Source organism: Atractosteus spatula, chromosome 3 (genome assembly GCF_055471065.1).
Source record: "Atractosteus spatula isolate fAtrSpa1 chromosome 3, fAtrSpa1.hap1, whole genome shotgun sequence".
Lineage (NCBI taxonomy): Eukaryota > Metazoa > Chordata > Actinopteri > Semionotiformes > Lepisosteidae > Atractosteus > Atractosteus spatula.
The window spans coordinates 12,687,261-12,750,055 of record NC_142708.1 but is presented as its reverse complement, the minus strand read 5'-3'; the positions used below and the strand labels follow the sequence as shown (position 1 = coordinate 12,750,055).

The following is a 62,795-nucleotide window of genomic DNA, read 5'->3' as shown; positions in this document are numbered from 1 at the left end:
GTGAATGTGAGTTTCCAAGGTAGAAATGGTGTAACAAGCCTTGCACAGGAAGACAAAGTTTTGTTTTGTGTATGAAACGGTAAATTGGTTAATGTTAATGTTAAGATCAACATTTCGAGTTTTTCTACAATTAAGGAAAATCATAGAATTGGAATCATATTAAAAATGATCTATCAAAACATATCCAAAACAATTTACATCATATTTGCAAAGTGATGCAAATTCATACCAATTCACACCCAAATATTCTGTTCAAGCATTTTTGACATTGCTTTCTTGCATACATGTGTAGTATAAACACATGTAATTGCTTTGATAATCAAACATAGCATTAATGAAAGATAACTAACATTTCATTATTTCTGACTGATTTTTACATAAAGACCACAAAACGTTCCATTTACAATTGAAACTCGGTCTGAAGCTTACACTTACATGCAAATGTGCATAAACTTCAAACATTTTCACAACTTTAAATGTGATTACTAAGCATTGCTTTACTAACACATTAACCCTCGCTTTCATGATTCACTGGATAGAGATTGATGTTCAGTTCTGCAGACACACACTTTTGTTATCTTGCAGTTCTTTCAGGTCACACACACTAATCATGCCTATGCTATCAGACATCACCACAAACACCTTTACTTGCTATTATTACTTGCAGCTCCTTTAAAATGTCCCCAGTGTCTTGTCTCACACACACTGCATTGAACCTATCTAATCTCCACTTCCTTTAGGCACTAGTCCAAAGTAAGTTATTTTGGTTTTGTTATCCTAAAAATTGTATTAATCAGCAAATGAAAAAGGACAGCCAAAGTCAAAAGATCCACTTCTGAGAATATTCCACATGCATATCTGGCATAACTAGGGGATCAGGCAAATCAGTACAAAATTGCAACTATTAACTGATCTATACATTTACGGATGTGTAATTTTAATTTTACACTACTGTTAACTGAGTATCCTGTTTAATCATACAAGAAGTGTGAAGAAGTCAATTCAACACTATTTCCCGCAAGTGCAACCAGTTTGTACTCCAAAACCACTCAAAGAGAGCTATCTTCTAAGAAGCAAGTAAAGGTTTATTCCATGCTGAAAAGAGAAGAAAAGAAACACAACATTTCAGCTGTGGAGCCTTCTTCGGGTGTGAAGAAGGCTCCACACCCGAAGAAGGCTCCACAGACAAAACGTGTTTCTTTTCTCCTCTTTTCAGCATGGAATAAACCTTTACTTGCTCCTTTGCAGCCTACACATGCTGACACAGCCACCTTCTAAGTAGATATTATGACCTAAGTCACCACCAGCTGTGGGTTTTCCATTAAGTTCCATTTCATTTTCTACTATCCCACATTTATACAAAAAGTATTTTTTATGCCTAGATGAGGAGAAGTCCTTCCAGTCTATTGTAAGATTCATTGTAAGCTTTTTCATTCTTTAGATGATTACTACATGGTAAAATAAAAAAAAATGAATGGAACTGACACCTTGATCTAAATTGTTACAAATGATAAAGTAATTGTATTCAATACCAATGATTCAATAACATTTAAATCTAAATGTATTAGTATTACCCTGCATTGAATTTACTGAAACTGAAACACTAGATTACAGTTGCAGAAAATTATACTGCAGAAACATGGCATTTCTTTGAGATTTTAAAGAAACTTTCCTTTCAGATTCTTCTTGCCTTGTTAGTACAGTAGCTCCAACAATAAATACTTGGTCTTAAGAGGGCCAGTTCAGCCATCAGTTTGAATCTAGCGCACTAGATTTGAATCTAGTCATTAGGAATTCCCTGTAGATGGCAACAGCTGACGAAAGGTTACTTGCATGTTGTCCATATTAACTATTATTATCTAATAATAGCAACTAGGCCACTGTCAGTCTTGAGAGGATAAAACTGTAACATACTCTATAGTGCAGTAAAATAACAAACTACTGACATTTTTTACAATGTAGTAACTAACAGAAAATATCTTTAAATTGATACAGTATTCTGAAACTTTAGTGAAGATGAACTAAGTGAAATGTTATATTGTTTACTTTTTTAGTGAAAAAGCACAGGACTATAAATACCTAAAATATGAAAGAGCATGTTGAGTAAGAAACTAAAACACAAGGAACAATTAACAAGATAACATACAAGTACACTTTCAATGTAGCTGTGATAACACACCATCACAAGCAATATATTTGTTTTTGAGATTACATGACAAAAGCTCCCTTTTGATTTTTGTATTTGGTTTAATAGAATAGTTCAGTTTATGTCATAGAAACATACCAGTACTGAACAAAAGTAAGCAATGGCTTACTAAGAAAGACAAAAGTTCTAATTTACAGAAAACAGTATTAAAAAGGGTTCTGCGTTCACAGGAATAAACGTGGTTATGAGTATGGTTATGTACTGAACCAGAAAAGACACTTATTTTTAATAAAACACAAAGACACTGCTGAAAGAATTAAAAACCAGAAACCTTTTTTACCATAAACTGATTGGTTTATCACTATTACTTTTAATTAAAAAGGACTAGAAATATATTTCTAAAAATATATATAAAAATACATTAGTTAAAAGAAATAATGAAAACCTTAGAATGTTCAAACATTTTATGGGGCCTTGTATATACTGTACAATATAAAACCTGGTTTTGTTCATGATTTCCTTGTGTTATTTTTTAGATATTCATAAACAAACAAATTAATATTAAGTCTTATTTAAAGTTTAACAATGTCCTTAGAATATTAATTTTGCAATGTTCAAGCTTAATATCAATAACTTATAGTAAGAAGTATGAGGGTTATTGATCATTTCTCTTTAATGATCTTATTGAAAAATATGTGGCTTGTAAGATTTTCACAAATTAATGTAAGACTTAAGAATTCTATAAAATATAATTTGGCCATATTTGTATGTAATATTACTCCACAATACAGATTATCATTCCTATACAATGTTAATGGTTACAACCATATAAATAGGATGTTGAAATTTCCAGGTTTAATGACTTTGCTAACTACACTAAATCACACATTGCAGCGTTGCTAGATTGCAGGTATACCTGTTAACAAGACAGATGGTACCAATAACAAGTCTCTGATCCCATTTCTATAATAGAAAAAAATATACGTTACTTGTTTTTGAATTGGTTTTACAGTCACTCACTGCAACAACATGAAGGACTCACACCTTGTTGTTCTTTACTCACAGATCTATTAATCGTCTGTCTGTCTGTTGTTAGACTTGTGAGGTAGGCTTACATACAGAAAACTCCTCAGCTGAGTCATTCTAAGCCCTACAAATAAATCTAAAGATCACTGAATTAGTATCATTCTTTTGGCATAGGAAAATTGTAATACAATGTGTATCAAAATAAAAAATACATCATTATACCATAAAATTATATAAATAGAAGAAACAGAAATATTACATGAATGACAAAACTATTTTAATTTTGTGAGAAAATAAATTCAATTTTTCATTCAATCAAATCCTTCCAGGCTTTACAATAATAATTTTTGGCAAGGGTCTAAATGTTACCAATTTAATCAAAGTAATGTCCTACACTATACAGTTATCTTGTGTTTACCCTAAATATGTTTCAGCTCATGAGATTAAGGTAAAAGGAACACTTCTGTAGTCTTTGTGCTCTCCATCGTAAAGTGTGTCAGACAGTTCCTGCCTGTTGGTCTTTAATATATAATATTAAATATATAATATCATTTGTATATATTAATTATGTAATATAGAATTATATACAGAAATTATAATTTTATATAACATATAATTATATAGATATGATCATAAAGACAGTATCTTCTTTAAAATAGACTTTACTGTATATAAAACTACTATATATAAAAACTTAAGATATGTACATACATGTTCTTAAACTTCTACAAACAGTGGTTGATAATTAAAGTATAACTTGTCTTTTTTCTTGAGTAATCTACTTGGCTGATGTATTCATCCATTTAAACTTTCTGGGTATTTTAATGAAGCTGTATTTAGTGATGTACCTCACTCAATAGTACAATAGCTGTGCCCCAGCTGGGAACCTAACCCACAATCAGAGCTCTAACCTCCACACTACTCCACACTGCTAAAATTAAAAAACAAAAGTTTCTTGAACTGTTATCAATGTCTAACAGACAAGCATGTGCACTTCTTAGGACTTCAGCGCATTCTTTTTCGTACACTAATGACTCGCGCTACAAACTAGTCTACAAAGATTATCGAAGTAATTATTTTTAAAAATTGAACTCATGTACATATACGAAGAAAAAACAACAAAGAGAATAAATGTTAAGGTGCTTTTCATCCCAAAATAAATCTCTGGTAAAAACACACACAATGGAAAACTGTAGTATTATTCAAAATATATTTTATGTGAACTCAATTTTGTTATCTCCATGATCCATTAAGGAAAACTGAATGCAATATATAGTTCCTAATATATAATAAAAAAAAATTAAATTGTATTTTCTCAAGGATAGCCATCATCAAAAACAAGCACATAAAACTCAGTTCCAGTCTTCTCCAGAGTTTTAATCTTCTATGAGGTTTATGGCTTTTGACTTCAGTCTGATATTTTTACCTTTTATGTAAAAGGTTTAAAGATGTACTCACTGTGCCAGCAGAATCTGAAGAATATTATGAATAATAGCTTTAATGTTACAAAAAATAGTAAAATGTCCTAACTACAAGGAGAAGTAACAATGCAGTATTTAGAATTATTTCTATCCACCAGATATCTATTGGTGTATTTAAAAAATCGCTAAAAAAGACTATGAAGAAAAATTTAAATCCATCTAAATCTACCTAAAACAAACTATATTTTAGCCATCACTTTCTAATGAAGGAAAGTTATGAAATAAAATCTGATTGCAATAAAATATGTAAAAGTATATACTGTATATAGTTATATATCAGGTGGGTAGCTGCGTCAGCATGCGTAGGCTGCAAAGGAACAAGTAATAGGTTTATTCCATGCTGAAAAAAAGAAGAAAGAGAACACAACGTTTCGGCCGTGGAGCCTTCTTCAGGTGTGGACACCTGAAGAAGGTTCCACGGCCGAAACGTTGTGTTCTCTTTCTTCTTTTTTTCAGCATGGAATAAACCTATAGTTATATATGTTGATTATAAAGCTTGATTAAAAATTAATCAAGACTTTTTGGGAATTGTGTCTAACCTGTATGTCCCACTCTTTTTCTTATTGTTTTTTTCTGTACTATTTTCTGCATTCATGTCAAGAATACTTTTCTACATGTACCTACAGTAATACCTGTGAAGATAAGGTAAAAAAAGAAGTAAAGAAGTAAAAACTACAATACAGAATTTACAATACAGACTGCACATAAATAACTCACTGACACTATCAATCCTACTTTTCCCTTCTGATCATATAATGGTGTCACATTCTAGGCCCAGAGGATGTTTTCTCAGGACTATTGACTGCAGAGAATGTATCTTCTTCTTGCAACCCATCCAAAGCCCTTCATACAGCACTGGTAAGTCCTGGATGTGTGCAGCTGCATGCCTTTATTGAACTGAAAAAAGTTCAAGACATATGTTGAATGGCAGATACAAAATGGACTTTTACTGCTGTTAAGAATTTTAAAACAGTTAAAATCTGTGTGATATTTCCAAGTGGATGAAATTGCAAAGCACCTGATGTTTACTCATCACAGCAAAAACTGTCAGTCAGCTTCACTTTAAGGCCTAAGAGCTTTACACGTACCATGAATTTTGCATGAAATGAAATGCACGACACACAGACACATACTGTACACATTATATACAATATACATGTACAGCTTTTATATGACAAATACCTTAGGTGCCATTTTGATCTCCATATGCATTATTCTTATTATTACAAAAATGAATATTAATTATCTCTCAGTTTCACAATGCTTTGAGAAAAATTAAAGTGTAAATAAACTTCTAATTCCAATTCACTTATGTTTTTGATCCTTAGAATATTGCCCAACTGCAGCTTATTTCAGTATATACAGTATTAATTAACTTTGTAAAATTGTTGGACAATAATAACACAATAAATGGAGACTATTGTTCAACAAATGTAGTTTGTGCTTAAACATACCTTTATGGGGTGAAACTGTGATTACTGAAAAATAGTGTAACTGAAAAGACTACATATCTAGTTGTGAACATATGACTTTGTAGTTACGTGGATTATCAAATGGGTTTTTTGCTGTGGTGTCGCCTTAAAATAAACTCCTTCCTGCACTGGATGACATATCACTGGTGTTACTATTACTATTGTCAATAAGATATCTGTGATTAGATATATAATTCTAATATAATTCTTCAGCTTTCATTTCATTTCCAAAGAAAATTCAAATTTTTTGGTTACTTTTTTTCATGTATGTATTATTTCTGACAAAATCTATGCTTTTAAACTCAACTGCTTATGAAAACCCAGTAATAAATTGTGATGTCTAGCCAGCCATTTACAAAGAAATTGTAAGGGTGTTATTTCATGTTAGAAACAGCAAAAACATTGATGCATAAAACTAGCTATATCAAGCTAAATCTAGCTATGTGATACATCTAGCTAATAAAACAATAATTAGGTTACACAAATAGATCTTTACTGGGAACATTAAAGAAAAAGAGCATGCTAGAAGTAAAAATTAGTGAATGCCGTGGTTCAGTATGTTTCATTTTAGGTATTATGTGCTGTATTCAAAGTGCTTTTAATAGTTATTTACATTCAAAGTAGACAATAGTTCTACTTAGAAGTAAAGATGTTCTATTTTTAGATGTTAAGTATAGATCAAGAACAACTTTGATCTTTGGAAAACAAACTTTTTCTGTGTCTGAGATAGTCTTCGGGTCTTTAATTTTTTCCTGCGAAATATTTTCACACTTATTTCCTAACAGTAACTTATAAAGACGTCATTTCTACACAACTATAGCTGCTACACATTTTGGGCTAGTCTGAGAATCTTGTTCCTTTAACAGATCATTCCAATAGTAAGCATAACATGCTATACTGTTATGCAATGAAAACACCCTGTATTACATCAATAGGTCTTTCAGCATAGATTTTTGAATACATTCGTGAATAGATAGACTTTTCGATTGTTTAAGTAGTAGTGTTCTCTGAATGTGAGAAGTTTAGTATTAAAACTGTCAAAATGAGTTTTGACATTATCATTAGCTATTCATAATACATCCTAAACAGCCAATCAAACAGGCATAGTTTTATTCAGTGCAAGATCAGGATCCACTTGGGTGTTCATCAGCATGGCATGACTGAAGGCATGAATTAATTAAATCCATTAGACTTGATGCAGTTGCATTTGTTTTATGCATCAATATATGTGTATTTCCACTGACTCCAGGGTCCCTAAATTAAGTGGTTTCCCATTGCACAATAGAGTTTGCTTTTATAGTCCCTTAGGACACAATCAGGGACAACAAGTATCTTATGAAAGAATAAGATTTGTATGTGTGAATTATATTGTATGCATTGCAGCATTTGCACTTGGAAATATTAAGCAGCTACTGTATATTGGTGTTCACATCACATTTCCTATGAATCCTATCTCACGGTGTATAACATAATTTAAGTAAAATGTGTATTCTCGTGATTAGCTTATATTATATTTCAATACACTTGCTGATATTACTTGCAATTCCTACCATACGTTGTTGTGACAACTTCAAGCTTGAAGATGTGATCAGAACTTTGGTTTCATGCTTCATCCACGCGAACACTGTCCCTGGTCTCATAACGGGGCAATGATTTTGTAAATTCTGGTCCAGAGGAATGTGTGCTTCCTATTGCTCCAACAAGACCAATTACAGAAAAGATCCGGTTTCCCTTAAAAACATCTCATCTCACTGCTGACCAGGTTGTGAGATCATAAGATCTGACTATATAGTGTTGAAACTACAGTATATGTCACTTATTGTGCCCCACCATCTAAAAATCATTTTACAAATAAATATTTTATCAATGCTTTTTCATAAATAAATTAAGCAACTGTTGCCTTATCTCTATTCATCCGGTGTTTTGAGGGTTTCCATTTAGAAAAATAGCAGTGTCCACTTCTATTCCTTTTCAGCACCTCATAAACATTCTTGTGGGAATTGCTTAGATATCCCTGTAGCTAAAGATTCATGAAGCACTAAAGACATTCGTATTAGTTGGGGGTGAAGATTAGTAAATGTCCCTGCATGTACAGTAGTGTGTGTATTTAACATAGTTTAGGGTCATTTTTCTTGTTTAGATATCTAGGGAAAGCATACTGAATGTAATGTTAGACTGTCGTTCATAAAGATGTAACTCCAACATAGAAAGTGAATGAGATCTAACACGAGATAAAGGCATCTGACCAAACACAAATTTCCCCTAATCAAGGAATTTGAAGTATTTCTGTGTGTGTTTGTTTATCACTGTGGCTCTGAAAATGACTTTACCAGCAGCTTTTTGTTTCCACTGTGACCTCCACAGCTTCATTGAATGGGTCCTATTTGATGATAAAAACACAATGGCAGGATAAGGGACAGATTGTTGTGCAACTGAATGGGGAGCTGTAACCTGACCTAAAACTCAGGGCTCATTGTGTGGCCTCACTGTGATCAGTGCCTGATTGCACTGGAATGAGAGAGAAACCTCCAGGACTATATTATTCATTCATTATTCAGCAGGAGCGTTTACAGAGGGGGAGAGAGAGAGAGACAGAGTGTGTTTGAGAGAGAGGCTGGAGCTGGCGAATGCGCTCAATGTCATCCAAGTCAAAACTGCTGCAAACACCAGCACTGCATACACACATCGCAGGGAGGGAAGAACAGAATCTCAACCCTTAAAGAAGCTGACCGTTTTCTCCTGCGCACTTTAGAAGGTCTTCTCAATTTTTCATTTTGATTTCAATACAAGGGAAGATTTTGCGATACAGTTTGTGGAAACGGGGACTGTCCTTCACTTGCCTGTCCGGAGCTAAATCATTATAATGAGGTATGGTGTTTCAGTGACATGATGCATGATCTGTTGATGAAAATCTAAAAGTATTTCTAAATCAGCAGATAGACAGCAGAATCAAATGTCAGATAGATATATGTAATCCGGATGCTGAACTATTTATCATATACTGTAGCTTTTATTAGATATATATTATTATATTATATTTTATATTATTAGAAACTGGAAAAGTTGAAAAGGTCCCCTTTTTGTTTTTGATAGTTAAAAGTTTATTCTAAAAAGGCAAATGATCTAATTATTTCAAAGGCTATGGGCAATAAGTATTAGCAAATTATTAGGTCAAATTTGCATTTTGGAACTAACGTCTCAAAAAGGGGTCATTGGTACTAGGAGACTGCAGAGGTTCTTTCTTGCAGCATAATCTCAACCCATGATAACAATTCATAGCTTTTTGAAAAACAGTTCATTTTATACATACTTCAAAAAGGGTGATTGGTGGGGTTCTGAATGTTGTAAAATTTCACCCAACCCAGATCACTTTTAGTAAATGAGACAGAAAAGGAAGCAAAGTTGTCTGCTGAAATAAATTTTGTTGCAGTGTTTATGTTAGATTAATTTTCAGTCCTCATAAATATCTCTTTTTCATCTTTGGTGATGTCTTGTAATGCAGGTGAAACTATTGAACCGTATCTAGTCCTCTGCTTCATATCAGGGAATTTTTGTGTTGATTTTATCTCTGATTTTTGCTTTAAAAATCAAACCACCAGTGTTTAGACATATGTGTGTGGCATAATTACTTAATAAATTAATGTTTCATAACCCGTGTTTAAAATAATTTTATGTAGAAGATGTTTTACGTGCACAGTTATTTTAGAATTGGCTTGATTGTCTGGAATTGAGTGAAGAACCTGAACATGCTGACTGAGCTGGGCAATAGCTACATTGCCTTTGCTGTCACTACAAGCAGTTAGTTGGTTTATAGGGCAGAAGCAGCACTGAGATTTAATATACTGACATATGGATATTCACCATTGACCAAAGCTGTATTGCAATCTTGTGTTCAAAGTAATAGCGCTCAGCCAGTGGTGATCTATGTAGAGCACCAGGCTGAATTTTCACAAACCAACACTTCAAAGTAGAAATCAAAGCAGGGGATAAATTGTTACAGATTGATTATAAATCATTGGGTATTATATGGGACTATATAAAGAACTTAACATTTATGACTAGCAGAACAAGTGTTTAAGCCAAAGTCTCAATTTAAGCATTAACTGTATATTCATCAAGGCATGCATATTAAAAAGCAGACTACTGCATGGCTAACAACTATTGTTGTGAATTGCAGTGGGTATTAAAAATAATATGAGTTTTTGAAGTGAGTCATTTTGAGGGTGGAGGAATGACTTTTGATCTTTTGCAGATTGTGTTTTGAGTTTTTATATACCGTATATACAGTGTGGCATCTGTATTTTTGCTGGGTTAAACTATCAGTAGCCTTGACAGATAGAAAATGTGTAAGTGACACATCACCAAGTACTGTATGAAATAGAGCGGTACCTGGACTTTTGTTCAATGCACCATGAAATAACTGATCTAAGCACTCACACTAAAAATCTGATATTTAGATCATAAAAACAGAAATTTTGTGGAACAATCTGCACCACTGTTATTTATGGTCATAGAGTATCTGTTTTAATATGATAGGACTCTGTAATTCACTATTCCTGTACTATCAGTATTTGAACTGGAATATCATTCTCGTGTTAAAATGGCCATGCATTAACTTAATTTACTGTTTTAGGCCATTTATACCTCTCTCAGTTTTGGCTAGAAAAGTTTTAATCCAAATCACCAAATCTGTCTGATATAATTTGATACTGGTATTTGTGATGACTGAGTTAAACCTGAGTCCCTAACTGTAATATTTTTAATTAGAAAAGAAATGTCAAATACTGAATATTAAAGCTTTGTCTCTGTATGTACTGATATTCTTAGTATAGTACTTAAAAGTTTAAGTAATTTTAGTAATGCGCCTTGTACAGCTTTCAGCATGTATTTTTCTTAGAAAAAATGCATTTAGCACATGTGGACTATTTTCAACCACTCCCTGTGAAAACATCACATGAAACCCACTTGACTTAAAATGTCTACTCATCACTCCATTCGAGGTATTTATATCTACAAAGCCAGCCATTTAAACGAAGAGCCACATTAGCAACACATCAAGTTTGCTTCTCTTTCATATACTCTATTTGTTATTATACTTTTATTTCTGTAACAAAACAGAGCTTCTGTAGTTCAGCAATATCACTACTTTTTTACTCTTGGGAATACTCTGTGGGAAATGTAGGACACACATTTAGCTGCATGGATAGGGTTTGATATGTACAGTACTGTACAATTGACAGGCTTCTTAATCATGCTGATTTTTCAAGATCATCTCAGCATTCAAAGCCAGGTTGTGTAGTAGGAAACTTCATACAACAAACCACACACTCTAATCAATATCGCTCATTTAATTTAATTCGATTTTGTCCTCTGCTTGTTGCTGCCAAGTACAGAAGATTCTTATTTTCTTTTTGACTATTGGAGCAATAGTTTTTTTCAGGAGAGTAATGAGTCTTTTGAAGCTACAGTGGACAGTAATTAACAATCCACTTGAATAAAACGTTTATCAAGAGTATTGATTCTTCATGAAAAGAATGTATGTGATATCACCAAATATTTAATGAGAAAATGTATATAAATTATTATGAATCTTGAAATGAGAAGCAAATAATCAGAAATCTTGGTAACACTTCACAGTAAGGGAATTGATACAATTACATCTGAAATTAATATATTAGCTTCTATAGAGGTATACTCAAATCCAATTTAAGTCACAATGCATTCATGGTTTATTCTAATGCCTTTCTTATTATTATGCCTTGCAAATTATTCATGCACACCCACCTGTTGCCAGGTGTTAGCAAAATCATAACAGGAGTAGGAAGTTCGAGAGGGATGACAACAGACATCGCCAATTTCACCCAGCTGTTTTAAATCACAGTTATCACAGACTTTTTCTATACAGTATATACCTCTTACACACATCTCTTCTCAAATTTCTGTTGCATTCATCCTGCCTCCATTCTGTCTGCACCTTTGTATGTTGCTACCCCTAATTAACTCCTCTCTCTGAATCAGGTTCTGAGCTGAGCCCCCTGTTTTGACCAAAAGACTGTTCCTTAAGCAAGTGGGTTAAACTATAAATGCATTATTTAGATAGATAGATAATTTATTGATCCCGTGAGGGAAATTGCAAAATTTAAATACTGAATAAACATTCACAAAGTATCTGATACTTGAATGTTGTTATTCCTCATAAATTACAACAGATTTAAGGAAAGTACTTTTGCAGCTGTGTTCCTAAATTGTTGTTTGGTTGGCCTGCATATTTTATGTGGTGTGTATCCTTCCTAATAATCACAGCTGTGATTATTATTGCAACCTTTGTTTTTAGATCAAGAAAAAGCATTTGAAACTAGCAAGCAGTGAAGGTGCTCATAGGCAGTTTATATTGTTGTACAGCATTGGTTTTGTGCCACACAAAACTACCAGCTCCTGTCGACATTCTACTGATCTAGCTGTGTAAAACCATCCAATTTCAACCAGTTTACAAGTCCAGTGTTGCACAGACTGCCAATCGCCAGTGTAGTTTGAACAGATGAATGATCTGCCATGCAGCCAAAAAATAATGATCTTTTCTTGAAATCTGTGCTGTATGGTACACAGTGTTAAGATGATGATTCCTTGAAGTTTGATGAGTGGTTCAAGAATCAGTTGGAATACATCTAATAAGATTGATTTGTTCAATTGAAAGACAAATAGTCAAAGCACATTTAGACAAAGGGTGCTGTCCACTTTCCTCCCACAGTCCAAAAAAATAATGGTAGGTTAAAGCCCTTAGTGGAACTCGCAGATGTCTGCATCAGTATGGGGTTACAACATGTATTTTCATACTATTAATCATTTCACATAGTATTGCCCATTCAATTTCTTGCACTTTTTAAGAGTGTGTACTGTACATGTGTGGGCATTTCTGTGTATCTGCCCTGTAATAGACTGGCGCCTTGTCCAGTGTTTGCCCTGTTTCGAGCCCATTGCTTGCCAGGATAGGCTGTGGCTCTCCCACGGCCCTGTATTGGATAAAGCAGTTAGAAAATTGATGGATTTGTCTCGTTTTTATAGATCCGAGATATAATTATTTTGCATGTGCCTTATAAACTGAACAAAATGTAATCAGAAACAATATCTTTATTATTTCATGTTCTTAATCAATTCCATAGAATGTGCATTAATTGAGGGTTAAGCCATATTAATGTGGCTACCATTTGATCTTTATTATATTTTAACCTGTGAGAGATAATTGTGACTTTGTCACTTTTTCACTCAGAAATTTACAATACAAAACTAAAGGATAAGTCTTTGGACTTGATGCAGCACTTTTAAAAAACACATTCTGTAAAGACAAACAGATGTTCACAAATACAGGAACACATTTCCAACACTAAATTAGCCAGGATAAATTCCTTATTTAGTTAAGAAACTGAATCACTAACAAAGGTTACTTATTTTTTATTTATAGTTCTGTATTTATAAATGAGAGGAAATACTTAACTACTGTAGGTTGGACAGAATAAATTTACTATGGATAATCATTAAAAGATATTTTACTCCATTTATCTTCAGACAACATTTTTATTTACTGCATTTAAATAATTTTCGCAAACCCTCCATGTAAAGTGTTAAGTGTCAACTACTCCATGAAACATTACTTTGGCTCAGAGTAGACATCCTTCGGAATTGTCCTTGAAAGTGAAATTGTGAATGCAAGATGATTACCAGTCTCTTATCGGTGATTTCCTCAGAAACTTGGAGATCGGAGATATTTCTTCCCCACCCTAACTGGGTAATGCCAAGAATGGACACAGAAGACAGATTAGGGAAATCCCAGAGCAGTGCGTGATACAAAAGGCAATCCAGCCAAGAGGACTGAAACATTTTTAGGAGGGCTGGAATCAAATGTGCAAAACAGGAAACTGTTCCTCTTGTGTATTCTTCCAAAACACTGTCAAGAACAACTATCTGGTATAGTATAACCAGAACTGCTATTTCCGTTTTTTTGCAAAATTCCAAGTTTCCCTGGCTCAAATCGTTACTATTATTTTTATTTTATGGAGGAAGTGTATGGGTGTGTTTGTAACTTCTTCTTAACATGAAGGAACCGTGAAAGGAGCACAGATAGAAATAAATATTTCTGCCTCCATGAGAAATAGCACCTACAGTATATAGGGGCCATTAAGCACTATGTAGATCTTAGATTGCATTTATGCATAATAGTTACTGTGGTATGTGTAAATATATGTGTTTTTGTTGTTTTTGTGTATTTGTAATACTGTATGTGTTTGTTGTTTTTGCTGTTTTTTATCAGAGCTGTTGACATAAAATATTGAATTGAAACACATTTACAGGTACAGTGTGAACGATTAACACACAGTATGGATAATAATTCCTTATTTCAACTAAGATAAAAACATTAAATTATTGCCAGTTTTTATTTTTTTAGACACATACTGTTGATTAAGCAGACAATCTTTAATTTAAAATCCAAACTCATAGATTTGAAAGAGGACACAGAGGATACTGCTTTGATATATTGAAAGCAGTAACAGCAGTGTTAAACGTGTAAACTGTATCCTGAAGATGTAAGTGGCTTACTGTGATAGCAGTACTAAAAGTAATCCAGCACCATGTCCATCAAAAGAAAGAATACATAGTAAAGGATACTTCAGCATAGCAACTCTTTTCTTTAGTATACGGTAAATATCCCAGGGATTATCTGGTGATCACTTCATGAGGAAAAGCAGTCACACTCCAAGAAAAAGATAGGACTATCTATTGCACACTAGGACTTTAACACTGAAGGAACTATCTGAATGTCAGTCCTGAGGCAGTGAGGGAGAGAATCATTCATCCCCATGTGTTTTAAACTGGGAATGTAGTCTTGGCAGAGTTCTGTGTCTCATCAAGGTCACACTCAGCTACTCTTCCATCTAGATTAGGAAGAATACTCTAGATTAAGCAATTTCATTGGCCATTATTGATAACATTTCATGATATTTCGTATCACAAACCATGAAACCAAACAAAATCATAAGGTAGTAGCTGATAATACAATCAAGACAATAAGACAATTTTAAGGTGCCAATTTGCTGTCTGTAAAACATCCAATAAAAAGAGAAGTCATAAAGCTTCAGGAACGTTGCATTTTGTGTCTCCACTTAAGAGTCTGAAAAAGGTATTTTATATCACAATGTACCTTTGTTAATTCAAATTTACACTGTGTTCAAAAAAATTATAATTCACATTTTCTCCTGCCTTATTTTTAGCTTTACATATTTACATATTTTATTAATATTCATTCATTCACAGTTAAAAATGAATTATTTTGGTGAGACTTTATTTGTCTTCATTACTTGCACAGTAACAACCTTATGGCCTAAGGGTACTGTAGAAGTGTGCGGTAATGAATAAAAGACTCTTGAAGGGTTTGAGTTCAAATGCTAGGTGGAATATTGCTATTGTATACTTGAACAAGATACTTCACTGAGATTGCATTCAGAATATAATTTTCTTCAAATAAAAGTCAAATTAATTAAACATATTTACAAACCAAGACCACACGCTTTTCATTAAATAGGTGGACATGACAGGTGCAAAACAGCACATTATTTTACTGTAAGGAAGACATTTTTTACAAAATGGAGATTGTGTTAAGTTAAGCTAGTTAATCACTGAAGCTTATTCACACATCTAAATAAAGCATTGTAATCACACTCTTGAAATAGGATTGTGGATGTGCTGATTAGCAATCACTTGTATTCAATGTGTTTGAAGATGTGTAATTAGGGGATTATGGATAGCATATGAGTCTAGCTTTAAATTCATATTAGGTTAGTAGTAGTTCTCTATATAAAACTGCAAGTCACATGAACAACGTATAACATATGAATGAACATAATCTATAAATGTCTATAAGTCTATAAATGTTAAAGAATCAACAAACTCTGAAAACAGCCATGTGGCATATATATTTCTGTGAATTTTAGCATGTTCGAAAAAAATCCTGGAACTGAATCTGTAAAACTCATCACACACAATCAGGTCACATAAGGAAAAATGTAACATATTTTATAGAATCTTTATTTATATTATATATATGTCTTTTAAAAGGATGGTAATCACATAACGACTCTTGCCAAAGGTCAAATTGGAAAGGTATGCCAGAAAAGAATTTTACCACTAGTTTGACTTGACACGCTTCAGTGTTACCGTAATCTCTTTCCAAGATGTCACGTCAGTTATAAATGAGCTTTTAAGATTAAAGGCCTAATACAATTAATATCTTTTAGGAATGTTTCACATCCGTATTGCTGAATGCTTTCTGGAATGCGATGAGAAAATTTCAGTTTCAAAACATCAGTGTTTTCTGCCAATCTCTCTGCTTTAGAATTCTACAAAGTATATTGGTATGTAGTGTAAGCTGAAGTGATTTCACTTTCACTGGCACTTGAAGCCTTTCATACCGTAGTGGCCCTTTGAGTCAGAGTTTCTACCATGTTTTGAGATTTATAGTGGAAGAGTATAACACATCTAAGATTGTAAGGTGAGACAGTTACAGTTCAATAGAGAGAGCAAAACAAGTGTTTTTTTTTCTAAAACTGTATATTTGTTATCGATAAAAATTTTAATTCTGTATGTTACAGTAGCTAGATTACAGGTTTTAAATGAATACCCATTCTGTAACCTCTTCAATCACACACTTTTTTAGTAATTGCTTTATCCTTCGAAGGTTTGTAGTAGCTGCAGCCTAGCTTGCAAAGGCCAAGAGGTGGGCCTACAACCTGGGAGAGATCTGGTCCATCATAGGGAGAACACACCCACATTCAATCACACAGGCAAAAAGAAATTCATTTGTGTTTGATAGCTTAGAATATTACTATTGTTTTCTGTTGTAGAATGAGCTTTTCTATCCATCCAAATTATGATCTCTTCGGTAAATGCAGTGTTCCCTCTTACTGGAACACTGTTTCAGTGCTGTCAAGGCAATGCTGAATCCCCAAACTCAGTGTCATCCCTGCAGCTACTGTATGATTAGGAATTTCTATGGCTGTTGCTGAACAGCCTCAGCTGAAACAGTTGTTTATTTTAGTTGTGTTTTTGTGTTTAAATGATTACTGTTTGAACAAAACTACACTTTAATTCAAAAAGGTATTTTCAAGTAAAGTCACACTACTACATTGTAGTGTCATGGGATAAAGTAAAATGGCTTATGCAAAACCGGACAAAATGTAACCTCAAAATAACCTCATTATTTGTTTCCCACAAGGAAACCGCCCACGTCTCCAGTCTAGCAATATAAGAAAGTGGAAGTGTCTATATGAGACTATGTGGGATATATAACAAAAACAAAGAAAAATGTCTACACAGATTTAACTTCCTCTCTGTAGGCGGTATCATTTGAATTTATACTCCGTAAAAGTCTTACTATTCTTCTGGGATTTGGCTCTTCTGTTGGCTGTTTTTGTGGTAAGGAATGGGCAACAAAGAAAAGACCTGCACTGCCATGTCAGATTCCTGCAAACAGCAGAGCCGGCTTAATTAGAATTAACTTTGATGAACATTTCCCTAATAGACTTATTACTGTATATCAGCATAGGTATACTCTACGTTGCCCTTTTTAGGATGCTTTCCTCAATCTTCTACATGCTTATAAGATGCTTAATAAGATGCTTAGAAGATCACTGTTGTCAGGAATGGGGTTCGGACACCCTGGCAAACCTACTGTGAGTCTTGCCCAAAGCAGTTCTATTGTTCCATGAGTGAAGAGACACAATAAGTATTGTTTTTTTTATTTTGTTAATATGGATATTGTCTGGTTATGTGTGCTTATTTTCTAGCAGTCTGGTTGCTGATCTCTGTGCGTGTAAGAATGAACTTGCAATGAAGCGTGTTAGTCAGGATTTTCAGAAAAGAAGTCCTTATCCAGTTTTCCAATAGTTCCTTTACCAATTATAAATGTTTATTCCATTTCATTTCTATTTGAATTGATAGAAAATTGAAATTAAAAAATGCCAGCAGGGCACATACAAAAGCGTAGAGTTACAGTCAAAAATGATGGTGAAGTCTATATTGTTTAAAATAATAATTCACATACTGGTAATCAAAAAGTATATAAGGGTTTTATAATTTATAAGTTCAATATTGAGTGCTCTAGCCATTCCAACAGAAGCTTTATACTAAATGCTGAATATTAAAAGTATAGTTTTATATTTGCTACTCATTATGCTGTAAAATGTAGTAGTGTATAAAGCAAGAGTTTCTTTTTCTGCAATTTAGAAGCCATTAAAAATATCAACACAGGACATACATTCGTGAAAAAAAACAACAATTTTAATTTAACTTAGCAGCTCTCTTACCACAACTGTATCATTTTCCTTTTGTTCCATTCTAAATCCAAAACTGGCTGCACTTATTTGAACTTAAAGATATCTGTAAATGTGACTTGACAAATTTCACTCATGTCCCTTTTTTATTAAAAGAAAACTATCCTTAAAATTATTTACTTTAATATGAGGTATCTGGTTGGCCAGTATTATGCTGGGTCATATTTAACCATGCAGAAATATTTTATCACTTTATATGAGAAAATGTCTTACTTTGTCCACTATTATAGAAAAAGCTATGAGGGGGAGAAACTATAAAAAATATTTTTTCATATTTGTTTTTTGAAAAAAGGGGACGCTTTTGGCCTTAATTTTAGTACTGCAGCAGCAGCTGCACCACAACAGTATCAAAGCTAGAAGGCAAATTCACTACAGGAAATTTAATTGACCTGGAAGCACAAGCAGGTCAAAAAAAACAACAATGTAGCCACTTGCAATTATTTGTACATGCCTATGACTACCTATGTGGCATATGTTTTTTAGTCAGACAACCTTTTAATGTGAGTCTCTGTAAGGCAGGCCCAATTGTGTTAGTGTACGTGCTGGGGAGCAGGTGTGAGGTCATTCTCTGCTTTGTGTTTGGGTTTTGTGAGATGCCGTCCCTGGGATATGGAAAAAACAACTTCCTTTCTGGCTTGGACTTCCTTATTGTGTCTCAAGATAAACAGATCAGCTGTTTCCTCTCCCAGCTGTATGTTTGGGAGCTTTAAGTAATATGCACTAAAGAATGTTTAAAGTGAACCGAAACGTTATTTGAAGTTTGCTTTCTTTAGTTCAAGGTTTGCGTTGTCACCCACAGGCAGGCACAAGCAAATTAACTTTCATCCTCAATGTATGGAAGTCTGTCAGGAATGGTCACTCACCCTATGAGACAAAGTGAATACATACTGTCAGACTAACAAATTAGAAGGAACATGGTGCAGAATTAAGATTCACTGAGAACCACATTTGTGAATCTTTAAACAATGGATGACTTTAATTCAGGAAATAATGGCAGGACTTAAAACTGAGTTAAAAGAGCATACAAAGAGGCATTTATTGGGTGTGGTGAACACGTGCATTAAATGAAGAACGGGGAGATTATTAGTGCCTTCTCTAGGTGTGTAGCTGGAATGGAAACTACAGCTAAAGAAAGTGTGTCACGGCAATGCTTGCAAATCTGGGGCATGTCTGACAAGGACAACTACGGCGATCTATTACTGCCTTCTCACTTTGCTACTAGCGCCAGCCAAGTTACTCAGGAGGATGAGCCTCCCTAACATAGGGCTGTTCTTGGCATCTGAAACAAAGAAACCTGCTGGGAGGCATGATTAGAAAGTGGCATTAGCTGCAGTGACTGCAAAGAAAATACACAGAAGAAACATGATCTAACAAGGCTTAATGCTGAGCATCAGTCAGGAACATTGTCTGCAATGTTCTTAAACAGGTTCATATGTTCATAGGTGTTTGAATTGATTATTTTTCAAACACATATCTACCAAGCAAGCCAGCTGGAGCCCCTGTGACCCAGAATTGGATGAAGTGGTTAGATCATGGATAGATGGATTGGATTTAGCATACGGTGTGTGTGTGGTTTAATTTAACACACTTCAGTAATTGAGAAAGAGCTCATCATTTCGTAGTGTGTGTACTCACAAACTGTACACAAACCTGTACACAAACTTCTATATATCACAATATATAATAACTAGGTCAATGTTTCCATTTAGATCAAGAGACATCTGAGAAAGGGTGACAGTTTCTTACAAATCAGAGTGGCTTATTTGTACTCTGCTTATTTATTACTTTGCTCTTAATAATTTACTTGGCTGACTTATTATCCAAAGTAATTTACATTGGGTCCTCTTTTTGCTGGATAAAACAAAGTGGCAGACTTTGCTCAAGGGTACAACAGCAAAGCCCTAAAAAGAGTCTGAACCCACAACTTTTCAGTTACAAGTCTAGAGCCCTACTGTAACTACTGTTCGACACTGCTGCCCTTGTGTAATTTCAACATGTTCTGTCTTGGCTATAAATATACTGTATTTGAACGTATCACCTTATGTCAAGATGTCAGTTAGCTTTTCTTAAACACATTTGGTGATGATTTGCTAATTTACTGAACTTACCAGCCACAAAATCACAAAGGCTGAATTGAATTCCTGAAGAAGACTTAAATAAAATGCATTTTGCATTGAGCCTAGAGGAATAGAGGTCATTCACATAGTTACAAGTCATATTCATTCCTTGCACATTTTTATCATGGCTCTTTATTTATCATCTAATTCCACTAAGACAGTATTGTATAACTTTGTATAATTTGTGCATTAGAATCATACATTTTAATAAAATTGATAGAATGGCTATTAATTGTTTGCTTCAATGTCTGAGTTGTGTTGCATAATGAAATATTGCTGAAGAAACGTCTGATAATATCTTTAGCTGAAATAAGGAAATTGTATATTTCTTAAGGAAGTTATTAAACATTAATGCGACCAAGGGGTTCAGTGAGGTACAGTACCTCATTATGATGAGCATATGCTCCTTCTGAAACAGGCTATGAATATATGAACACTGTGCTTGTTTTTCATTTTCCTAAATGAATTTACAGGAAGTAATGATTTCTCCACCCTTGTGTCTCATGTATGATTTCAAAGTGGGATAGTTTTGAATTCATTGGCAATTTGACTCTTTTTGGTATAAGGTGAAATTTGCTCCAAGTCAAAACTAAAATGTGATATTTTCTTTAACAAAAGAAGATAACGATATAAGGTAATCCATGATGTTCTACGTTGTGTTTTGTACAAGAGAATAATCTTTTCTATCTGAAGAAAGGAATAAAGAAGGGATGTGGATGGTTTGATTTCAATGTGTTGCTTCGTTGATCTCCACCGTTGGATATGATTATAGACTCTTAACATTAACCTTCTTATGGAAAAGGGCATTTTTGTGGCTCTTGCTAGGAAACAGCAAGATCTGTGAAAATCCAACCTCACCATTATTACTAAGGCTTGAATTATAAAAGACCCTGCGCTCAAGCCTTATAGAAGTGTTTGAAAACAGGTTTGTGCTCAACAGGAGCAGAGAGAAATACATGAAATGTGACTGCAAAAAGTACACTACCAAGACACAGGCCCTCTAAAAGAAATAGATTTCCAATTGTTTTAAAGGTAAAATCTTTAATCTTTAAGGTGTCTGTCTTCTGTCCCTGTACTATATAGAGGACAGAGATTGCATGAATATCTGAGAAAACACAATGCAATCTTAAACAGTTTTTGAAGTCTTCTTATTTTGTCAGTACCATTCCTCCTTGTAGGTTTGGGAGCAGTAAATTAACCATCTCTGTGTGCTTTTGTTTTAATGGACTTGTTTATAATTACTGGAAAATAAATCTCAGTCAGAATTCTATTAGTATATTATAAATAGATGTATGGTAGAAAGCAAACACCTGTTAAGATAAATTACAGAGATGCTTCTTTCAGTCTTGACCAATATTTCTTATGATTATTTTTTATTTGTTCTTATGATTACAGTATTATAATTTAGGTAAAACTTAAAACACTGGATGGCAATCAGTCCTACACTTTATAAAGATACAGTGCGTAATATACTTTTGAACAATGAGGCAATTTATCTTGAGATCATTTTATCTCCCTTTAATTGCAGTTTCATATGTATTATCCATTTAGTCAACAGAACATTAGGAAACTTAATTTAATTACATTTATGTGCACCAAACAGCAGTCTTATGACAAGAATATTATGAGGATAAATTTGGGCTACAGAAAGAATCAATGTTAATTTGAAGTTGTTTGGCATATATAACTATATGATTGTCTATAATATTTTATTATTTTAAAATTTAGCATACTGTAAACATCTAGAAATTGGTGCTTTTGTAATGGATGAAATTGAAAAAATAATGTATTTGTAAAATGTATTGAACAAAAATATAGTAACATATCTTCTTCTGCATCTCAAAATCATTTAACGGGTTGAGCCCAAGTAATATTTTTAGGATGTCTCTGCTTCTATGTTGTATTCCCCTACAGTAGGTGTTGAATATGACTTGTTCTGTTTGATTCCAGTAGCATTCCTGCATTCCTCTCAAACAAGAGAGCCTCCCTGTTGCAGCCTCTGGCCTTGGAACAGCTTTGTCATCTAGTCATATTATACCTCCAAAGCGGGTGTGCTTTTCATGTGAACTTGGTGAACTTTGTGTGGATGGAAGGGCTGAACTTGATGAGGATGGAAGGGCTGGTTGGCAGAGTAATTTAACTTGCCCAGACCAGCTGGGAGGGGAGAGGTCATCCACATAATTGAGTTTGATGCTAAGCTCATTTTCACATAAAAAAGCTTCTTAGCCGTGACTCTGCTTCAATGTTCATCGCTGAAGACATGCTCCTGTGTATTGGAATGCAACGCTAATGCTGACAGCTTGCTCTTTCCATGAAACCAGTCTGAGGGGTTAAATGAAAGGACTGAAGGACGTTTGACAGACCAAATAGAGCCCCCTTCAATTCCCCCCTGCTTTCTTGCAGTTTCTCAGGATGTTTAGATATACAGCACCCTGGCAAGTACTTTGTCTCTCCATGGAGCAAGGCTTTAGGGTAAGACTTACTTAATCTTTGTATGGCTGTCCCTCTTGAGAAAACCTGACTCTTTCATTGCATTCTATGATTGTAACCACTTGTTATTCATTAATCCTTGTTCAGTCATCTCTGGAAAAGACGTGGAGTGGAGTTTTGTAGTTTTTATACTGAATTTCTGCACCTTTTCAAAATACTTTGGAAATCTTTAGTATTTGCTCTTTGACTTATTGCACAAGCTCTTTTTCAGTTGATTTGCTAATAAAGGAGTGGAGAATTATCAGAATTAAGCACACTGCTTTATCTAAAACTTAAACGGGATATTTATGTACAGTTCGTGCAGTTCTCAAATGGTGCATAAGGTATTCTATTTCTGTTTCCATGTTGCATAACATCAAGATACTATCATGAGTGGTTCAAAAAGTCTATGAAGAGATTAATTTATAATTTTCAAAAGGTAAGAAACTATCAAATAATTTTCAAAAGGTAAGAGACTATGTTCACAACTAATGGAAGCTATTCAGAGATTTCGAATATTCAAGGGGAAAAGGAAACGCTGTTTCCTAAATTAATTTAAAAAAATATCCTTTCAGCATTTGCATATATTGATTATTATAATTTTTAAAACTAGGACAACTGTGTATTAGTTATCTTGGTATAGTATTTTTTTTTTGCATGATGAACCATCTACTTGTTTAATACTCATGGTTTCAGCCTGCCCTCCTATGAGGGAACATTAGGTTGTGTGACTTAATTTCAAACATTTATAAGTTCTTCACACGTTTGGAAGCAAGATTATTTATATTATAACTCAATCCTGTTCTTGCTAATTAGGCTAATTTGAGTATTGTTCAAATAGGTAAAGGTTTATTCGATGCTGAAAGGAAAAAAAATAGGGATACGTTTTGATATGAAGAAGGCTCCACACACCCATTGTGTCTCTTTTCTTTTCCTTTCAGCATGAAATAAACCTTTTACCTGTTCCTTTGCAGCCTACGCAGGCTGACGCAGGTACCTACTAGAAATTCCTCAAATAGGCCTTATCCACTTCGTGAACCTGTGCCCGAGACGACCCAAGCTGCACTAAAGTTGCAACCAAAGTTGACATTTGGGTAGATATTGCCTGCTCCCTGGATCACTCTGCAATGAGGCATGCTTTGTTAATGTACCATGCATTATAGACACACTGGTGGCAAACAAGGTTGCTTTGAAGGCTTCGCAGAGGCCTCTTTTTCTCAGAGGAATCTAGGCTAGAGGGAAGAATGTGCCTTATAAGAAGAATAATGTTATTACAGTAACTATATCGGCAATCTTCTAATACATTCAGGTGACACATTCCGAATTGGAATCCTTCATTCTTTAATTATCTTTTCTACAGTATGTAGCATTGTTACCTTACTGTATAATGATTACAATAGAAGACAGTTTGAACCAATGTTACCCTTCTACTGGAGAAATAAGTTCACTCTATAGAAATATTGATTTGTCAAGATTTCTCACATATGAAAAAACCCTAGGTGATTTTTATTATTCAAGTAGAGCTAAAATGCAGCTGTATGAGCTGTATTGACTAATGTCCAAAAATTTAAATTTACAACCAAAAGTCATAAATTACTATTAGACAGAGCTGCCTCCAATTTCCCTCCATCTTGATCAGTACAGTGACAATCAAACTCAAAAGAAAATACTTTGTCTAAAGTACTGTAAGTCAAACCCTGTAATGTCTTCTAAAAGAAGAAGCTGTGAGAGATTAAAAACAGATTCCGGTTGCTGAGATTTCATTGATTAAAACATTTCCCAAGAAAATAATACAAACAGAGCAAATATATCAGTCTAAAAGGAAAAAAGTCTTTAATATTGGTTTTCATAAGATGCTAAAAGAAATCAGACTAAAATGCCAGTGTAAACACTAAACTGACCCCATTACTGATTAAAGGGTGGCAGGCAGTGTGGCTTTTTGTATAAAAGTTCATATTTAATTGTCTCTGTGTTAAGCAATGCTCACTATATTCTACATGTAGCATCAGTGGTGATTTCCAGTTTTAGAATTGTCAAGTGTGGTCTTTGTGCTCTATTTCTTTGTTCCCAATGGGATTTTAAAGCAGACTAACTGAGCAACTGAACAGAAAGTAAGAAATAATTCCCAGTAGCAAAGTGAATAGCACCTGGATAACAAGCATACTTGGGTTTTATGCAGAGAAGCTTGGAGTTATGCCATCAAACTGACCTTTTTTCCATTCTTGGCATCAAGACACCCTGCTACCTGCAAAATATATCTGTGCTGGCCTACTAAATAGCATTAATCTATTTTCCTTTATTTCCTCTATTTACCCTTCTGAGTGCAGACTTTAAAATATGAAATACAGAGCTAAAAACTAGACTTTAATGAAAAGGTGTGTTTTCTGTTAAGTGATCATTTCTAATTTTACAATGATGGGAGTGCTACAGTATGTGAAATTATGTTTCCTGGGTGTGTGTCTTTTTGCATACCTTAACAAATATACATGGTTATTTTCACCATCCAGGGCAATATGTGTTAAATAATAGAATTTTTAAAACTTTTAAAACTCATAATAGAAATGAGTGCACTAACATAGCAAGAAGAAAATCTTTTTAAAAATGTTAGGTTAAATTTGTATGTTAAACTAAATGATACATGTGTAATCACTGCAGACAATAATCTTCAAAAAGTAAGTCAAACTTCAGCTAAAGCAACAGAAGTAATATTAATATTTTAAGTCATTGCTATGTGAAACTTATAGGAGCGCTGCATTTTATTCAGCTGAAAAAGGAAAAAGTGCAAATGAAGACTGATTGATGATGAAGAGTATACTGGAGCTCCGTGCTGTCACAACATTTGCTGATTGAAGCTAGGCAAATCTGTGTTGGTTACTTACATTTGAAATTACATTGATTTTACATTGATCACTTACATTTTTTTTACCTACATTATTAGTCTGCTTCCCATAAGAGCAGCTGAACCAGCACATGTCTGAAAGTTTTTAATGTCCATCTTCCCGTGTACACTCACAGTCTATATTTGACCCAATAACCCCTTCAGCACCGTTAATACCTCTGGCTGCCACCTGGGTTGCTGTGTCTCTGACGTGTTTCACAGGATCTCTTGTGATCTCTTTAATCCAGCATAATTCCGCCTTCATTGAAAAGAGAGGACACTATTCTAAACAGCCTATATAAGCCACTTTAGTCATATTATTATTCATTAAGTAGCAGCACTTTGTCGAGAGGGGAGGCAGCTCATTAATGTGAGACATGTGCTTTTTTTTCTGGCAGCACAGATGATTAGCAGCGCTCTAAGTTTCCTTTCCTTTCCTTGCTATACAAAACAAGAGGTCTTGCACAGAAGCATGTATTACTTTTATGAACACCTACTGCACCAACCCTTAGAGAGAATAGTGCAAGAGTGCTCTAGTTTTAAGGGCTACTGAAAACAAACTAGTGTGAATAATGAAAAATATAAAAATGTTTTAAATGTGTTTGATGTTAAAAAAAAACTCTTGCTAGCAATCCTGAAACATGAAAATAGTTCTTGCAGTTCTGATACTCTCTCCCAAGCCAATAAAAGGAAAGAGAATAATCCATCCTGTGTAAGAATATTCCTAGTCTTGGGTTCAGAGAGAACTGTGCTATAACTGTGTTTTTTTCTTGAGCCTTAACTTTAAATATTAAAGTCTTATTAGAACTTATCAGTTCACGTCTCACACTATAGATAGTTGATGGATTCTGCACAATGGCCTTTCACTGTTTTTTTCAAGGTCTCTTGTTTTTAACTTTTGGCTGTATGTATTGGCTTCGACAGTTGCTGACATACGCCAGATGACCCCACTGAGGTTCATTTCCCAGGTTGAAGGCTACATTTGAGACCGCATTTAAAGGCAGAGGCATTTGGCTAGTGGAAGAGAAACTAATTCCCTTGTTTATCTTTCTCTGCATTCATTTCAGCTCTTTTAATAACCATAAATACAGCTCATCAGCTCACAGCTTGTTGATTGTGCATTATAAAATGAGTACACATAATATCATACAGTAATAATTATACTGTAGTTTTAATTTAGTTATACTGCATGTACAGTATGCATTATTAGATAAAACTGTAATTATAGAAATAAAAAACTTCTTTAAAAATTATGCTAAGTGGAAGCACTTTTGTACAATTATATAAATCTGCAATCAGCATACCCTAGACTCAGAACAAAAACACGGGTAGAAACTCCAGAGGAAAAGAGAAGAATTAAAAGTTTGAAATAGCTATCCTGTCAAATCATACTGATACTGTACGATTATCAATCAAGATCTCAAAGGCCAAAACCATTAGTTCTGAAAAGTCTTATAGTTGTTTAAGAATTATGGTAATTCTTAAACAACTCAGCTCATCATTACAATATAGTACCAGCAGTGGATAAAAAATGCATGCTGTGCTTGCATTCTCTTAAACAGTGCATGTTCATACCACCTGCTTTATGGCGACAGCTTACAGTGGAATCAATAGAGCTAAGACATCTGACAGAGGACTCAGAGTGAATAGTGGCTCTCAATGATATCATTACCGTTGCACAAAACTAAGAACATCATGTCCATAGTACTACAAACTCACTAAGCCCCAGAAGTAGTCAAGCAATTGAGCACTGCCCCTTAGAGAATCCCATTCACAATTGCCTAATCACACATAACCCAGATTCAGACAAGCTATTTCTATACAGTATGAAACAACCTTGTTAATTATTTTTGATTGATTATTTTTCGAACAGTCACTCGGAATGGAATAATAAACATAGGCCTAGATGTTTTATGTACTAGGACTTTAATTCAAAGATGATACTGAAATTTGGGTTTCTAAGTTTGTGTATTAGCTGTCCTGGGAGATTAATTACTGTGACTGCAGGCTTGTTATAACCAAGATAAATTTTAAATTGTATGGGAGTCAGAGGATGGCAAAATTCAATAAATATGTTCTCTTACATTACTGTCTGCCTACAGCTTCCTTTGAATTTGAACAATCCTTTAGGGAGTCATGCAATATAATATCCTACTTCTTCCATATTCATTTTTATCTGGCCAATACCAGAAATAAATTTACACACTTTGCTTATAAACTCTTGACTCTATAGACTGAAGACCTCTTTCTACACAAGGGGTAGTGAGTGTCAGAAACTTGTGGATGAGATCCTCCGATCACTAAAGGTACTATTATATGGCCACCTCTCATTTATAACCATTTATAGATTTTATGTTACCACATGATATATACATTTATTATAAATCATTATTATACTGGATACTTGCTGACTGAGGTGATGCCCCTTGCCACACTAAGGGATGCAAAATGATTAAGAGAAAAGAGAGAAAATCACTTATTACTGTGGGTCATCTACATCTACAATAGACCTGGCTACTCCCCCACCTACCATACTCTGCATTATTTAAAAAGAATGGAAAAAACCTGAGCAGCCTGTAACCTGCAATTTGAATAATTCAAAGTTTCCTTCCGATGCTACGTTGAAATACTCTGCAATGCTTTGGTTGGATCGTTTAGGACATCTACAATTAACTGCACAAAAGAGTTGATTTATGAATCCATCACAAAGTTTATGACAGATGCCAGCGTGGGTGATTCTAGAGGGCCTGACGCGTTTCTGCTGGTAAGGGCAAGTGGCTTTCTAATTACAGTGAAAATTATAGGAAGAAATGCAAGAAAACAAAAATAAATGATCTTTTGAAATCAACAACACAGTAATTACGGAAATCTTTAAACTGTAGACACTACAGAATGTATTTTTACTGAATGCAAGACAATCAGAATGCAATCACAAAATATTGTATGTGTCTGTACTTAAACTATAAATAAATAAGGAGAGATTTACTTAGTTTTTAGCCATTAGCAGTGGCCTGTGTTTACTGGTGCAGTTTCTCACTGCTCTAATTTAGTGCAGAAAATCAATTCTGGTAAGTCTGCTGTTCTGCTCATTCTGAGTAGAAGAGATCACTCTTCTTTTTTGAAAGCCACTGCCTCAGGTTGTTCTCCATGAGAGCAATGACATTCACAAGTACATTTATGATTTTGGTTATATATATAATATAAAAATGCACTTAAATAAATTGTTGGTGAATATAAACCATGTTGGTTTATATTCAAATATGTTGCAATGCTCATAATGCACTTTTTCATGATTACATTCCAGATGAGAGCATGAGGACATACTGTATGAGTATTAGAGTAATATTTGCAGTTTTTTTCCCTCAGTATAGGAAAACTGACTGTCCTCTGAAGGACTAAGGATATAAAGCAGGGGTTAGCAGTCAGGTTTGTATTAAGATATATAATATCCTTCTAAATAAATATTTCAAAGGACGTTTATGATATGTATAGTATTTCACAAGCTGTTAGTACTTTGTCTCTTGAAGAGTATTCACTTTTCTTATTTCATATAATGACAAGGTTTATAATTATAATAAAATAAAATGTTAATCTTGTCATTCTCCAATGTTGAACAGTTTATCTCACAAGGGACATACATTTTTTTAACCATTGATTGCTTTTTCATAGCAGTGTTGTAATGTGGTGTTTTTTGAGTGTTAGAATGAGACATATTTGGTAGTCCACTACTACTATCAGTGCAATTTTATGAGCACAGAAAATTTGCATCAACCATTAGAAAAACTCATATGCCTTTTCCACAAAGTACAAGACTCTAGATCTAAGTACAAAAGAGAGGCAAGTCTTTAAGGTAGTGTAATGTAGAATTCTCCTGAAAGTACACGTACAGTATGTTCTTATTTTAAAGTTTGTGTAAACTGCACTAAATTAAGGTGCAAGCTGAAATATGTCAATAATTTGCAGAAGCTACCCATCCCTAGGTTATTTTAAAAAACTAAGAGAACTTGTAATGTTTGAGACATACTGTATTAACACATACTGTATAATAAGGCAGTATAAAGTGTACTTTTACACTTTTACAATATTTATACACTGGTAAAGTGCTCAGGGGTTTTGAACACACTTTGAAAGGCCTTCTCCTTGTTGTCAAGTCAACAAGTACACTAAAGTATTAGATTAGTCTTGTTTTGTCCTTGCACTCAGATGCATTTGATCAATACAATAATATGTATTACAGCAGCTGGAGAGTAGAAGAGCTGTCGTATTTAAACACCATACCCAAACTGAATTCATCTGTGAACTAGAATAGCCCTTTAAAAATACTAAATTATACATCTCTCTAAGTAACACCCAGTATTTTACTGTTTGTGATTTTTTAAATATATGATATACTGTCTAAATATGCCTACAAAAGAATGGGAAAATGCAATATTGTAATTTTGGACGTTTGAGTTGTGGAGTCATGCAGAGAAGAAAACTGTTTCCAGGAAAGCAGAAGTGATACACTGACCAAGAACTCATATATTACTGGTAAGAATGTTCAGCTTCTAGAGATCCTTGGCCTTTGCTCAATGAGCCCCAGAGGCCTTTTGAACTGCATTAAGAATGTTGAATCATTAGGTTTCTTGGTCAGGGAATCTAAAAAGACCAAAAACTCCCCCATCTCCACCAGAACTGAAGCATTTGCATTACACCATGTTTTGCTGGTGCTGCTGCCCTACATGTGGCTTTAGTTTTTTGTCACAGCCTATGACAGTAACATAGTGCCCTGACCGTGCTTTGAGAAGGGGAGAGGAGGAGAGGAAGGGGGTGGAGTATTAAAGGGGGTCTTTGTGTGAATGGATTGAAAGGAGGGAAAGGCTCTTCCTTTACCAGCCCCTAAGACCATGACATCATAGCCTGCAAAAAGGCAGGGGAAGGAATTTGACTTGAGGAGCCAAAGAGAGCAGGCATTGTGGAAGTTAAAAGGCACTTTTCGCTGAAACTGGACAACAGCTACGCAGGGTAAGCCTGGGTATTTTTTTTTTTTACATTCCAGTAGAAAAGAGGGAGAGAATTTTGTGGTTCGTACTTAAAATAACCAAAGAAGTAACTATCAGGAGACTGCTCTTTTTCACTCTCGTAGAACTAAAGAAAAACTGAGGATGTCAGCGCTTGTTTGTTTCTTCAAAAATGACGGGAAATACTTTTTTTAAGTAATGAAATAGCCTAGGCTCTCCAGTTTAACACCTTCACGAAAAGCCCTGGCAATTTCATGTTAGATGCTGTGTAATTGGAATACAATGCTGAGTTTTGAGGCTGTGAGCCGCTGAGATTGACGTGCTCTAGATATCACATGTGGCTTTTAAAGGATGCTCAAATTTGTGTAGTAAAAAAACCTAAAGTGGTCAGAGAATGCTGCTGCTGATTATGTTATGTATGGATGTCTTGATTTTAAACATTTGCGCATATTATTATGGATTACGATATTGTTTCAAATTTCCAAAAGTAGAAAAATATTGAGAATCATTTAATTCTGTAAAATGTGATTTAAAACCATTACAGTTGATTACACCTTGGTGGTCTGTTATTAAGCCATGTGCAATGGGATAAGCGCATGGGAAAAATGCAATTAGACTAATAACATCAAACTGCAGTGGAACTTGGATTTTTTTTTTCATTTTAGGAGATGATTAAATATTTAAACATTTTTTCACCTTGTCTGAGAGATGACAATATATTTTTGGATTACTTTGAATTTTACAGGCATTTCCACAGTCAATCGAGGCCAGAGCAGTAATCATAGTAAACGTCCAGTTCAGTTTTCCCCAAAAAAACTGGGAAAGAGTTATGTCAACTGTGCCAAATTACCGTCAGCGAGTATCCAAAGGGGTTAAGCCAATATCTCTAGGTAATAGTTTCCAGATGTGAGAAGAACATTATTTAATGCAGCAGTTTCACAATGCTGGATTGTGAAATGTCAACAGGGCACAAAGCTAGAACAGCCATAGAGCAAGAGAAGTTCTTTAGAAATATTAAACGGAGGAAAAATAAGTGCAAGAGCCTAGATTCCAAACCAGCCTGTTTAACCAAGATAACTGGGATAAGTAAGTCACTCATCCGTCAGCACTACTCTTAAACAGCAAGTCATATGTTCCTTTCTTAAGTCAGCAAAGGCATGTTGGGAATGTGAAAGCTGCTCTCTGCTGGATGTCCATTTATAAAATCTCGCTGAAAAACAACACTGGCATGTTTAATAAGAAGCTTTAGTAGCAGGAGCTATTCAGCTGGGAGGTTTTGTTGTGTCTGTTTTGTTTTTAAAGAAGACATTTTTTAATGGACACAGAATGTCTGGTATTTCCTTTATTTATATCTCATGTACCCTTCAGCCTACAGTATTGTGACTTAGCTGTAAGTTTAAATTCAGATGTTGAAAGCTTTTAAAAAAAGTGTTTTTTTATTTCTTGCACAGCTGCTTTGGAAATATTATCCAATGCCCCATACAAGGTCTTAAATTATGTAACGTATCAATATGATTTTAAATTCATAAAGGACAAAGATTTGGAATCCTTCATAATAGTGGACCGAAAAGGAAGTAGTCCTAACCTATTTGTTATTTCACTTGTTTTTTTCTCAACATTATCTAAACCAATTTAATTCTGAAGATGAAATAAGAGCACCCATAAAATTAAATGTTCTATCAATTTTAATCAGGAAAATACACTATTATTGCCATGACATTTCAGTAAAATATTGTTTTCCTGATTCAATAAATCTGCAAATTAATATTTAATAAACACTATAGTTAACAAAAGATATGTTCTTCTGTTTGTTGCTGGAAAATACAACAACTTTTGTTTCTGTTGTCTGAAAAATAAAATATTTTGAAAAATCCTAAACAATACTGAGGATTGAATGTAGGGTGTAGTGATTTCAAATCTTGCCTCCAATAATGAAATCTACAGATTAGAGCAAAATGTAGACAGTTCCAGATGAGAAAAGCAATCTTGCAGTATGTAGCATTCCTATAGCTACTTTGATTTTAGTGGCAGCCCCATTCCTGTCGTATTTGGTACAGCTTAGTACATCTGCATTCCGATAACATCTTAGAAAGAATGTGTCCTTTGCCTTCACCTTAATTCAGTTATCCATCATCTGCAGTAAAGTGATGAAATGTGAGGGATATTCTTCTATCAAAACGTTTTCAATGGGTTGAGCTTCTAGAAGACTGGCCAATTTGAATTGTGATAAGATAATCACTGCCTTAACACTAATGATAAAGATGTCCATTTATCCAGCACATATTCTGTTTTTTCTTCTAAAAAGAACTTGAGGTGCCAGTTTGAAAAAGTTGTATCTGTATAAAAGGTCACTTGTGCAATGTTATCATGGAAGAATTGAATTTACTCTGATAATACAATGTGACTATTAATATTATATGAATACTATTCATATTTCGTTAAATTAGTCTCCAATAGTTTTTATCCTTTGCCTTAATTCACTGGTTTTATCATTTTGCTTTTCTTTTTCCATCTTTTTTTCATTCTGTACAGTATTCACTCTGCTTTAACCATGGTAATCTATGATGAACCTTAAGACAGACTGACATACTAAAAAAACAAGAGGTAATTAGCATCGATGAAGTGGCAGTTGTAGAATACTTTGGTTTGTATCAGGGTGGCAGTAGAAATTTTACCACAATAAAGTGTAAAAATGTTCTACCTGGCTCATATGGTCAACGGCAGAACATTAGTGGTACAATGGTGTGTAAACTGAGCAACACTTAGTACACTGCAGCTGAAGTCCAATGTAAAGCAAGCTGTTCCAGAACAAACATGACACCGACCACAGCACTCTGCAATGCAGAGGAAGGGAGTCCACATTATAACTCCACTGCCACACCAAGGTCTTTTTTCAGAACACTACGGTACATCTGTTCCCGGACAATGGAAGTCAATCATTACAATTGGCCTGATTTCGAAAAGTGCATATTTTTGGGGTGGACATACACACCAGTTAACAGCAGCTACTGGTCAAGTTAGTAGCTCACCTAGCACCTGCTCTTGTGAAGTATAGCTACTGTATGTGACAAGATCAGAGTGCTCTGTTCTGCTTGCTCATATTACAAGAACTGCTGTGAGGTGCAACTAGGGACTAGAGCATTGGAAAGGCCAGTTTTGTTACAAACATTTTGTACTGCTTCAAACAAAAGCCATTAAAACCTATTGTAAAATCATTTTATTTCTTATACAGTATAAAATGCCTTACTTTGTCCTGCAAAATTGTATTTCTAATGGACATAGAAAGCTCTTGGTGGACCTTGAGGTCTGAAAACACAGTAAGACTAACAGCTCAATTCCAGTTACTGTCAGTCATGGGTATCTTGTTTTAGTGGCACGAACCTATTCGTTTTTCTTATAACATTTAAAAGGAAAAATCCATGTCTCCCCTCATGACCTCAATCATTAGGGAAAGACATGATCATTTTCAGCCTGATTCACTGAAACCATGTTCGCTTCAATATTACTGTTATCTAATAGTGCAGAAAAGCCTTCAGGGCAGGTCTGGTTAGAACAGAAACAGCTGTCCAGCACAGATCACTGACTCAGTGCCACATGGCTTCTTCTCAAAACGTACTGTACAGTAGTTTGCTTATATATACAACAAAAATATAAACAGACCCATTGCTATGTGTTAGCCCTTGCTCTTCAAATAAATGAATAAAAATGGAAATATGAATATCTTGTAGTTTATCTATAGGAAAAAAGTACCAAACATGTATCTTTCCTTTATTCAAAGAATAAAACTTAATTTCACATTTTACTGTGTGATTGTTAATGGCCTACACCTGTTAAGGATTTCTTCATGAGATGTAACCTTTTTTGTATTTTTTCCTTTCGTTCTTTCATGTCCGCATGAAGACATTTATTTTGTACCCTGTCTTAATTAAAAACACAAGAATTGAACCAAAATACTGTACTTATACTAATCACACCATAATACACATTTTCAAGGTTCTGTTCTGGCTATAACACATTTGCACGTACAGTTTTCAGGAATCTATGTGTTCCAGAATTTTCTGTATTCCTTACCTACGGCTTCAGGGAGTACAAAATCTAGGTCATGATCATTTGGAGTGAGTTACCAATCTGTCAGAGCTAAGGAAGAATATCTGAAGAGCAGACCTCCCAATGGTGTGAAAATGTACTGTAACATGCAAACCTATTGCATCTCCTGTGATATCTACTGTAACACTACACAAGGTCACCTCAGATTTAGACATCTCAGGTTAACAGCAATTTGCTTATACTGTATATTGTTACCCAGTGGCAGCTCAATTTTATATTTGAATTTTATCCTTCCACTTCCGGTTGTGAGAGTAAGCTCATGTGTTTGGCTGCTTCCTTTCTCTCGGTTATTGTTTTCATTTTTATTTTTTATTCTGGCTTTTTTCACTTTTATTAAAACAATCACTCTATGTTTTTAAATGTGGGAGCAATTTTTACCTATTTTAACAATATACAGACAAGTTGCAATCTATGAAGGCCAGTTTCACATAAACTGGAGCACAAGCACAAGCTATTTTCCTCAAGTAGTTAAGAAAAAAATTTTTAAATCATATATTCCTGTCTTACACCATTAAACAGTTGTTAAACTGTCCTGTCACTTCAACTGCTTCAGCCCATTAATGTAAAACCTTCCTAGTATTTTTTAAAACTATTTGACACAACAAGCCACAGCACTGCCTTTTTGTATGTCTGACTTTGCTGGTTCTCCTTGATCTCATTTTACACTTGCTCATTACCAAATTGGCACCACAGATGAAACCCATTTCTTGTTTACTGGATCCCATTCCCTTTGTATTCCATTTGCTTTTCTTTGCTCTTGATACTCGGCCCTATGCTCCTTGGTGTACACATTATAACACTGTGGGCTGTGGCACTAGCAGCTTTTAAAACAGCTGCAGTTGCAGCAGTGCCAAAAAACGTGCAGTACATTAGGTTTTCATAATCTGAATACATTTTGGCTTATATTTTCCTTGCCTTTTTTTGAAAATATTTTAGAATGTGTTGTTTAGATCAATTAGTCATCTCACTCTAAATAAACATTTTTGAGCCCTTTGAAATTTTTGGCTTAACAATTACATAGCACTGAAATATGGTAACATACTGATAATGACCTTGTTAAATTTGCTGTTCATCTCATAGAAACCGATTCAGGTGCACTATTTTTAATCTCTTAGGGTCAATTCAATCCTGTAAACGATGACTTTCTGCTTATTAGGTTGGAGAGTTTGCTTGGCATCTTTGGTTTTAAGATTCTTGGTTTTTTTTTCTCTTGGTGATTTTAGATCTGATTTTGGCATGGTTACTTTTGGTGTTCCACAGGGCTCAAATACTGGGCCCTCTACTATTTCCTCCAAAGCAGCGTGTGTCATGTCTGCCTAGGCTGACGAGCAGCAAGGAAAGCTGGTTACTCTGTGTTGGTTACTTCTCTGTGTTTTCTCGGCTTTGGACCCCGCTTGTTAATATGACTATGATTCTGTGATTCACAGTGTTCCCTGAATCTGACCCTCACTTTGCTCTGACAAAGCCTCAAAGATTCCTCTTTGTGGTTGGGACTGTGCTTAGTTTCATTGTCACTGGCTTTGACCCCTGCCTGCTCGACCACAATTTTAGGCTGTGCTTGTTTCCTGGTTGTCGGTCTTGCCACAGCACACCGTCTGTCTTTGCGCTGTGATGCTCTTCTCTGAGTATTATAAACAGGATTTGGATTTATTGTGTCCATAAAGTGCCATACCAAAACAATGCCAGAATCCCTGACAGTAGGTGAGTCTAGATGGTGGTATGGCTGGCTTGTTCTCTTGTCTCACTGCATCGAATGTACCATTGTTTATTCATCCATTCTGTGCAGACCTACTGTATGTATTGTCCTTCTTAAAATGACTTGACTAGCAAGAAGAAATATTGTTATCTGCTGGTTACTCTAGGTTCCTTTGTGTCACATCAGAGCCTAGGTTCAGTATCATTTTGTTTAACTGGTGAAGATTATTAAAATGAAAAAAGTGCTAAAATATTATGTCCAAATGCCTATTTTTTGTTATTAAATTAATAAAATCCACTGGCTCAATTTAAGAAGTAGCTTCAAGGCTTTGTGTCTGCAAAGAATTGAACGAGACCTACAAGTCGATAATAAATAGAAAAATCATTATTTTTTTATACCCTAGGGATTCTGGGAATAGGTGGAGCAAACAACACCAAATTACAACATGATATGTGTTGGTTATCTTGAGGTGGATAACCAACAATTTCCTATGGCAGGAATTCCCAAACCCTTTCCATGGCATACACTGTTTTCTGGTTTTTAACAAAACTGTATTCGTACTTAATTAAGTCCATTATGGAAAGAGTGATTGGTTTAATGAAACCTTTTCAGTTTTCTTGGTTAATATTGTAACGCTTACAGCCGACAGTGACTGTGTAAGAGCCGGCTTACCAAAGCGGTGACGTCACCACCCTTCCCTGTAATAGCAGGACCACAGCCGCTGGGCTGGGAAGAGATCTCTCTTTAGCTCACCAGGCTGGGTCCCTGTTGAGTGACGCCGGAGGCCCAGGTTCGCGTCTCTGACGGTGCGGGGCCGACCGTAAGCGGCAATGGCGAGGGCGCCCGCCAGAACCCCGAAGCATTACATTGGTGTCAGAAGCGGGGTGAAATAGCCCTTCGCCGAGGACGGCGAGTTAAGCGGGGGAGAGTGTAATGCTTACAGCCACCAGTGAGTGTGTAAGAGCCGGCTTACCAGAGCAGTGACGTCACCGCCCTCCCCTGTAATAGCAGGACCACAGCCGCTGGGCTGAGGGGAGATCTCTCTTTAGCTCACCAGGCTGGGTCCCTGTTGAGTGACACCGGAGGCCCAGGTTCACGTCTCTGACGGTGCGGGGCCAGCCGTAAACGGCGGTGGCAAGGGCACCCCCCTGAACCCCGAACCGTTACAATATTAAGTTAGAAATTATGAAGCTTTATAAATAACTGGAAATCCGCAGTTTTTTGAGAGCTAGGCTAAATGATTAATTAGTTTAGTGAAAGCAAAACCTGGAAAACATAATCAACCTAGATAAATTCTCAAAAGGGGCAAAATAAGAATTAGGTCTAAAAGTGTTTTCAAAATTCTGATTTGGGTCACTTAATAAGTAGTTTTCAAATAAATTGTGTAAAATATATTGGGAATCAATTTTTTAGCATGTAACTTAAATCAGGCTTCAAGATTCATAAAACATTAAGTGCTTATTTTAGACTTTGCAATTACCAGTATCTTTAGGGTTTTGATTAGAGTACTCTTACATCATCATACTGCTATCTTGTGAAAATATGTCTTTGGAGTACTGTATATTTTCCAATAGTTTATTTCAGCATTCATCCTAGATTTATTTCTCAGATTACTGTATAAAACCTGCACCTGTAAATCCAAGTGGCTACAAAAATTAGACAGATAAGAAACCATGAGGTTGTTTAATTAAAGAATCTTGTTTACATTGCTGCTGAAATTATGAAATACCCTATACCAAGTCCTTGTGCCATACTGAGAGACAGATTACATGAACATTTTTAAATGTAGATCAGGTGGGTTGCTGCATCAGCATGTGTAGGCTGCAAAGGAACAGGTAATAGGTTTATTCCATGCTGAAAAAAACAAAGAAAACAAAACGTTTTGGCTGTTGAGCCTTCTTCGGCTGCTCACACCTGAAGAAGGCTCCACAGCCGAAACGTTACTTGTTCCTTTGCATTTTTAAATGTAGGCCACTGGTTAAGTATTTTGCGTACATTTTACTGCTGCTTTCCTAAGAGAGATCCTAACTTTCAGTAACTCTAATATTATCAAGATATGCTTTTGATTTAGACATCTGCATTTTCTGGCTATAATTACTACAAAACCCCCCAAAAATATGACCTAATTTTCAAATACGTTTTAGTGTTTGGTTAGTTGTCCTTTTGTTTATTAGTGTAAAGAGTTTATATGCTTTCAAGCATTTTCACTTTTTTCTCAAGGCAATTAATTGTGTTTATGTGACCCACAGATCACTGTGAGGTCAGGAGGTCTTAGGCTGGGCATGAACTGAAGTTGGATTGTTTGGATTTTTGTGACATAGAATTGACACTATCGGAACAGCTGTAAAGTGGGGTTAGTCTTTAGTCTTTAACACATTTCATTTTTACTCCTGTTTAACATTTTCCAGCACATCACAAAACCAGTATACAATGTTTAATATCTTTTAAGTCTTAATGGGAAAAGGCTACTAATGGTAAGATTCTAGTTACAGCAAATATTCTTTTCTAGATTTCAGCTTAGTGAAATGCGAGGTAGTGTCTACTTCACAGTGTCTAATCTTCAATGAACATGAAAGGCACAAACTTAAGAATTTAGTTAAATAAAGTTAAAATATGTGCATTTTCTTGGTAAATTATATATAGTTTCCTGCACCATCTTGATGTGATCCTATATCAAGAGTGTGTTGGAAGCCATATTGAAACCCTCAATTACAACAGTAATAGTTGAGCTGTCAAGTCTGTAAAATGTTGATCTCTAACAGTTGTTTGTTAATGACTGATAGCCATGGCTCCTGGTCTTAAATTATATCTGTCTTATCTTACCTAATCTTAACTTGTCATGTTTTACTGCATTTGAAGGCAGTACACACCTAACAAATGTTCACTAAGAAAATAAGAAAGCATCAAAGTATTTATTTACTTTTCCCAAAAACAACAAATAAAAGCAGTGCTACCTGAAGTTTGAAACCCATAATTTCTTGGAAGAATGTCACTTTTAATGAATATTTTACAGGTTGTACACATTGTAATTAATACTGAATACACCATATTTTAGATTAAGGTCGTGATAGTCTAAACAAAACATTAATATCTTTTTCCATGTACATAATATTATTTTCATGTTTTGCTGTCTAATAGGAAGACTATCTGGAATTAATAAAATTGTAACAGATGCACTTCTTTACGTATGTTCTGCATAAGAGCTCCCTCATATAACATAAATTTTAGCTATATCCAGTTACATTTGACACAGTCTAAAAGAGTCAGATGGCTAGACTCAGATAAAGTCTCTGGTTTGAATCAGTTACTTTATACCTGTATCTTTAGCAGAAAACTAAGAAACCAAATAGAGTTTTAGTCTTGCTCTTCTTTATTAGTTAAAAAGCAATACAAAATGTGTAATGTGACAGGAAATATGCAAAAATACATCTGATCACCACTATTTGGGACTGGGAAAAGTCATGTACATGTAGGGTTCAATGTGCTTTTTTATTCAAAGATGAACTGCTGTAGGATATAATGTCTTTCTGGCAGATCTTAATGGGAGTGTGTTTTCTGATACCATGGTTGTCTATCACACAGACAAAACCATTTGTAAGGCAGTCTGGGCCAACATATAAACAAATAAGAGAGAAGGTGACTTTCCTTCTCTTAAACTGTTGCCAACACAGGAAATTTAGAAAGGCACCAGGTTAAAGAACTGTCTTTAACCCATTAGATATGAGCACAAAACACATTTAAGCATACACTGAAATTAATTTAATCTTATTACGTGTAGAAAGGTGAAATCAGTTGTATACTAACATGTATTGGACATACTGCCATCAATGGATAAGTAGCTACCTATGACAGACTTAGGTGTGTAGGAGGAAACCGCATTTTCTGCTCACAGAAAATGTTGTTAAGAAATAAAAATGCAAACAGAATACTAAGATATATAATTAAAAGACAAAATTCCAATGGGGGGATCTTGTGTTAAAATAGTACAATGCACTAGTAAGACTTCATTTAGAATATTGTGTTCAAGTTTGTTCCTCATAATACAAAAATATTGATGATCTGGAATCAGTACAGAGTAGAGCAACTGCATTGAAACAAATATTCCTTTTTGCATGGCTTAGAGAATTGAATATAGTTTGAAGAGTATATAAGAGGACTTGTTTCAAGTATCAAAATCCTCAAAGGCACTGACAAAGTAAAACCTAAGGACTTCTGAATCAACATTTAAACACAAACCAGAGGACACAAGTGGGAAAGTAAGCAGAAGTACATTTAAATTCTGAACAGGAGGCATTTCTTCATATGAAGGGTTGTGGGAATTTGGAACAAACTAAACAGCCATGCTGTCAAAGTCAATACCATCATACAGTATCTTTCAAGCAACATCTTGGTGAGATTCATGGCCTCCTCGCGCTTGCCAATTTCATATTCTAATCAATGATCAAAGAAAAAGCCTAGACCACTGCCATTCTCACTTGTGTTCAAGATCAGCTGCAATTTATCAATCTCCACCTGCTTCTTCATGCTTCATCTGACAGAGAATGGGTCACTTCACTGACCAAGAGTCTATGGCATTTCATGAGGCTGGAACAACAACTACTGAATTACACATTCATGAGCAACCATTATTAAAAAAGAAAAGCCAATGGTAAAAAACCAAAAATTAAAATATTACATACACAGAAAGCTCTTAAGCTTTTGTAAACACTTAATCATGTGATTTCTCCTAATGGAATTATTTCATTAGACGTATTAGACCATACCCAGACCATGAGGCTATGAATGAAGGTGCATCTGTCCTGTGAGAAAAGATCTATGTGTGTAGTTATTTCACCATTTTAAATTTGCTGTTTTAAATGTTTCAACTAATGTATTTAAACACTTCGGTTCTTTATGTACTAATGTTTCTAGACAGTGAGGGAATATTTGTACTAAAACATTAATAGAAATGATTTAATAGAAAATATTCTGTATCAGAACAGTGTTTTCATCTGGCATTTTTATTGACCTATACTGTTGCCATCATTAATAACAACTAAACAGGTCCAACGATCAAATGGACATCAAGGGCATTTTCCTAGGAAATAATTTAAACTGAAAAGTACTGTATATGTGCATACTAATTCAAGTTATTAATTTATTCAAAGTAAGTTAGTCTAGCAATGTTTCAGATATGATCGCATGGAAAACAAGACATTTAGCTGACACGTCAATTCAATATTATTGTTCAGAAATAACTGGTTTGAAAGTGTGGCAGGTTTAAATGCATTTAAACAGAAGGGGGTTTGATACAGACTACAGTCACAACAAGCGTAACATTGCCCAAAATACCACAATACAAATAAATGATATGGTTGTGATTTCACATTTTAAGTCTTTATTTGTCTGCTGTTATCGAAACAATTCTGTTAAAAAGGAACATGAAAGGACTTAGTTTTATCTTTCTCAGCAGTCACACAAACATAAAATACAATTGTCTCCATTTGCACTAAGCTAATAGTAAGGTATTAAGTGAGTAGTAAAATGACAATGGCTACATTGGCTACATCCAATTCATTTAGGAACCATTTCCACAAAGAAATGCATTAGGGTATTATCTACAGGAGGGACTCAGTCAGAATAATGTGCAGTTTCCCTTGAGGTTACAAAGAAATTCTAACCCAATTAGGACATGGCCTTTTAAAGAGACCCCCTGCAGGTTAAAAGCACTCTGAACCACAATGGACATTCTTAGTATGTGGTCTTCCACACATCTACAATTTGACAGCTTCAGCTATAAAAAGAACTTCTTATTTGATTAATAATTTATCCAACCATGTGCTTAATACATTAGTTACAAAAGCTGAAAGAAAATGGAACAGGCAGCCTCAAGTGGCTGCCCTGTTTTCCTGTCCTATGTGACTTTGCTGCAGAATGTGTAGGACAAAGAAAGAAATGCATTTTCTTAAATAATGGAACTCTGCATAGAAGCCATCCAGAAAAAAACTGAAATACATACAATGAATTTCTAAGAACAAACAGAAAAATAGCGTTGCTTGGAATTAAGTAAATGCAGAACGTTTCTTTATGGGATATGCAGCACATTTGCTAATTTTACAGTGTCTTCCAAAACATTTTTTTTACAAACAGTAATTTAAAGGATTCTTTATTAATATGTTCCCAGTTTTAAGCACCAGTTGCATTTTTGAATAAGGGAAGACATTTCTAAAGGTTGAATGCAATTGATTTGCCCCATCTTTTCACAAGTGTGATGTTGGAAAAGGGGATTTCAGTCTGCATCTGGCACTTGGAAGTTAAGAAAATTCCATGAATTCCATTTCCCTTAGAAAATTAAGGAAGCATGACTTTGAAATCATTTTAAAGTAAGACATTACTGTGACATACATTAAACAGTTGCTGAAAACATCATTCCAGTAGTTATTCAAAACATTTTTACTGAGAACTCACTTTTAAGCAATCTGCATGCTACTGTACAGTATATTGCTTGGGAAAAAAGCTTCAGATAATAATACCACAAAGCGTTGTTCTTAATACCTAAGAATGCTATCAGAGGACAGTCATATGTCCCATTTTATTATTTCATTTTCTTTTCTATTTTGGTATTTTAGGGCTTTTCTGTTGTCCTCATATACAGTATAAGCCATATTTAGCCATTATTGTGAATCAGCTTTCAAAAATAGCATGGCTACAAAAAAATAAAAGAAAGCACAATGATGACTCTCATATAGGAAGTTAGTTTTAGTCCTAAATTTAAACAACCTTTCCTTTGCTTGTCCATAAGGTGTTGCTATAGTTACAAAATCCAGGGAACCAGGCCTCATCATTGCCCTATGGGTAAACAAACCAAAGAGACCTTTAGAAGATAATTAGCTATCTGCTTCATCCTGCTTCCCTTCTTGTGAAAGCTGTTTGTTTTTTTATCCTTGTTATATTGACTGTTTTCTTCCAAAAGGTATGTGGAACACCAACAGAAAGAGTGTCTGTAATTGCCACAAGGGGTGATATTTGTTCTTTTTCTCCTTCAAGAGCTCCTGTTGGCTGTAACTGGGGCGCTTTAGCCAATGAACAGTTTAAAGACATTTTAAGTTTGTGTACAGTGGGACAGCAACAAGAGCTTGAGTACACTCCTTGATGAAATGCAGTCTAATATCCCACAAACAAGCTGTTACTGTACATTACACTTGTTTTTACAACAGTGGCAATAAAACACTAAATGAATAATTCTTTGATGTACTGCAAATAATAATACTGTGAGTTACTGTATGATCAGTAACTGTTTAAGCAAACATTCTTTGACCATTTCTATTCCATTTGAATACATTTTTCTAATAGTAAATTTAATCTTAGTATACTATGGATTAATTACACTTAAGCTCCTCTTGTGTTTCAAGAGATACTTTTTTTATAACCTATTGATGATAGATTATAAAACAAAACATAGAGAACAAAATGTAACATCACAAAAGGAAGCCCCAAATTTAAATTTGTAACAGATAATTAAGAAAACACATTCACTGCAGTTTTTTAACTGTTTCTGTGTTAAAAATAAAAGAATGAAAGTGGAATACTTCAATGTCACATATGAATGAAGAAACATCTCTTCAGCCATACCAGCGAAATAAACAGTTCCCCCAGAATTGCTGATGTGTGCAAGCAGATGCAATTTCAATGATATAATTTAAGTTATTTAAGTGTAGAAACTGCTCATTACATTGTTTACTAAGAAGCTGCATGAACATCTTGAGACTGGTTGGACGGAGTCACAATTAAAAAATAGGTCATGAAAAATGTACACCCTAACAATAGGGCTAGGAAACTGGGTTAACAGTGTTGCCCATTTTAGATTTCACTGTAAAACTGCAACTTGAACTGTATCACAATTTCACATTTCCTCTTTACTTGTAATCTGAGATCAAGCCCTTGATGATACATACAGTATTTTATATTTTAAAAAAGGTTAAGTATTTTCTTTTTGTTGTTGTGGTTGGGCTGTCACAGGAATCTAAGAAAAACAATAAACCATAAGAGAGACTTGTCTTTCTTATGTTTGTTGTTTAATTTCAGATAGTTCTGAAATTTAGGTCTGTACAAAAATGTTTAATCTTAACATAGGACATACTGTTCTTTTATCTTTTGTTTTAAAATCATTATTTAGTCCCCTGCATTTTTTTCATCCACAAGAACATTTCTCAAGATACATTTGCAATACATGCTCTGTATTTTAGAATTAAGGACACTTGTTCTTTTAAAGGGTATATAATGGAAGAGCATGACACTGCTTCAGGCCCTGAGAGTTACAATAAACAAGAATCTTTTTGTGTCAGATTCCTGAATTATAGAAAAGCATGACTAGGCAACAGAGGAGGCAAAACACAAAAAGTAGTTTACATAGTTTCTGAGTGAAAATTATACATCTGCTTTATAAAGCCTACTGTGAAGTAAATAGGCAAGTGATTTAAAAATGCCATATCCTATGTAATACTCAGTATATCCAAAACAAATTAATCACCTTACTCCTATTACTCTTTTTATACTCACAAAACACTTCTAGACTTATTCCCATACATATTCTTTTTCTATGCCATTGAAAGCCTGCTTGTTGGAGTTTTAAGGTTTTTGAAGATCAAATCAGGAGAAACGTATATTTGGATCAAAGTTTAGGTCATACTGTCTAGTGTTTTTCTGAATTACTTAAAAAGCAGTACTCAACTGGTTGGCTACTGCTGGGATTGGATGGGTTTGTATTGAATGTATTTCTAGACATTAGTTATCCTTACTATGCACCGATGAGTCAATAGATACCCGTTTTTAATTTCACTGCAATAATTAATACATTTCTGTTTGCTAATATTTAAAAATGATTTTGTGATTTTCTACCGAGCCATACACATATAGTACATAGTATTGTTTCAACAAGTACGTCTGATATAATATTTCCATTTTCACCATATACCCAAACAAGCAAAGTAATCCTAATAAGGAATAAGTAATATGTTTATTCCATGCTGAAAAAAGAAGAGAGAAAACACAGCCGAAACGTTGTGTTTTCTCTCTTCTCTTTTCAGCATGGAATAAACATATTACTTGTTCCTTTGCAGACTACGCATGCTGATGCAGCTTCCCACCTAAACTAAAGTAATCCTAATGATTACAATATCAAATATCACTATAATAAGACCATCAGTGGAAAATGTGCAGCATGTTCTGATGCAATTCTATCAAACAGAAGAGTTGTTTTGACAGCTGGCTTTTATTAGTTACAAAAGAGGATTAACAGTTGGTGAATGTGGGTTATCTAATTTGTACCATCAACATCTGCGACAGGGAGAGGTTACAAGGTGTGACGTCTGCTGGTGACATGAAGGTGTAAAGCTATTTAGAGGATTTTGAGTGCAGCTATAATTAACAAAGACTAGATGTGTATCATCTGTCTGCGTGCAATGCTGTTACATATCACAAGCCAAATTAATTCTAAAATCATGTACAATGAAAAGAATACTGAAGTCAAAGTTTCAGGCATGATCAAGTATTGAATTAATTGAAAAGTAATTGAATGTCTCTTCATTCACTGCATACCTTCATGCATTGTGCATTTTACACTGCAGGTTGTGCTGGACAAGACAAAGAAGATTTCTGTCAAAGAAAATTAATTTAACAAAGCACAAATTCTGCAAAAATAGGACCTGTAAATTGATTATCAGATTTTGATTTGCCTTAATATAACTTTGATATCCTCTTTTGATGTCTTTCAGAAATCTTCCTCCAGAACCACAGAGGATGACACTGAGCTGAAGAAAGAAAGACCCTTGAAGAGTGTGAGTTTCTTCGACTCTGTCAGTGTTACAACTGGAAGCAAACGCAAAATGGAATGTGAATCGCCCTTTTCTGAATCCCAGTCAGAGAATCAGCATAACTGCATTCCCAGCAGTGGCCAAAATGGCATGAAAAACAGACATGAGTCACTAGATAGTGATGTTGCCAAGGAGATACGTTATCTTGATGAGGTGTTGGAAGCCAACTGCTGTGATTCAGTTACTGAGAGCACTTTGAATGGAACCTCTTCTCCTGAACCAAATGCAGTCAACATTGAGGGCTCAGGACCATCTGTACATGTTTCTGGTGGGTCATCACCATTTACCAATGAAGTTATATTAGTAGAGAGGAGGCCAATGCCCCTTCTAGACAACCAAGATTCCAGCCAGGTGAAGCCCAATGGTCACTCGGGAATAGATGAGCAGGATTACAAGAAATTGTCAGGTGAACCAGTTTTGACAACCATCAAGAAAGAGGCCCGGTTTGAGCTACGGGCTTTCCAAGAAGAGAAGAAGCCATCCAAACTCTTTGACAGCAGTTTAGAGAAGGAGTGCATCCGGGTAAAGAAAATCCGGCCCTCAGAGGAGATCGCAGAGCTAGAGAGGGAGAGGAGGGAGCTAATTAAGAGCCAGGCAGTCAAGAAAAACCCTGGAATTGCTGCCAAATGGTGGAATCCTCCTCAAGAGAAGACAGTGGAAGAACAGCTAGATGCTGAGCAGTTAGAATCATATAAGAAGTATGAAGAACGTAAGCAAAAGAAGCCTGAAATATTACATGTGCCACAAACATCACCTAAGCAGACAGTTGCCTCTATTGTGCCACCAGAGCCTACCACAGTCAACAAGGAAGACATTGTCACAAAACAGATTGACTTCTCAACAGCACGGAAGCAGTTTTTGTTGATGGAAAACTCCAAGCAGCCTGTTGCTCCAAAAAGAACCGTGGCTCCCAAACTTTATTCTGCCAAACCATTTTCCAGAGCACCAGAGGTTACCCATGTGGAGAAAGCAACCAGCTCCATAACAGTGGAAAGCCCTATCAAAGGCCAAGTCAAACCTGACCATGAGGAGGTCAGTGAAGTAACCACAGTCAAAGCAGAGAAGATATATTGCATTCCAGAAGACACAGATGTAAAAGAGTCATCTACACCCAGTGATGTAAAAAAAAGCAACAAGGATTGGATGGAAGATGGAGATTTTACATGTGCCCGAGCAGTAATGACTATATTGAAAGATGAAGATTCCGAAATATATACTTTACAACAGTCAGTGAATACTTCCTACCACCCAGAGGAGATTGATTCAGGATTAGATGACCTCTCTCTCAGGTCACAGGACACTACTGTCTTGGAGACCCTGTCTAATGACTTTAGCATGGATAATGTGAGTGATAGTGGAGCTTCCAATGAGACCATGAATGCCTTTTTGGAAAACTCCCTAGGAGATTTCTCTTTCCCATCAACCCCACAAGTCACAACACCAGTTGATGGCAAAATGGAAGGGGGAGCCAAATCACCCAATGAACACAGTGTTTCTGTACTTCAGTCTTCCTATCAAGGAGCCATTCTGACAGAGGACCAGCTGGAATACCATGCGGGTATCTTGGTCCAAAATGCAATCCAGCAAGCTATTGCTCAACAGACAAATGAATTGGAAGCACAGCAGTTGACCCCAGCTCTCAGCACAGAAAAGCATGCGGAAGTCACTGAAAACCCATTTTCATCCTCTGAAGTGAAGTCTCATTTTGAGACACCCCAGGTCTCATCTCCACTGCAACAAAAGACAGACAATGAGCCATCTCAGTTGTCAACTTCAATGCAGGAAAACAGATATGTTGAACCATGCCAGGTGTCACCTTTAATGCAGGAAAAAAGAGGCCAAGCTCCAAAGATTACAGTTGAGACAACAGTAGATGCTAAGGATACCATTACACCTCTGGTCATTGGCTCCAACCAGTCCCCTCCTAAAAACGACCGGCAAGAGTTTAGCTACTTCAGCAAATACTCTCAGGCAGCTGAGCTCAGAAGTACAGCCTCAGCAACGAGGGCACAAGAGACAGAGGTCAGCGCTGGGCCCTTCAAGTTACGTTCCAAGAAGCAAAGAACTCTATCCATGATTGAGGAGGAGATCCGTGCTGCCCAGGAACGGGAAGAAGAGCTGAGAAGACAACGACAGAGCTTGAGCACCGCTCCAAGCCCCATTAAGAAAAGTGGTAGCTTGCCTGCAAGATTAACACTCACGGGAAAGACAGCACCAGGTAATATCCAGTATCTCTTTAAAAGCTGTTTTTTAACTTTGACTTTGCAACACAAATAAAATGGTTTTCTACTTGGTTTACATTCTTTGTTTACCATACATCACTAGATTTTAAACTTTTCAGCTCATGGCAAACGTTTAACAACAAAATCTTTTTGCAGCACACAAAATTATTTTATAATAATCAGTACTCATAGTGCAATAAATAACATTTAATTCAAAGTGATACAAAGAACCAAGAAATATTTCACATCAATTTTTGGCTTGAATTTGTTCACTATGAGCTTGTTACAATGAACATACAGCAGTACACAGCTGGTTCAAGAAGGGAAAGTATCTTCTGACGCTCATGTTTTAAACATGTTCTTTTCTTTTTCAATGGCACACCTGAGACTTTTCCACATAACACCAGTGTGCCATGGCACACAGCCTGAGAAGCATTGCCACAGAGCATAACATGCCTTGCCTGCTCTTTCTTGTAGCTCAATGTTTCATCAAAACTGATAACCATTTAATTAATTTTATTCAATGAAAGTAATTAACTGAAGTTTGGGAGGGATAACAATGACAAGTCGATCTCACACAGCTGTACCTAATCACCACCATTACAGAATAAGCTACATACGGTACACGATACACTCAACTCAATTGCCTCCCTTTGCATTCCTCTTAAGCATCCCTCCCCCTCTTCATCTCCACCTTGCAGCTGTCCCTTGGTTCACTCCTTCTGAATGGGATTCAAGCCTCCTCATCCTATGGCCAGTGAGCTACCCATTTACCAAGGGATTTAAGCTAAACTTATCCCAAGCATTCACAAAGCATTCAGTTCTTGGATGTTGTTGTTCCTAGTGAAACCATTGTAACGCTTACGGCCGACAGGTACTGTGTAAGAGCCGGCGTACCAGAGCAGGTGACGTCACCGCCCTTCCCTGTGATAGCAGGACTACAGCTACTGGGCTGTAGAGAGATCTCTCTTTAGCTCACGGGGCTGGGTCGCTGCAGAGAGACGCGGAAGTCCCGGGTTCGAGCCCCGGACGGTGTGGGGCCGACCTGATGCGGCAAGGGCGCCCGCCTGAGCCCCCGTTGCGTTACATTGGTGTCAGAAGTGGGATGGGATAGCCCTTCGCCGGGGACGGCGATTTAAGCGGGGGAGAGTGTAACGCTTACGGCCGACAGGTACTGTGTAAGAGCCGGCGTACCAGAGCAGGTGACGTCACCGCCCTTCCCTGTGATAGCAGGACTACAGCTACTGGGCTGTAGAGAGATCTCTCTTTAGCTCACGGGGCTGGGTCGCTGCAGAGAGACGCGGAAGTCCCGGGTTCGAGCCCCGGACGGTGTGGGGCCGACCTGATGCGGCAAGGGCGCCCGCCTGAGCCCCCGTTGCGTTACACCATTTTAAAACCAACAGTGATTCAAAAGCTACTATTTTTATCCTCAGCAGCAATGTTAACAACAGGACGGCCTGCTGTAAACCACTTTTTGAAAAATGGTTCTGAAATTGCTTCTGCAAACCAAACAATCTTTAGGGAAGAAGAAATCAAATGGTTAGAATGCAAACCTCACCTAGTTCTGTACAGGGAAAAAAACTGAGGAGGATGCATGGAAGACAGTTACTTTACTTACAGATTTAAACATTTAAACCCTTCATTCACACAATTTATGTATTGATAACTATGACTAAATTCTTAATTTACAGTAATAATCTAAGAAGGTTCATCTTTGAGTTTTCATAGATTTGTTTTCAAACCAGTCACAAGTATTTTTAATAAAAAAAAGAATAGCATACAATCACTGGTTTATTGTACCAGGAAATACCAATATTTAGCTTCACATTGTCCATTATTCACTACTTCGTTAATTTTGCATTCCAACAGATTAGATTGCATTACAGATTGCCTTGGAATGAAGACATCTGTATTCGGCACTATGAATCACAGGCTTTTCTTTTCTTCTTCACCCAAAAAATGGCTTTGTGGCATTTGCCAGCATATTTCAATTGCATGTTTCAGAATTTCTTCAAAATGAAAAATATTGCTTTTAAGGTCATTCATAATAAGAGGGAGGATTAAATGATGATGCCGTAAAACAATGTTAATTGAACAGTTAATACACTTTAGATGTTTTGCATTACATGGACATAGATGTGATTTTTTTTTATGTTGTGCTGTTAAAGAATTTATGCATATGCTAATAGGAAATCCAGTGAAGACACACAAAAACTGTGATCTTCTGCAAAATACTTCTCTTTTCCTCAGCTGGTAATGATAATTGAAGTACATTCTTGGTTCCAGGAATCAACCAAAGGTCTCTCTCCCTAGAGCATCAGTATGACAACCGTCTAGACTGGATTGAGCAGGGCACGTCACAGGGGTTATCAAATAAGCATCATCTTGTCTGTGGCTAGTTTGAAAAGCCTGGTTATTGCCTTGATCAATACAAACAGGCATTTAAAAATAACTTACCACATAATGCTAAAGCTTTATATTTGCAAAGCAAGTCCTAAATCCCCCTTTTGAGAACAAATGTAACAGTATAAAGAAAATTAGAGAGCAAGAGCTTACCCTCCATAACTCCAAGTAAATATTATATAATTATAATATTAATTATAATTAATATTTAAATAACACCCTGTACATTGCATTCATCATTTTGCATCCCTTCTTCCATCATATTATTACTGTTAGTAAGGGGTTCTGATATCCTTGACCTCATTTCTCTGAGCCAGAAGATTGTAGGTGCACATCATAGGTGGGTATGCAGTTTGTGTATCCCTTTGAAAAACGTTTGGCTTTGGATGTTACACAATAAAAAAGCCAATCCAAATGAGCCATTTTTGTTCATCGCTCACATCAGCCTTTAAGTCACTGTGACCTCTGGTGGTAGTAGTAAGAAATACAATACATTAATGTGGGATTTTATTAAAACATTATGAATCAATTGTACCTCTTTTGGGTAAAAGAGAGCTGAGTCTTGATTTACATAGTTTAACTGCTGGAAATTTGTTACAAGTTTGATTAGATTGCAACTTGTGCTGAATTATTATACAGTATTTGTGCTTTGATTGACAGTAAAGGAGCAAAGCAAAACAATTTCAGTTTTCAAAGGGATGTTTTCTTTTCACCTTTTATGTTTAATCCTTCCTTTCATCCTAAAACATCCAACGTTTTCAGAGCACCATAGAGTATGTAAAACATTTAATATAAGGTTAACTGCTTTTATATGTTTGTTTCATTTGAATTACAACTAAAAATTCACATCTTTGCCGCTGTGCTTAAGACTGTGCTTAATCTTGCAGGCTGATAATTTAAATATTACCCTTAAATTTAGCTTCATGTCCTAGAATGTAACACAAGTTACAAATTGGAGGAGGCAATTTGATCCATTTTTGTTGTTAATTAATGTAAGGATCTAATCAAGTTCTTTCTTTAAAGAATCCAGAGTGTCAGCCTTAACAATGTGGCTGTGTGGCTTGCTCCTGGCGTCCACACCCATTTTTGTAAAAATTTCCATTTCCCAGTAGTTCTTACATGCATCCTGTCATTCTTGATTTTATGTTGATTCTGAAGAATTCATCTGGTTAACTCTGACGATAACCAAATACTTGGAGGATTTTGAATACATGAATCAGGTCCCCTCACACTCTTCTGTTTAAAACTAAAATAGTCAACTAGAAGAAGAATTAAATTCTTCCATTTACAGGAATTGAATTGTATATACAATTCTTATGACTTCTGTACTCTGATTACTATTCATCTCTTAGGCCATCTAAGCCTTTCTGTTCTGAAGTTGATCGAAAAAACTGTTATAGTTCCCGTATGAGACCCATTGTAAATATACTTCCAATATCCTTAATAATGATAAAGATTATGTTGTACTCTGCCTGGCAGCAAAATGTCCTTTAATGTAAATGTAGAACTTGTTTTTCCTTTTCAGGACTTCATTTCTGAAGATGAACAAAACATTTCTAATGTGTTTCAGAATTTTTTTTCTTTTGATTCATTGCATTTGTAGGACCTTTAGTGTAGGCTGTGTTTGTAAAATTCAAATGAAACCTTAATTAGAACAATTTTTAGATAAATAATTGTTTTTCAGGATTGCGAAAAATCCTTTATGTGTTAAAATGTAATGAGAATAAAATTAAAGCACTCAGAATTACTGGGTTTGAGAAGAGTTGAGTTATCTATCATAGACAGAGTATCTAACATTCCAAAAATTATACAAAATTGAAAAGCCTCAGATTGCCAGGTGTTTTCTTTAAAAGGAAAGCAGAAAAAAATATAAAATATGATAATAAAAACATACATAATATATAAACCTTAACTTGAAAATATTAAAAATATTTAAATTAAGACAAACCTGTGTGCTCTTAATGGAGCTTGACTTCTTATACATTAATCTCTGTCTCTCAGGCAATCATAATAGAGTTTGTCTACTGTACTCGGATCATACCCTTAAATTAGATCATAACTGACATGATGTGGCACAGAGTCTGCAAAGTAAAAATGAAGTTGAAAAACTAAGATCTAAAAAGAGGGATAACAGAGAGTGAAGTTAAGCAGGTGTCAAAACAAATGCAATGGGAGACATTGACACGAATTGCAGACACTTGCATCCATTCTTCCAGCTCAGTGTCACTTGTGCTCACTGTAAAAAGGCAAACCTATGTATCCCAACGACGCCCAAACCTCTGTGCTTAATCTTGCAGGCTGATAATTTATAACTTACGGTTTCTCTCGTTTGCAGGGAAGATTGAAAAAATTCGATCTGTCCCACCTACCTCCCCCTCGTCGGAAGGTCCTCTGCCGTCTCCTCTCTCGGACCAGGGCAGTGACGAATCAGGGAGTAGCCAGCGTCCAAAGAACTTCATGCAGACCCTGATGGAGGATTTCGAGACACATAAAGTGAAACGGCGAGAGAAGGTGGAGGATGCAAGTGTAAGTCTCGGTTTTTCTACCTTTCTTGTCTGACTTCCTTACTTTTCACTCCGGTTTCTCGTTTTGATCCACATCCATTGTTATCCACACAAACCTAGATCCAAGCAATTACAGGCAGCAAATGACAATGTACAGTATAAATGTGTTTTCTGATGGGAGGCCTTGTCATTTGAGAGCATGGGACATGAATCTGAATCCATGTCAACATCATTCTAATCAACATGTGGGATAAGTGGCAATGTGTGTTCCTACACATTAATTCACAGTACTACTAATTCCATGTCACAGGTTCCCTGTGGTCAATTCTCGCAGTAATCATAGAACACTTTTACATTTAATTACAGTATTAAGTGCTTTTAGTAATACCATATTAAGCATCTCAGCTACTTAACATTCTTTGTCTAAAGTAGTAGAAAGTGTTGAAATTTTAGACTTTCCCTTTCCTTAATATAAACTACAATGGTACATTTCACACTTCTGGTCAAGTTGATATCGTGTATACATAATGTTCGGTATTATTTGAAGGTACAGTGTATTTTGTCATGTGAAGTCCCTTTAAACTTGCTTTGGACAAATCTGTTTTCCTGTTAAAAACACTAAAACTAATTACTCTGCTAATTACAAAACAAGTCAGGCTGCTTTTTGCTGAACATTTCAGTCAATTGATGTTTTGTTTCATCAAGGTCGGCTTTCAGGTGAAGCACAATTATATTCATACACATATCAGGAAACTGCTGAATTGAATGTGAGTTAAGCAGGCTCTGAGATTAGTAATCAGCATCAATAGTAAATTCTCCCTGATGGCCTTGTGATGCAAAAACCTCTACCCAGTTCTGCAGTTTCCCAATAGATATGTGTTTACTGTATATGGTTGTTTATTTACTGTATTTTTGCCAGTTATTGAACAAGACATCCAGCCAATATTCTTTTCAATTGATTGGACATGTATAGATTTTACAATGGTTGTCTCTACAATGTTTTAAATAATAATGACAAGAAACATCCTCTGTCGCAGAAAACAATTAATGGTCTTTTAAAGGGAGGTATGTCAGAAAACAAACACTGGAAATGTGATACACTATACATTTAATTTGTATGTAGAGGCAAAAATTAGTATGAGTTTTTTTTACCAGCTTGCACTTTACTTAATGAAATGCATTAATTAGTATCCAACTAAATATCAAACTATAAATCCTAAGTACATCCCACTTGCTAGAAATAATTTATAAAAAATGACAGATTTAGTTGTTTAATAATTTTCTATAATGAATATTTATACTATCACTCATAATCTCATCTTAATATATCTATTATTTTACCAATGTTTTGGGATTTTTTTCCCTAAATCATCAGCTTTTCAGTCAAGAGACAAGTCATTTCCAAGACTTCCATTTTATTCTGCTATTCAGTTTTCTAAAATAAATTATATTTATTTTAGATAATCATATATGATTCTTTTATACTGTTTCTAATCCTGCAAACTTCCAAAGGAAATCTATATACTGCATACAGTATACATCTCCACATCAGAAAACATTGTGTTACAGCCTCTGTTGTGAAGGCTGCTATAGAAGACTTGGTTGGGACAAAGAACATATGATTATGGACTGCTGTTGGTAGTAATAAAGTCATTCTATGTCTGACAGTGGGAAGGTCTTAAATTCTCAATGTGTGGAAAGACACATTGCAAAGTAGATAACATATTAGTGTACTGCACATACACTGGTTTTAAACCAATCAGTAAGTAGATGTTACTCAGTAACCACTGTGAAATCAGTCATCACTGTGTAATGAATGTTTTTCCATCACAGTCAGCACTCGTGTATTTACAGTAGCATGATACAAATTCCATGTTAGACGAATGTGATTCAAGTTCCCAGTCAATTGTGAATTGAATATCCGTTTGGAAGATTATGAAATGTCATACTGGTTCGTTCAACTTAAAGGTTTTCCATAAATGTTTTAGAATAACAAAAACATAAGAACAGTTGGTCACAAGAAAATCTTAACGTCTGTGTAATCTATTTATTGTTTTAAAATTAGAACTAGAAGCAAATTTGATTTTTTTATTTTTCTTACTTTTGTTTCTTTGTTTTTGTTCTTTTGTTTGGGCAGGAATTCATTTGCAGACTTGAAAAATAATTAGTTTATATTTCTGTTCTATGCTTGAAAATCTAAATTATAAGGTTATAGAAAAAATATACTGAGGTATTGTTATACTAAGGTGTTGTTTATTAATGTTTTTACGCACCTTTATTAGATATTTTCTAATTTTCTAATATATATAGAGTTAATAAAGTATTAATAAAGCAAATTAAAATTAAATATTTAGAGTATTTGTCAATACCATAAAGTATAATGCCTGCATGAAATGTCCCTTTATTGCTAAACTTTAATGTTGTGTGTGTATGCTTAATATTTAGAGCAATAATATTTTATAACTCCTGTATTAATTATGTATTAAATGAATTAACATGTATAAAGAGCAGCTTATTAAATAGCGCATTTGTAGCTCACCAGTGAAATACAGCATTGCTCAAGATGCTTTCTGGAATTTTCTTTAATATTCTTACATTAAGTATAAATTCCCACTTATAAATTCCTTAATTAATCTTTAGTAAATGTACTGAGACTTTTGGCAGTTAAACATATTTACAGTCACCAAGGTGTTCTGAACGTTGCTGTTTAAGGAATAATAGAACATGTGAACTCACAGTGAATGAAAACATTGAAGCTAAACTAGTTATTTATCTTTAAATGTAAATTCTACACATGGAAAAGAAGACACCAAAAGAGAGGAAATGACTCATTGCTACAAGGTGCTCCTAAAGTGGAGGTTTTTAGTCTTGTAGCATACTGTATATATCAAGTGCTGACTGTTTTTGCATTATTGTCATCTTTTTAAATGAAAAACAAATTTGCAGCAGTATCCCCTTTGCATGGATGTGTGGCTACCTTTGCTCAAAAAGTCTGTACCTATGTTCCACATTTATATACAAAAATGTTTTCTGTCACTGTTGATTCCACAACACTACCTTAATGTAACACTGAGAGCAAGTCATATTCAGGTAGAAAATATTGGAGCTTTTAAACAATAATGTGGCAGGGACAATTGAAAGGTTAATTAAAAGGTTTATTTAGGTTTAAGTAAAGTCAAAATGATGATTTATTGCAGGTGTCCCTATTTTGAAACTGTTTTTGTCAACTGCAAGATCTGTGATGTTTTTAAGCACCACACGTCTAAAACCTTTTTTTAAGCCTCCATTGTTTCATTGCATATACTGTACAGCTTTGATCCTGAACATTTCATTTAATCACTCATAAAACAAGTATAGTGATAATCTTGGGAAAAAAAGTAACTTACATTGACTACCTTGCATCTGGCTGGCTACAGTAAAGCCCCACATGTGCTGCAAAGGGGAGGCTGTATTTTCTAATATTGTTCTTTACACCATTTCCAATGTTTCACATTGACTGACTAATGTTGATTCTTTCCTTTCCATCAGTACGCCCGTTTATTGCTCGCTAATGACGTTACTTCTGAGGTACCTGTTAAGTGCTTGCCTAAAGGCTGAATTCTGTTTATTTTCTGTCTTTGCATGTGTATGGTTTTGCATGCACCAACCCCCACTGTGCCACTGTCTTCATTGTTCCTAATGTACAATTAAACCAGACAAAAGAGTTTGTTTCAGTGTGACTTAATCACCTTTTAATATAGACTATTTGAATTCAGTACTCGGAAGCTCTTCTTATTAAATGGCACTTGCTTCACATTAAAACCATTGCTGGTGTTTTGCAATGGACCAAATATTTTTCTTTCCTCCTCATGTTTGGCCGTTTTAAATTTAAAAAAAACCTGGTAAACGTTCTCCAGCTTATCACTTTCGTACATTTTTGTTTTGAACATGGAATGTCTTCTGTTTAGAACTACTGTAAATGCAAAGCTTTAAGAAGCAGTGTTATCTTGTATGTTTCTTTATGGAAAATACTGTTCTAGGTCTAAGCTCATGTAGAGAAGCCGTTAACATTCAAAACGAGCCTCCTTGTGTTTGTGTTAATTATTAAATTAACAATTATTGTTATAATTAATTGATTTTTGTCACACGGGAAAGTATTTTGAACAATAATACCTATAATAAGTATCATAGGTATACAGTACCTTAACTGAATTATTAAGACAGAATTATTGTTGTTTTGAAAGCTTTTCAAAGCCAATCAGGGATACATTCATTGAAAAACACAAACAGGACATGGGGTACAAAAAATAGTTAAGTAAAATTTCCCCCTGATTGCAGTCTGTTCAATTAATTAAAGAATTAAAAGGCCCATCATACCACCTAGACATTGCCCAGATCCAGACGTCCTAGCATGAGTAGCTGGACAAGAAGGGAACTTTTGAGGGATTGCCACTATGAAGCCTGTGACAACTGACAACAAGAGCTACAGAGTTTAATGGCTGAAAGGGCAAAAACGTGCATCAGTCGACAATATCCACAACACTTCACAAAATTATACATTATGCCACTTAAGCGATACTGCAAACATACAGTATGGCAAAAGATTTTGTAGTCATATGAGACAAAAATTAAGCATTAGATAAGGCTCAATGTATCACCCAGTCAACATCCTCCCTACAATTAAACGTGGTAGTGACAACATTATGCTAATGGAATTTTTCTATAGGCAGTGACTGTAAAGCACATTAGAATATAAGAGGAAAAGGACAGAGTAAAGTACAGGTAGATCCTACAGGAACATGTTGCAGTCTGCAAAAGCCTTAAAATGGCAGAAATTCACCTCTCTGCAGGACAATATCAACTCTCAAGGCCAAAGCTACATTGAACTAAGAAATTGAATTTTTGGAAAGTCTTAAAGAATGCTGTCAATAAATTATCACAAAGCAACCTGAAAGAGCTGGAAGAAATCTGTCAAGAAAAATGGACAAATAATTTACCAAGTCAGTATGAAAAGGTGGTAGAGACCTGCCAAAAAAGAAGTGTATACAGTACCAATACCAATAATTGAGCTCACAGGTCTGAACACTTATGCAATCAACATGTTTCAGTTTTTTCTCTTTAGTGTTTGCTGGCATTTACAGTATTGTAACGTATCTTACCCTTAGAAGTCCTCAGTTTCAGCCTTCAGGTTTTGAATGCAAACATTCAAAAATCATTTTAAAACAACGTGTATGCATCTTTTTGTACTGTAATTCTACAAAATGGGACACCACAGGAAGGGTCTGAATACTTTTGTAAGGCACTGTACATTATTCAAAATGAAAGTACTGCAATCCACTCTCTTTAGACATGACAACAAACAAAATACTATTTTTACACTATAACATTCGATCAGGTTAATAGAAAACAGGACCATAATCTTTTTAAGATGAAAACAATATTATTTGGATTAGCAAGCAAAGAACTTTGTACTCCCTGAATTGTATATACAAGGCATAATGGCATTGTATGTGGTCCTGTTGGGATTATATAGACGTCTGTGGTTCATATCAACAACAAAAAATACTTTTCCTAACATACAATCTGGAGCTGGTCTTTATGTAACAATTACTATGCACCTGGTAAGTGCTGGCATGCCAGACTGTTTTCCTTTTTTATTATTAGGGTGTTAATTTATGGTCTTTTTATATAGCTGACCATTAAATTTTCCATTGTTACACACCATTAGTTCTCCAAGTGTTTACTTCATGATTAGAAAGATTACTTCATGAAGCTGGCACATAACGTGTTTTGAAAGAACAACTGTCAGAATTGTTCTGTATGTTGGAGTACAGTATGTGCAGTTGGTGCCTCTCAATAAGAAGCCAAATTCTCTTTTTAACTATGCAATTTTTTCTGCTTGTTTCTTCTTTTCTATGCTGTGTGTCAGTTAACCTTGTTTTGAGACGCCTTTTCCCTGCTTTTCTTTAAAATGTATTTTTCTGCTCAGGGATTCTTTTCTTCTAGTACTGTCAGAGGAGCAAACACAGAATTTATCTATGCTGGCAAAATGACCTATTTTCTAACCATTAAATTCTGGTCTGAATATCATTTTAGGAAGAACTGTTCAGTGTGAGACTATATATTTTTAATTAGAGGTAATTGAATGTAGGCAAAAGAGCAAAAGTGTGGATCAGCCAAACAAAGAGAAAGTAATTTTCTAGTATAAAGACAAATATATTGTAAAAAATAACACCATACTTCAGCATTATTTCATGTTACAGTTCCTTGTGTGAATTGGTTGCTGGAATTTTTGTGGGTTTCATGTTATCGTTACAGATTCCACAGTAAACATAGAGCATTAGGCATACCCAAATTATATATATATAATATATATATATATGTATATAAAGTATAAAAATACATATTTGGGTTTTCAAGATCTCAGCACTCAAATCTGAAACATACTCAGCTTGAAATATGTACATTTTTTTTTATAATAACCCATTTTCAATAATAATGGGGCACTGTGATAGACCACTATCCAAACCAGGCATTTGTCCCTACTTGTACTTTATTATAGACTCCAGGTCACCCCAAACCTTCCTGGGAATAAGCAGTTTTCCGACAATGGACAGAAAAGTGGGACAGAATAAAAACAAGTGAAATTAGCTCAAGTGTTACAGTATCCAATTTTGCTGCATATAATATCAAATGGATTTAGAGTTTAACTGTTAGGGCAAGTGGAAAGTTAAGATTTGGGAGCAAAGTTTGTGTGGTATTCAGAGGACTGAGTACTCTGGTTTGGTTTCAACAGGTGCTGGAGGCAACAAGAGTGACTCGAAGGAAAAGTTCCATGGCACTACGATGGGAAGCTGGGATATACGCTAACCAAGAAGAAGAAGAAGAAGAAGAAGAATAAATTGATCCTCCCCCCCCCTCCACACTCACATGACAATCACAGAGAGATGCCCAGGATTGCATTAGACAGCTTTGACTCCCACACGTTTATTGGTGGAAACTGCATATTTACCATGCAGGCAAGACAACAGAGGCACCCTGAAGACAAAGGCCTTCTTCATAATTTCAAAGGACCTCGGTTCAGGGGGATGAACTGAAAGACTATGCAAAGGGGTGGAGGGGCGTCTTTTTCCTGCTTCAGGTTTTTCTTTTTTCCGTTTTAGTGTGCTGAAACGCTGAGAATGTGCAAAAGTGAACTGCAAAGAAAAGTGAAGCTAGTTGCTCGCTTTTAAAGGCAATTTCAAGATTGTGGATTGCTTTGAACATAAAAGCCTAACTAGTCAGCCGACTTTGACACCATCCCATTTAAGAAGCCTGTAGTCCAGAGCATGTGACCTAGAGAAAGAGCTGTCTTGGGTCAGGTTGCCTTCTTTCTTTTAAAAGACTTTTAAAAGAAAGAAGGCTGAGACTGAGGTCATATTGTCAGTTTCGGAAAAACAAAGTTAAATGAAAAGGGCAAAGAAACCACTCACATACAATAAATGAGCAAAAGATAACCACACACACATAAAAATCGACAAAACGTTTCGTGGAATGATGCCATTTTACAGTAAATTTGTATGCCAATTACTCAATAAATTAATACATAAAGAGAAACAACATTTAATGTTAGTACCCAGTGGCAAAGTCTTGGTAATCATACCTTCCTATCCAAATGTGGATGTCTCCAGAATGATATAGAAGTTCATGTAAAAATCTACATTATTGACTGAAGACTTTTTTTATTATTAGCACATTTTGGAACACATCGAATTGTGTAGACATTGTACTTTTTATACAGTACTTTTTCTAGAGAAAGTAATACAACAACATAAATATTCATGTTTTTTTTTAATAACGATACTTTAAAAATAACTAAAAAATGCACATCATCGTTTTGATATTGTATTGCTGCCTTTAGTGGCTCAAAAAAAAAAATTCCATCTGTAGTTGAGAATAGAGAGGAGGAGAAATCCTAATCTGCCTGCCAGGTTGTGAAGGCCAGTCAGTAAAACAAATGTCATGATACCGAATCATACAATTGGAGAATCTGATAACTGATTCCCACTGTGCCGTTGGGATCAGTGGGCCCCTAAAGATGGCCAGACTGAACAGTTATACATTGTGATTTAGATTGTACTGCTCCCATAGTAAAGTCTCATAAAGTGTTGACAAAATAATACCTTATGAATTTTGAATCCTTGTAATTAGAAATATTTTTTTTACATTTGTCTTACATGTTTTGTGTTTTGGCTCCTAAAGCACTGGAAAGAGCTGTTTTAGTTTCAGCTATCACCTTCCCATAGTAGTACTGATAGCCATGACATGTTGCTATTAAGATGAAGGATTGTTTTAACAATCTTAACTTGGATCTTGATTTCTTTGCCTTCTTTCATGAGTCATTATTTATGTGCATTTATTTTTGTTTATAGGTTATATTGAAAGACAAACACAAACAAAGTGTGTCCAAGTGATATTACTTACTTGCAGATATTAAGTTCTGCAATCTTAATCTTAAAATGGGCTTTTAAAATGACACATGAAGCAGTCCATTTGTAGACACAGGTTGCGGGATTATCATAGTTCTCTTTTTTCATTATGGTCTACTTTTCTGTAATATGCACAAATTATTATATTGGTGTTACTTAACTTTGGTTCGCTGTTTTTTGTGAGTGTATATTCAGGTGTTCCACTCTCTGGTGGATTAGAAAACAGTCAAATGCTCAAAAAGTAACTTCATCCAACAGTTCTAATGGTTCTGGAAGAAAAGCATTAAGTGGCTAATTTATGATTGACTTATACAGGCTGTTCATTTGAAATGGCCTTGCTTGAAATATGAATAGAGGTATTTTCCTGGCACATCTAGGTAATGTGCAATGCATAGATTATCAGAACACTAAAAGCAGGCTTTTTAATAGTTAGAAATAGTTAGAAAAGTAAGAATGACAGGTGGCATTAACATACAGTATAAGTAGGACACCTATCTATGGGAAAAATCTTGTTTTTTTTGAGGAAGCTTCACTCTGGCTGTCTGATCTATATACTGTACAGTATATATCCACCTGCAGGGCAGCACAGGAAACAG

General features: G+C 35.2%; 1 protein-coding gene across 2 annotated transcripts; it reads left to right on the top strand.

The window, feature by feature from the left end:
* The first annotated feature begins 8,770 nt into the window (after window positions 1-8,770).
* LOC148837434 (PALM2-AKAP2 fusion protein-like) lies at window positions 8,771-60,711 on the top strand. 2 transcript variants are annotated; one of them, XM_088910200.1, is made up of 4 exons: window positions 8,771-8,993; window positions 46,525-48,841; window positions 53,584-53,774; window positions 60,528-60,711. In XM_088910200.1, exons 2-4 carry the CDS (start codon window positions 46,636-46,638, stop codon window positions 60,630-60,632), a joined length of 2,502 nt encoding a protein of 833 aa, XP_088766326.1. In that variant the 5' UTR covers window positions 8,771-8,993; window positions 46,525-46,635; the 3' UTR covers window positions 60,633-60,711. The 2 variants fall into 2 exon arrangements, with proteins under 2 accessions (XP_088766326.1, XP_088766327.1); XM_088910201.1 differs by lacking the exon at window positions 8,771-8,993 and adding an exon at window positions 30,898-30,973.
* Window positions 60,712-62,795: the final 2,084 nt, after the last annotated feature.

Coding starts and splice junctions, on each gene's coding strand:
- LOC148837434 (XM_088910200.1), top strand. CDS start 46,636: ATGGAATGTGAATCGCCCTTTTCTGAATCCCAGTCAGAGAATCAGCAT. Junction 48,842..53,583: donor CACGGGAAAGACAGCACCAG/GTAATATCCAGT, acceptor TCTCGTTTGCAG/GGAAGATTGAAAAAATTCGA. Junction 53,775..60,527: donor AGAAGGTGGAGGATGCAAGT/GTAAGTCTCGGT, acceptor TGGTTTCAACAG/GTGCTGGAGGCAACAAGAGT.